This window comes from Camelus ferus, chromosome 11, assembly GCF_009834535.1.
Source record: "Camelus ferus isolate YT-003-E chromosome 11, BCGSAC_Cfer_1.0, whole genome shotgun sequence".
Classification (NCBI taxonomy): domain Eukaryota; kingdom Metazoa; phylum Chordata; class Mammalia; order Artiodactyla; family Camelidae; genus Camelus; species Camelus ferus.
Window position 1 is genome coordinate 65,293,147 of NC_045706.1, and position 71,859 is coordinate 65,365,005.

The 71,859-nt window shown below is 50.2% G+C and overlaps 2 pseudogenes; one reads left to right on the forward strand and one right to left on the reverse strand.

Moving 5' to 3' along the window:
• Positions 1–728: 728 nt before the first annotated feature.
• On the reverse strand, positions 729–36,100 carry LOC102504903 (annotated as a pseudogene).
• Positions 36,101–58,154: 22,054 nt separating this feature from the next.
• The window catches only part of LOC102507523, a 367,819-nt pseudogene continuing 354,114 nt past the window's right edge, over positions 58,155–71,859 (forward strand).

Here is a 71,859-nt window from a genome sequence, read left to right on the forward strand (position 1 = left end):
GAGCCTGCTGCTTGGGAAAAAGAAGACTGAAAGATTCACAGTCGATGAAAGGTGCCAATAACCCAAGCGCCCATCAACGGATAAACAGATAAACAAAATGGGGTCGACCTGTACAGTGGAATATTATACAGTCGTTAAAACGGATGAAATGCCAAAACCTGCTACAATGTGAATGAACACTGAAAACTGTGTGCTAAGACAGACACAGAAGGCCACATATTGCATGACTGCCTGAAATGTATGTGAAATACAGGGAAATCTATAGAGACAGAAAGCAGATTCGTGGTTGCCAGGGGCTGGGAAGGGGAGGAACAGAGAATTGACTGCTAATGGGTACAGGGTCTCCTTCCAGGGTGATGAAATGCTCTGGAACCAGACAGAAGTGATGGTTGTGTGGTACTGTGGATGCGGTAAATACACTGAATTGTGCCCTTTGGGATGGTGAATATCATATTAATACCTTAAATACCTTAAAATAAAAAATACTTTTAAAAAGTTTTAAAAATAAGAGGAAGATGGTCTGAGTGATGAGAAAACACTGCCTGGCAAAAGCAGGGTCTCACCTGGGTGATCTCAGGCAGGAGTGCCTCACACTGCCCTCTGCCTGGGCCCTGGGTGACTGGTGCACAAGCCCCACCCTGCAGAGTTCCACCTCTCCAGAGACCCCTCCATCAAGTCCCAGCCTGGGCTCCACCCCCACGCTACCCACTGTTGGTGGGGGAAACCACTCACTGCCCGTCCTTGGTCCATTCCACCTGGGGCATGGGGACCCCTGAGGTCCGACACTCCAGCTCTGCCCCTGGACCAGCCAGGCCCAGCACCTCCTGGGCGGCCCCAGCTCCAAGCACAGAAGGTGAGACGGGGGGGAGAGAAGGGGTGGGGAGTGAAAATGCTCAAACCCTACAAGCCCTGCCTGCCGCAGGGCTTTTGCATGTACAGGTCCCCTGCCTGGTGAGCCTTTCCTCTGCCCACTCAGCCCTCCTGGGAAGCTCCCCCAAGCTCCTGGCTGAAGGGGCCCCTGCTCTGTGCATCCTCAGAGGCCCGCGCTACTCTTCCATAGCACAGAATGCAATAGTAATTACTTAGCTAATGGTGTTACTGTCTCATGTCTGTCCCCATGTCTCTGTGACCACAGGCCCAGGTCTGCCATGGGCCCCTCTGTGCCTCTGGCTCCCAGCAGGCAGTCTCCCCTTTCCCCTGGCCCACCTAAAAGGGTAGTGGCTGCAGCGCCAGGCACCCTTGGGAGGTGTAGGGGCTCAGGACTCACTCACTGAGCACAAGGAGACCAACGTCCCTCTGGGCGGTCCAGGCCTGGTTCTCGGCCCGGCAGGAGTAGAGGCCTGCATTGCCTTCCTGGATCCTGGGAAAGTGGAGGGCCTGGGCCCCGTCCAGGAGGCAGTGGCTGCCCACCTCAGGGATCTGGGCAGAAGAGGCCACAAGGAGCTGATAAGCGGAGTCTGGCCATCCCCCAGCACCAGCAATGAGGAAACTGAGGCCCAGGGATCTGGTTGGTTTCCAGAACCCAGGGCTTCTGATTCCTTGAATAGTGTTGTGTCCTCTCCACCATGCAGCCCTCCATGCTTCATCATAGGACCACAGTTCCCCATAGCCCTGAGCCCCAGTGCATCCCCAAAGACACCTATCACCTGTCACACCTTCCCGCCACACACAGCACAAACAAGAACCCATCCAGAAGGCCTGAGCCCTGTCCAAGTCCCACCCACAGCCCATCCACCCAGGGAACACCCACCAGCTGCCCATCCTCGAGCCACACAATCTCAGGGGCCGGAAACCCGTTTGCGTCACACTCCAGCGTCAAGGACTGCCCAGCCATGCCTGACACGTTGGCCCAGAGCCCATCCTCCTGGATGCTGGGGGCACTTGGGAGCAAGGAGAAGCAGAGAAGCTGTCCCCTCCTCAGGACAGCCACAGCCACAGCCACCGGGACCCCGTCTGGACAAGGCAGCCCCAACTGCCGCCCTTCCCCAGATTCTGAGTCCCAGGATGCCTGCCCCAGCCCCTGATCTGTGCATCAGGAGCCTGTGGTCCCAGGAATGGCCTCAGCAGCCTCGCCTGGGGAACTTGACCTGGTTGTGACCAGGAAATGTGCCCCACTCTGTCTCTGACATTCCACTTTGTAAGATGCGGAAGTCCCCAGGTCCAGCTGGTTCTACACCCAAACTGTTGTCATAGTCACCTGGGAGGGTTCCCCGTGTAGGAATCTCAGAAAGTGGGGTCTAGGTAAGTCTTTGAAACGAACTTCCCAGGCAAGTCATTACATGGCAAGCCACCCGATTAGGAACCATTAAAACTGCTTCTCACCCCTTCCATGAGCCCACGTTAAGGGGAAGTGGTTCCCTCCTTTGGGACAAGCACCATGGATGGGCAGAATATGACCCTCATATGAGCCTCAGGTGGCTTCAGCAGCTTTAATGGGAGATGGGTTTAGGGACCCTAACTGTCATCAGCACTCATTCTTTTTATTTCGTGGGGGGAGGTAATTAGGTTTCTTTCTTTATTTTAATGGAGGTACTGGGGATTGAACCCATACATGCTAAGCACACGCTCTACCACTGAGCTCTACCCCTCCCCCCATCAGTGCTCATTCTAAAATGAATTCACTACTAGACCATTTAAAAGGACATTTAAGGAGTTCCATGTTCTCCTTCACTGTCTCCGTGGGGGTCTCTCTGGGGAAGGGGATGCCCACGGAACCTGCCACTCTCCCAGCACCCTCAAGCCCTCCGGACAGGCACTGGGGGCAGGGACCCGCAGCCGTCCCTGCAGAGAGCCTTCAGGCCGAGGAGCTGGGAATGCCACACCTAGGCATCCCGGGGTACCAGCGGGAGGTGTGTACAGGCCATCCCCCCAGCTCTAGGGTCCCCGCTCACCGTGGACCACCAGCTTGGCTCGCCTGGGTGCAGAGCCTGCCTCATTGGTGGCCTGGCACTCGTAGTCTCTGCCATCGGCGGGAGAGACAGAGGCCAGGAACAGAGAGCCTTCATCCAGCACCGCCAGACCCAGACGGCCACGCAGAGGCTCCAAGGATGGGCCCTTCCGCCACATGACCTGCAGCTTGGGTGTCCCTGGCAGGGCACAGAGTCATCAACATGAACACCTTGTCCGCTTCCCTCTCCACACGCACACTGCCCCACTCCTTGTGTAAATGTCACTGACCCTGCGTTGGGGAGGGGGGGTCCCAGGTACCTCCTAGCCCCACAGGCTGGAGGAGTGGCCCTCAGAACTGCAGGTGCCCACACACCGGCCACCTTCCCACCCAGCACTGCGTGTCCATACGGCCTCCCAGAGCCCCGGCGGGTCACAGGCATGGGGGCCAGGGACTTTCCTGGTTCCCTTCTCAGGGGCCCCATCTCATCTGGAATTGCCCCCACCAGCACTCCCAATCCCCTCACCGGCCCTGGGCTTTCTTTTCTTTACCCATCACCTCCAACTTTCTAACATACATAAGATGTACTTCTTTTTTTTTTTTTTTTGTCTATTGTCCAGCTCCCCAACAAGGGCAGGGCTTTTGCTTTGCTCCCTCCTGCACGCCCAGCCGCAAGCCCAGTGCCTGGCACGCAGTAGGTGCCACATGAATGTACAAGCCTGCCATGCTCAGCACCCGTACTGTCCCATCGGATCAACGCATAGACACAAGTTCTGGCACCGCTGACGACAGATGCCCGGCCCCACTGTGAGCACCACAGTCCTCCTGGAGGCCCTTCTCCAACATTCCTCACGTCGGACTGTCCAGCATCTGGCTCTGCCACCAGACCGTCATCTCATCTGGCCTGGCACACAGTGGGTACACAATGAACAGCTGCCCCAGTGGGCCTGGGCACACAGTAGGTCCTCTGATCGGTGCTGAAGAAATGACCCAGGCTTCCAAGCGGCACACATCCCTGTGAGGCCTGGTGCCTAGTGGTCACAGCAAGGCTCGGGGTTCTGGGAGCCCCAGCTCTGCAGACTTGCTGAGTGACCTCAGGACAAGGGCCGCCCTTACCCACAGCTCCGTCCTCTCGGCCCACACCTGCCTTCCTACCTCCACTGGCACCAAGCAGGAGGGGAGCCTGCAGCTCCTCCATCACCCCATCGACGTCCACTGCCACCACTAGTCAGCGGGACTCTCAATCACTGCTAGTACCAATGATCATTAACAACCCCCCCTTTATCTGCCGTCTCCCCTGGCAGCAAGGTGCTCTTTGTAAACACACACTCTCTCTTTGCTTCACTTGCTCTTTTATCTGTTCAGCCACAGAGGGGGAAAGGTGGTGGGAGGAAGGGGTGGGCCACCCCATTGTGGGCGGGGCAAGATTACGATGCAGCACATCCAAGGCATCCTGGGCGTGGTCTCGTTCAGGAGGGCCCCTGCCCCACCCACCATGTGGACTGCTCCGCCCTAAGTGCTGGGGAAGCTGCACTGTGGCCCTGAGGGGAAGGGAGGCCTGTGGCCACCAGAGCTCTGGGATCTCTAGGCTTCTTAATCCTCCGTATCTGTTTTCCCATAGACTCCTCTGCCATTTCCTCTGTGCCTGCTTAGGATGCCTGCCCGAGTGTTCCACTGCCAGGGACCTGCTCCCCACCATGGGGACACGCAGGTGAACACACACACACACCACCCACAAACACACTCATGCCCCCCTAGCTCCTCAGCTTCTCCAGAGGGCCCAGCCCATCCTCCCACCACCAAGGATCAAGACTGCTGGCCTAGAGGGGCACTGAGTTTTGAATGCTGAGACTTTTATTTTTAAATCAATTTAAAACATCTATCCCCTAAAGGAGCTGTAACACAGAACTGCCCCGAAGCTCTGAGATGGGAAGACTCCAGGGGACTGAGGGCTATCCCTGGAAATCACTCACCTCACCGCCCCACTCCCATTTTACAGGGGCCAAGAGAGGAGCAATGATTGCCCCAAATCACCAGCAAGTTGGTGGTCAGGCTCCTGACCTCTGTCCCGCCCCACAAGGAGGAGGTGGGTGGTGCCATGCCCTGCAGGTACCAGGGCTCCCACATCCAGGCCCTGGTGCCATGCCCTGCAGGTACCAGGGCTCCCACATCCAGGCCCTGGGCTCTGGTCTTTCTCCTTTTGCACTCACAGCCCTCCGAGTCCAAGGTCACATGGCTGGTGGTTGGTGCCCAACACTGCCCACCAGGCAGCCACCTACTTGAAAGGGAAAAGGCCAGGGGCAGCCTGGGGGGCAGGCGCTGGCTGGGATGAGGCAGTGTTATCAGAGGACTTGGGTTATGCCGACCTGGCTGAAGTCTGGCCCAGAGGACAGGCCCCTGGCTGACCAGATATGACGTTAGAGTTGTAGGCAGCCATGGGGCAAGCAGGGCAGGAGACCCAGGCCGGTGGTCCCACCTCCCACCTCCAATCTCCTAAGAGTGCCTTGTTTGCTGTTACCAGAGACTGGTCAAAGGCGGGACAACTGCCCCTCCAGGTGGGCAGCTCTGCATAAGGGAGCCCACCTGGCTCCCCGGGCTCCCACCTCAGTGCCTGCCTCCCACCTGCCTCTCCCTCAGTCTGCTCTAGGGACTTCCCTGGGCCCCGTGGCATGAGGAAGTGCAGCTGAGACTAGAACCGGCTCTCCTGACTCCTGCCAGACTTTTCTGTAAGCGGCCACTTGCCCCTTAGACACCCAGACACCTGCCCTGCTAGAAAGTGCCACCCATGCGGTGGCGGTGGTGGTGGGAGGTGGGCACAGCACATCCTCTCACCAGTCATAGAAGAGCCCAACTCGGGCAGGCAGCGGGATCCGCTGGGAGGTTTTACAGAAAGGTAGCATCATCCGGTTAACACACTTTCCTGAGCCCCTACTATGTGCCAGGCATGATGCCGGGACCTAAAACTCCTGTTGTCCACTGGGCCTTCACAGCAGCCCTGTGTGGAGAGATGGGTGTGTCCCCACTGTACAGCTGGGAAAACTGAGGCTCAGAAAAGAGATGGGAACTGCCCCGAGGTACACAGCCTGGGAGGATCGAAGCAGGTTTCAGTGCTGGGCAGTTGACCGAGGGGTGGCTCTCTCAGCCCCACACTGTGCTGAAGCCTCAAAGGGCTGGTTTGCCCAGGACCATGTGAATCATCCTCTGTGAGAAAGTCTGGGGCTTGAGGACAGGCAGGGGCCACCAGGCATTGATCCTAGGACACTTGGGCCTTCCTCTGCCCCCTCATCAGGTGCAGAGGGGCCCAGGGCTTAACGGGCACTCAGGGCTGAGGTCAGAGCACACCATCCTTTGTGAGTCACCTTCTGGCTGTGTGACCTCAGGCAAGCTGCTTAACCCCTCTGGGCTTAAATTGCCCCTAATAAAAAAAACACCAATGTTAATGCTAATACCCATCCTATAGGGTTATTGATGGGAAGTACCTGGTGTGGCCCTGGATAAGAGTGAGGAACCCTCACACCCATATGCACTGCCCCCAGTGTGTGACCCAAGGTGCTGGAATGTGGGTGGGTCTCCTGCCCCACCCAGCCTGCCCGGGGCCCAGCCTCACCTCTGGCAGGACACGGCAGGTTGGCATTCTCTGCTGCTACTATCTCCAGCAGCCCGCTGGTCTCATCAGCCTCCCAGTGCGGCGGCTCTGACGTGAGGTGATGTGGCCGCACTCACATCCCCGAGCCCCAAGCTTGAGGCTCCCCCCAGGAGCCCAGGGCCAGTGGACAGGGCATTCTCCTCTAGAACCCCAGCTGCACCAGCTCACCTCCTGCATAGTGGCCCATGGAGCAGCCACCAGGGCCACGCACGACCCCCACGGGCTAGGGGGGCTGAGCTTGGGCGTCGTCCTTCCCTGCACTCCCCTCATGAGTTTCAAATTCCTAAAGGTGACAACGCTAGCACCACAGATGCAGAACTTCCCGTGCACCAGGCACTTTACACGCATGCTCTCACTGACCCCGCACATATTACTGGACACATTTTGTAGGGTCAGAGAGTGTAAGCGACTGGCCTGTGGTTGTCCAGCTGGAAAGTGGGAGAAGTTGGACCTGGGCCCAGGCGCCTGCAGCCCACACCAAGGACGGAGTCCCCCAGGGGCTGGCGAAAGCTGCCTGACACCAGACGGCCCCCCAGGGGTTGGGGGCTGGGGGCTGGGAGGAGGGAAGGTGTCCAGCAGCTCAGAAACCCAGGCTGCTGTTGAGGGGAGGTGGAGAGGGGTATAGGAGACTCACCCAGCACCCTGAGCTCCAGCTCCCAGGCGTCCACCCCGGCCCTGCTGGAGGCCTCACAGCGGTATGTCCTGGCGTCAGAGGTTTGGATGGCTGGGAAGTGGACGGAGCCCTCGGGCCCCCCGCCCCGCAGGTCCACCCCATCCTTGGTCCAAGTCAGCCACACAGTTCAGGTCTAGAGCGTCTCCCACCAGCACTTTCAGGGCCCGCGGGCCCGGCTGCACCTGGCGGGGCACTGACAGGGCCACAGGGAGGGCTGTCAAGGCAGAGGGCCGGGTGGGGGTCCCAGAGCCCAGACCCATGGGGAAGGCCAGGCCTGCCACAGGGCTCCCTCGACCCCTGGATGTCGCCAACAGGCAGAAATCATCCTGGGGGAAAATCCAAGGCTGACTATTTCTTGTTTTGTCAGAAAAAGACAGTGGGGGCCCCCCATGTGAATCTCCCCAAGAGTGAGTAATTTCAGCCTTTTGCGTGAACACACGGGCTCTCATCAAAGAGTCGCTCCTCCGTGCTCAGCCCCAGTCCCACCCCCAGCCCGCTTATACCATTTGAGAACTACCAGCTGGGAACCACCCAGCTCACTGTTGGATGGGGACACTGAGGCCCAGAGGGCAGCGGGACTGACTCAGCATGGGGGGTGGGGGTGGGGGGCAGCATGCACAGAAGGGGAGGTTCAAATCCCAGCCCTGCCCCTCACCCGAGCCTCAGTTTCCCCTCCTCACAAAGCCGCCCCTGGATAAAGGGAGATGTAGCAGTTGAGTCACCAGCACGGGGTCTGGCCCACAGTGGTGCCAAAAATGTTGCCGCTAGACTCACTCTTTCCCTTCCCTGGGGTGGGAGGAGGGTGGGTTTTGTTTCTTCTGCATTTGTGTTTCCTAGTCACTTTCCCATCATGCATCTCATTTGGTCCTTCCTATGGGGTGGGTGATGCCATGCCCATTTTGCGGATGAAGAAACTGAGTCTCAGAAAGGTTGTCGCTTGACCAAAGTCACCCACTCCATCAGCTGATAGGAGCTGGAGCAGCCCAAAGCCTGGGTCTGTGTGACCAGGTGGCTTCCCGTGGGGCCAGACTGAGGGAGTCCGGAAGAAGTCTCGGAGACAGGGACAAGTGTCCTGGGCCCTGGGAGGAAGCTAGCCCTTTACCTCCCCAGCTTCAGAGGAGGAGCCCAAAGACCACCCATGGGAACCTGGCCCCTGGACAGAGGTTGGCTCCCCTACCCTGAGCCCCGAGCGAGCCTCACTGTCCAAGAGCGCAAGGGTGTACACACCCTACCCACCACTCCACTACCAACGCTTGCTGAAAACGAGAACAGTTTCCACTGTACTGAGTGCCTGATGCCATTGATACCCCTCTGACAGCTATGGCATAGGCATTATTGCCCCCACTTTACAGAAGAGGAAACCAAAGCTCAGAGATGCCAAGCAGCTGGCCTAAAGCCACACAGCCAGTTGGTGGCAGAGTCAGCATTCAGACCCAGCTCTGCTGACTCAGGCCCTCGTCATCACCAGCCGCCCTGCTTCCTTTTCTCCCATATGCTTATGCAAACCCACAGCAAAGCTTTGAGCCCCTCCATCTCTGAACCTTCTCTGTAAAATGGGGAGTGAGCTTAGATCAGGGGTCAGCTTTTTGTGTAAAGGGCCAGATAGTAAATATTTTAGGCCTTGCAGGCCAGATGGTCTGTCTCAGCTACTCAACCCTGCCATCACGGCAGCCACAGACAACACGTAACTGAACACGTGTGGTGGCAATCCAATAGAACTCATATTTATGGACACTGAAACTTGAATTTCATGTAATTTTCACATGTTACAAAATATTGTTTGTCTTTTCTTCCTGAAACATTTAAAAATGAAGACATCATTCTCCACTGAAAACAGTGGGTAGGCCACAGGTGGCTAAGGGCGGAGGCCAGCTGACCCCCGTCTTAGGTGATTCCTCGGGGCTAGTGGAGGATAAGCCCCCACCTCTGTGGCGGAGTGACCCCACTGGCTGCTTCTGTGCATGAGATCTGGACACATAGGTGAACGCCCACTCCTGGGCCCGCCCTAAGCTAAGACCAGAACCCCCTTCGTGGGACCTCCTCTCGACCTCCAAGTCCCCACAGACACTGGGCCCTGCCCTCTGTTCTCAGGGGGCCTCTGAACAGCCTCTCCAGGCCCAACCAAGGGGTACAGGAGAGGGAGAGAAGAGGGGTGAGGAGGAGGAGAGACAGTGCTTGAGAAAGACAGGAAATAGGGTTGCCAGAGGAAACACTGGAGGGCCAGGAAGAGGTGACAGCCTGGCATGGAGATGGGGAGGGGCACTGAGAGGCCAAAAAGAGGCTGGGGTGCGTGAAGGGTGCTACCAGCTCAGGCCCTACCTTGCACCCTGAGGATGTAGTTCTGAATGGCAGATCCCACAGGGTTCCTGGCTGTGCATTCATAGAGGCCACTGTCACTGACCTAGGCCTGGGTCAGACGCAGGGAGCCCGATAGGAGGAGGTGATGCCTGCGGGAATGAGGGGCACTGGTGAGACCCCAAACAACCCCACCTTTGCTGGAAAGGCCTCAAAACCCAACTTGAACCAGCCGCCTCCTCCAGGAAGCCTGCTGGGAGTGTGGCAGCATCCACCACCCAGCATTCACTCCTCCTCCTGCCCTGCCTCCACTTCCCCAGACCACCAGGCCAAAGCCAGGTCCATTCCAACTGATGTAACAGATAAAGAGCACTGGACTAGGAGTCCACTGGGTTGGGTCTGACCTTGAACCCTTCTGAGCCAGGTAAAGCAAGTCCCTTCACCTCTTGGAACCCCCATTTCCTCATCTGTAAAATGGACACACACAGAGGGCCTGTGACTGGGGATGGTGAACAGATTCCACGTGGGCTCAGCCCAGGGCCTGGCACTTGGTCATCAGAAACTCCCCCTCCTCTAATGCACAAGCCTGCAGTTCCTCCACCCTGCTCTGAGAGGGGGCATAAGGTCTTGTTTGAAGACCCCTCCCACAGCTTCCATGGTGAAGCTGCAGCCCAGAGGCCTTCTGTGTTAACGTGCCAGGGCCAGGCGGACTCTGAATCCAGTGCTCTTTGGTGTCCTGTTGTCCAGCGCTGTGTTGGGCCCTCAGGAAGAAGCAGTCCATCACTGCCCTCCCCAATCCAGCCCACCCTGCTGAAGTCACCTGAACATCCCACAGGGATCTAGGACCCCCAACCAGGCTCCTGCAGCTGGGCTGGACTCCAGGGGGCCCCTGCAGACAAGATGTCACCACTCCATATGTGCTGGCTCTGTGTCGCCCTGCCCCCCTTGAACTGGGAGGGCAGCTGTGGCCACTGGCTCCGGCTGGCCCTAAGCACAAGCAGCCAGCACGGAGGTGGGGGAACCCAAGGGCCCCGCAGCCTGTGCTCATCAGGGTATAGCTGGGCTCCAGTCCTGCTCCCACTCCCTTCTCCCCTGAGTCTCAGGTTCCTCCTCCACAAATGGGGCTGACAGGAGCCCCCATCTCCCGAGCAGCTGCAAGCAAAGTGCTGGGCATGAGCTCCTCAGACAGGTCAACGTTGCTGGCCATTTACTCTCTGTGCAACTTCAGGCAACTAGCTTTGCCCTGCTGGTCCTGTCTCCCCATCTGCCAAGAGGGGTCATAATCCCCCTGCTCAGCAGCCCCCCCTCCAGTTTGCCCTGAGCACCCAGCAGGCACCTGGAGCAAGTTCTCTGAGGACAGTTGTACATGATACACTGGGTAGTGGTCTCTAAAGCCCAGGCACTGGGCTGAACCAACTGGGTCTGACCCTGTTCTGCCATGTGCTTGCTGTGTGAGGTTGGGCAAGTTACTTAACCTCTCTGTGCTTCGGTTTTCTCCTCTTCAGAAAAAGAGACTACTGTGGTACTTATCCTTCATAAGGTTGTCCAGCGAACCGAAAGACCTAATTCACAGCATGGTGCCTGGAACAGAGAGGTACTTAACAGAGGTCAGCTGTTACCACGGTGATGACACTGCATCCATAACAATATGCAGTGCAGTTTTGCATTAAAACTCCTATGTAAGTGGCATCATGTGTATGTATGTGGGTCTAACCCATTCATTTTTCACTGTTGTATAGTAGTCTTTTGTGTATCATACTACCATTTATTAATTTGCTCCCTTTTTGGTGAACATTTAAACATTTAGAGTTTTTTCTTTCTTCCCTCCCTCCCTCCCTCTTTTCATTCATTTGTTCGTTCTTTCTATTACCACCAGAGCTCTCTGCACACTGATGTATGTGCCCCCCATGCACAGGAGCGGGACTCCTGGCCACAGGCTCACGCACCATCAGCGCTCACAGGTAGAGACTCCATCGTTGCCCCTTGCAGGGCAGGGCTTTATCAGAACCTTCCAGCTGTATGTGAAACATGCAAACTCCTAGGCCCCACCAGAGACTCTGACTTGGGGGGAGACTGGAAGTGGGGTTCTACCAAGGCGCCAGGTAGCTCTGACACAGGTGGTCAGGGGACCACCCCTTGGGAACACTGCCCCAGGCCACAGGGAGGGGCCCCCGTCCCGAGAAGCAGCCCAGCGGAGCAGGTGGAAGCAGGGCTGTGACAGCAAGTAGCCTCTGTGTGCCGCCATTTGGCCTCTTGTAGGCTGCTCTGAGGCCAAGGACTCCATCTCCCTAAACCTCCATGTCCGCATCTGGGGTCACAGGAGACAGTACATATGCAGTTACATGATGCGCACAAAGCCCACCGTGCCTGGGACACACTAAGTGCTCAATAAACGGCCCTGCTGTTAGTAAAATCCCTGCCCCACTCAACGTGTCTGTGTGCCCGGCCCCCCAGGCCCCAACCAGCTAGGCAGCCCTAAGTAGTTCCCTTAATCTGTCAAAGTGGAAGAAAAAGGGGGAAGATGTTTATTTGTCTCAGTGACAAGTAAACATTTCCCCTGCTTGGCTCCACTCCCCCAGCTTGGCTTTACTCATCCACAGTTCCTTTTTGTTTTTGTTTTTTTTTAAGTTAAATAATGTTGACAATCACCAAATACGAGCCAAATCAGTTTGAGGCTGAAGCATACACATTCAATCACACTCGGGGGAAGGGACACAGTTACTTCCTTCGGTGACTTTGCTTCAAACCTTGACTAGCCCAGCAGGGACACGTGGGTCAGCTGAAAGAGGTCTAGGCTGGGCACCAGAGTTCGGGATCTGAGATCCAGTTTGGCTATATGCTGTGCAACTCCAGGCGGGCCAGTCGGTGTCTCTGAACTCGTTTCTTCATATTTGAAAAGGCAGCTCTGGACACTTGATCTCAGAGTTTGCTGTCTAGTTTTTCTAAGAACTTTAGAGACCACAGAACCCCTTGCTCCCTCCCTCACCTAGCCCTTAAAAGGATAGGAAGGTGAAGTTTCTGGGGAAAAAAAAAATGAAAGAAACTTCCAAAAGTGGAAACAATTCTCAACAATAAAATTAGGCATCTTGTCTTCTTGTGATGAGCCACACGTCATTTCCTAAAAAGGAAATGCTGCTCACTACACCCAAAGGAGGCAATGGAAAGGGAGACCCATCTTACAGATGGACAAGCTGAGGCCTGCAGAGCCCTCACCACACCGGCTCGTGTCACCTGCGGGCCCCAAGAAGACACATCCCCTTCTGTCTTATTTGCCTTTGCATCCCCAGAACCTAGCCCAGACCTGGCACAGAGCAAATCCCACTCGGATGAGATGTCAGGAAAAAATAAAGCAGCTGCCATGGGCCCATGGGGCCTGCGGGACAGGACCTGAAGTCCTGGGGTTTCCAGGACAGCCCTTCTGTCCCCTATGCCCTGCTCTCTCTCCACAGCCCAAGACTCCTCGAGGTTTGGGGGCTGCAGAAGTGGGAGGGGAGGTGAGGGCAGGAGAGAGGTGGGAGGAACTGGGGAGGGCCATGTGCGTGTGGTGCCATTAGCAGCAGCCTCTCCAGCACTGTGAGAGCAGCCAGATGGCTCTGTGTGGCGCCCAGATGAAAAGACAGAAAGGTTTGAGGGGAATTTCCTGTTCATGACATCCACTGGGCTCGAGCTTCACTGTAAGTTCACGCAGCCATGCAGATGGTGGGGGGTGCTGGGGGAGATTCAGGAGTGGTCCACTTACCCTGCCAGGTCCCCCGGGTCCCGTGAGCTCCAAGGGGGACATACCTGCCCAGAGAGGCCAAAGGGCATCTGATAGAAAGTGCAAATCCTCAGGCTGCACCTTCGCAGCAACCCAGCTTGGGCTCACCTCTCAAGCTCCTCTGTGGCTCAGGTCTCTAAAGTTCCACCCCTGCTGCCCCAGGTGGATCCCTGCTCTCTGTTTCATGCTCCTGGAGCCACTGGGGCATTTGTCATATCTGTAATCACCTGTCACCATCTGATGGCTCCATGAGGGGCAGAGCCAGGTGTGCCCAGGTTCCTGCCGTGTCCCCAGCCCTTAGCACAGGCACTGCCCCCATAGACGCCTTCCCCCATAGACGCCTTCCCTGATGAATCCAGGCAGGTTACACTTCCCCTGCTCTGAGTTCCCTGGAGCCCAGTTCAGCTAAATGCTCCTTCATTCATTCACTCACTCATTCACTCATTTGACAAAGAGCCACGGGGTTCAAGGTGGCCCGGCTGCCGCTGGGGTGGAGGAAATGCTCCCTGTCCTCAGGCTGCTTAGAATCTGGGTGGTGCGTCTGCACCCAGTCCCTCCTGCTGTGTCCCGTGCTCATCCTGCTGCCCCCGTTTCTAAAGAGCACATCCAACCTCCCTGGGCAGCAGAGCCTTCCGGGAGGAGGGTCAGTGGCTGTTGAATGAACAGCGCCCCCTGCAGCACCAAGCCCACCAGAAACTGATTCTCACCCGCAGCACGTGGTCAGGACAGACGCCCACCGCACGTCAATGTGTGCTGAGTGTGTGTCTGCTGGGTTGGGGTGGGGTCTGAGCCTGAGGCAAGGATTCCTCCCCTCCCCTCCACCAGCACCAGCCAGCCTGGAGGGCATCTCCGTCCACCAGCGGCCTCTCTGACCCTCACCTCCTTGCTGGGGCCTCACCCACATCATAGCCCCTTGTAAGGAAGCCCCAGGCAGGAGCCCCAAGCTGGAGAAATTTAGGGAAAGGGGCCTAGTACTAACCAAAGGGCCAAGCACAACGTATGGCAGGGAGGGAGGACACACCACCTGGGAGCTCGTGTAACGTAAATCCAGGGATGCTAACAGCGAAGGCTGTCAATGCTTGAGCGCTTCCTGTGTCCCAGGGCACAGCTAAGCCCTTTCGCACATTCTCATTTGAAACTCCCAACAGCCAAACACGCAAGGCAGGCAGGTCCTACTATCATCACCCTCTTCTGCAGATGAGAAAATTGAGACCGAGAGAGATGAAATCCTGTTGTCCACGGCCATCCCGTGGTCAGGGCAGAACTGGGACTCTGCAAACAAGCTCCCCACCACTTTGGTGACCTCAATGTTCGGCTCAGAAATTTATTTCACTCAAATGTTCCCCGGAAAGAGAGCTACTGGCCATAGGCTGGAAAGACCTGACCTCAGAGCCACCAAGCCAGGAATCAGCATGAGCCGTGAGGACCCACCGAGGTAAAGACCCCATGAGGGGCCCCTGGGCAGTCCCTGCCATACTGCTGGCTCCCGGGGATGGGGCAGCTATTCTCCTGGATCATCATAACCCAGCTGCAGCCCCCACCCCTCCACTGGGCCAGGAGAAGGAGTGGGTGTGCTGACTGCCCTGCACCACCCTCAGGATGCTCCATCCTCTCACTGTCCCCTATCCTCCCCTGAATGGTTTGACCCTGTGTGGGACCCTGGCTGGATGCCCTTGGGAGCCAGAGCCAGAGCCAGGAGCACTTGCAGCTGTCCCAGCTACACATCAGAACCACAAACACTGTTGCCTAGAAACCGCCTCACCCCAGCATCCCTGGGCTGAATCATGGCACCAGAGCCACTAGGCACTCTCCGGCCATCATTGCCTGTCCAACCCTTTCATTTGTCAGATGGGAAGACTGAGGCCCAGAGAGGGGAAGGGCCTTGCTCAAGTTCATGCAGGGAGTTGAGGGTGAGGCTTGGATGGGACCCCAGGTCTTCTGCCACCTGATGTCTCTCACACCTGGAGCTAGAATCTTCTCTCTCCCAGGCTGCTTTGGCACAGTCCTGAGCACATGAGATCCTCAGTAAATCCTGCTGACTCTAATTCTGAATTCACAACTCGGATGGTCCTTTCACAAACAACAGTCCCGCAGGGTAAGAAGCACCCAGTGACCATTCCACCCTTGGACACAGCCGTTTCCTTTCAGGGCTACATCCCCAAGGACACGACCCAGAAGATAAAGAGAAGCATGTGAGCAAAGATGTTCCAACAGCCCTATTTATTACTACCAAAAACTAGCAACGGAGCATCTGCCCCAAACAGAGGAAGAGCTTAGCAACCATGAGAGCTAAATGCCCTGAAATATTCTTTTACCCTTTAAATGCAAATCTCTGACATGGGCCAGGATGGATCTAGAAAATAGGTAAATGGAGGAAAAAAATCAGTGCTGAGGGCAGAATAGAAGATGCCCTAACTTTAACTGTACAAAAGCACCTGCATGAACACACTGGAAGGGGTGTGGACACAGGTGAGTGGTTGAGAGTTTCATGGGGACTGAAGATCCTACTATGTTTTCTTTCCATTAGGACTTTCTGACTCAGGAGAGCAAGGCTCCCTGAGTTCAGAATATTCTCTACAATCTGCAGAGAGAGTGGGGTCCAGACTGACCCTGGCCCAGAATCCTGATATGTGTGTGTCTACATGTTGTCATGCTTCCATCTCTGGTGTATCTGTGCGCATGTCCATGTGTTTGTGACTGTGTCTGTGCACCTGTCCACCTGTATTAATGTCGACATGTGTCTGTGTGTGTATGTTAAGGCCCAGCCCCAGGAGTCGGAAGGTCAGGATCCCAGGTCCCCACACCCCATGGCTTGTTTCCCTCTAGTACTCAGGGCATGATGTCGTTCACCCCAGCCACCTCCAGGATGGCCGGCAGGAGAAGAGGGCCACCCTTTGTCCAAACAGAGATGGAGGAGGCCTCAGAGGCTCAGGTCAAGATCAGCACAGGATCAGGAAAAACAGACCCCGGGCAACCACGGAGTAGGTTCAGGCTTCCGTCCCCAAGGACAGAGGAGGGGGCCACTGCAGAAGAGGGGGCAGCTCAACCAGGCAGAGGGAGCACTGAATCCAGAGGGAGCAGAAGAGATGGAGGAGAAAGCCGGGGAGGAGGCGCAGACAGACAGCAAGACTGTGCCACCAGCACCACCACTGCTCAATGTGTGTTTTCCATGGGTTTTTAAAATCTGTATTTTCTGGCTGAATGGCTGTGGGACTAAGAGGAGCTGTGTGTCTGGGAGAAAACTGAGTTTTGTTCTGTGTGGGGAAGTGTCAGAGTGCCACAGGGAGGCCCAAAGAACCACAGGGACCAAGAACCTGTGAAAGAAGTTCAAATACAATCAAAAGTTAAAGAGCAACAGATGACTGGATAAAGATGTGGTCTATATATACAATGGGATATTAGTCAGCTGTAAAAAAAGAATGAAATAATGCCATTTGCAGCAACATGGATGGACCTAGAGATGATCATATTAAGTGAAGTAAATCAGACAGAGAAAGACAAGTATCATATGACGTCACTTATATGTGGAATCTAAAGAAAGATACAAATTTTATTTACAAACCAGAAATAGACTCATGAACATAGAAAGCAAACTATAGTTACCTTACGGGAAGGGGAGGGGAGGGATAAATCAGGGGTTTGGGGTTAACAGACATACACTACTATATATAAAATAGATAAACAAGGACCAACTGTATAGAACAGGGAACTATATTCAATTTCTTGTAATAAGTTATAATGGAAAAGAATCTGAAAATATATGTATGTATATGCATAACTGAATCATTTTGCTGTACATCTGAAACTAACATTATAAGTCAACTATACTTCAATAAGAAATGAAATTTTAAAAATATTAAATATTTTTAAAAAGCCGATGAGGTTATTCACAATCACCAACAAGTGGAAACAACCCCAATGTCCACTAACTGGTGAATAAATGGACAAAGGTGGTCTATGTACACAATGGAATATTATTCAGCCACAAAAAAAGAATGAAGTCCTGACACCTGCTTCAACAAGCACGAACCGCAAAAACATGTTAAGTGAAAGGAGCCAGGCACAACAAGCCACAGAGTGTATGATTCCATTTATATGAAATGTCCAGAATAGATGAATCCAAAGAAAGCAGAGGAGTGGTTGTCAGGGGCTGGGCTGGGGTGTGGTTGCCAATGAGTATGGGTTCTTTTCTTTTACTTTTTGTGTGTGTGGGTGGGGGGAAGGTGCTGGAAATGTTTTAGAATTGATGGTAGTGATGGCTGCACGACTGAATTTATCAAAAATCATAGAATTGTACAGCATGTGAATTCCATCTCAAAAAAGCTTTTGTATTTGAAAAAGTAGTTAAGAATTAAATGAGATAGACATGATGATGATAGTTTTTTAAAAGCGGGAAATGATGCTTTAGTTCATAGCAGCAGCAGGAAAATGATACCAGAGGGAGTGATTTTCCAGCATCACACATCCATCACTGTATCTCAAGGGCAGTATTTAAAGTGTCCACGTTACAGATGCAGAAACAGGCCAAGAGCAACCAGTAGCCACCTGAGACCACATGACTAATACAGAACCAGCTGGGATCCACACTCAGATCTGATGAACTCCGGGGTTTGAGCCCTTCGCCCCAGCCCGCTCAACCCCAGGCATATTTCCCTCTCCTTTTAGATAAACTCCCAGAATCTCATAAATCTCAAGAGAAAGCCATAAGCCAACAAGAAGTAGAGAGGGCAAGGGAGAGGAACAGAACAAAATTCCAGGATTGCAAAAGCAGCTCTCACAAATTTGTGGTTCCAGGCTGATCTATTAACTCATCACAACAAGGAGAGGTGAACAAATGGGAAGTGTGGTTCCCCATTTCAGTAACAAGTCAAAAATAATCACGCACTTGCTGGTGGCTGCCTAGCCGAGGAACTAGGACCAGGCTTTCTGGGAAGAGATGCAGGTTCCCCGGCCCCCACCCCCACCCAGGACGTGGAGCTGCAGAGCCGCCAAAGGGCTTGGGGGCGGGGGCACCATAGCCCCAGGCCAGCTGCGTACAGGTGCGCACCTTCAAGGACTGGGAGCGCTCACTCACCAAACAGATGTTCCGAGAAGCAGAGCCCCAAATGTGGGGGTCAGGTGGGTGGGGGTTGCACCACAGGCTGCTCTGAGACCTTCTCTGTCCGGAACTTCTCAAAGACCTCACCAGGACTGATGTCACCAGCCAGAGCTACCCCCTCTCCCGCTTCCCCTTCAAAGGTCAAGGGCCCCAGGAATTTTGAGGCCTCCTTGTCTGGAATCAATCCACCCCACACCCCTGTCTTGGGTGGGGGGTACGCCCTGGCTTTGAAGGACGCCCAAGCCAGCCTCCTTCCTCTCCGCCCACTCCCAGGATCCTTGAAAGCCCAGCCGCCAGACACCTGATCTGAGGATTCAGGACACTGTTCCAACCATGATGTTACTCATTTCTAGCTGAGTGACCGCGAGCCACTCACCACCCACCACCTCGCTGAGCCTCAGTTCCGCTCAGATAACACGGGCTGCTGTGCAGATTGAAGGAGGTCCTATATGCAGCACCCCGCAGCCACCACATAAAGCACAGTGCGTGTTATTCCAGAAGGTCTCACCCCTCTGAAGGGCATCCACGCTCCCTTAGTGGCCCTTGCATCCCCCTGGGAGTGTCCACAGGATCCCACACACCAGCTGGGTCACTGGTCTCCTTGAGGCCAGTTTCCTCTAACCCCAAGCTCTGTCCATCCTCAGACCCAAGGCCATGTGATTGGGGTTACCTGTCAGTGACAGGAGACACAGAGCGGGAATCCTTGGTCCAGGTGATCAATGGGGGTGGGGTACCCTGGGCCTCACAGTCTAGGGTCATCTCATCACCAGCCTTGGCCGTGACCCTCAGAGGCTTGTCTGTGTTATGTGACCTGTTCACATGGAACCTGGGCCCGGCTGTTGGCGGAAGCATCAGGGACTGTGAGCAGAGTAGGGAAACAGGGATGGGGCCCAGAGGGGACCAGCATGGCTTCCTTTAGCAGTTGAGGTTGTACTGCCCTCAGGGAGGTATGGAAGGTGGCTGGGCTCTGTTATAATGGGGGAGTGTAAGTTTTGGGGTGGGCTCTGATCCGATGGTTCCCCCAGTCTCCCCCTACCTGTCCACGACCATCCTCCCTCTTGGAAGTTTGTCTTGCTTTCATGACCCTGGAATGGTTCTCCTGCCCCAGTGTCTCCACTCCTCTAGCTTCTTTCTGTCTGGTTTCCCTTCCCCAGGGACATTCTGGTAGGTTCTGTTCTCCCTTCTCATCCTCAGTTATCTCAAATATTCTCAGGAATAAGGATCAATCACCAGATGATGCCCAATCTCCCTGTGCTTCGGGTCCCAGGGGAACACTGGTTCCAATTAGCTCAATATACAACTAATCATTTAATCACAGTTGTGATGGGGGCTTTAAAGAGAACTTTCCAGAGAGTTCACAGTAAGGTAATTTGACTCAGCCTGAGGGGCCAGAGACAGCTGAGATCTGACTGAAGGGAGAAGTCAGTTGGGCCAAGAGGTTAGGAGGGAATGGCATTCCAACAGAAGGAACTGCATGTGCAAACGCCTTGAGGCAGGATGGGTAGTTTAAGGAACCCAGAGGGTCTGGGCACAAAGTGTCAGGGAGAAGGGTGGGCGAGAGGGCTGCCAAGGTGGGAGGGGGTCCAGTGTAGGGCCTTGTGTCTTTCCAAGGCTTGTTAATGTGATGGCCTCCCTCCATCTGGTTACAGAGGGCTGAGCTGGAACCATTCTTGGTACCATGAGCATGCTCATACTACTGGGGACAGTGCCATGAGGGAGCACAGCTTTCGTCTACATGCCCTTCAGATGGGAAGAATTTGGAGGTAGGATTGACAGGGTGCAAAGAAGATGTAGGTAAGGTCAGATTGTCCATGCCCTTGCCCCTCACGCCTCCCAAATCCCTCTCCCAAGACAGTAGCGGCCATTACTCACTGTTGACAGAAAGCCGCATCTCCTGGCTGGAGAAGCCCACGGCATTGGTGGCCGTGCAGACATAGGCCCCTGCATCCTGGGCAGGTGGCTGGCTGATGACCAGGGTGCCATCCTCACTCACATTGTAGTGGGGATTCCTGGAAGCCAGGGCATTGGTTTCCTGCGGTAGATCACAGGTGACATCAGCAGAGCCCACACTCCATGGCAGCAGCTTGCATCATTCCTCTCCCAATGATGCGCTGGGCCTACCTCTCTTGTTACCTTTATGGTAACAGGCTTCACCTACCTTGGTCCAGGTGATGGAGGGGTGGGAACTCCTGAGGCTACACAGGGGACAGAGGCTGGAACCCCTTCACTGGTGATATGGTGAGTGGCAGTGGGCTGGATTCTAGGTGGCACTTTTAAAAACAAACCAATTTCATAAACTAAAGTTCAGAGGAGCATTATTCACAATAGCCAAAAGGGTGGAAACAATCCAAATATCCATTCATCAAAGGATGATGGATAAAGAGAACGTGGTGTGTACATATGGCATATTATTCAGGCTTAAAAAGGAATAAATGTCTAACATACTATAACATGGATGAACTTTGAAAATATGATGCTAAGTGACATAAACCAGACACAGAAGGACAAACACTATGATTCCGTTCATATGAGATGCCTAGAAGAGGCAAGTTCATAGAGACAGAAGTAGAACGGTGGTTGCCAGGGGCCGAAGGAGGGGAAAATGGGGAGTTAGTGCTTAATCAGGGATGGCACCTGGTCATAGAGTTTCAGTTTGGGAAGATGAGAAAGTTCTGGAGATAGATGGTGGTGCTGGTTGTGAAAATAGTGTCCCACTGAGTTAAAAAACCCATCTTGAAACTGTGTTCCATGGGGTTAACAGAAACTGGCAACTAACAGAAATTCTTCAGCTTGTCTTCTAGCTGGTTAGAACCCCCTCTGCTTGAGCCCGGCTTCACCGAATGAGCTCGCTTAATTGTTTTGCTGCAAATTGCATGCCCTGCAAGCTTCATGCAGCCTAAACAATAAGATGTTTACTCCAGTTGTTTTCAAGGAAGTTGAAGTCAGCTGTGTCTAGTTCGAGCTTAAGCTGGCTAAGACTGGTTGGGACCACCGACCCTAAAACTGGGCCCCGGGCAGGTGTCTGATGAATGACCTTTTGACATCAGAGGGCCAAAAACTCCACTCTCCGATCACGCTAGGCACCTCCATTTTTGAATGTGCATCCCATGAAGAAGCAAGCAACGCAGATACACCTGCACAGAACACCATGGCCTCACCTTTTCCCTACCTGCAATCACCTTTCCCCATGCCTGAGACCACCCTGCCTCTTTGTCCCAAAAATATCCCAAGCCCCTCGCCTTCCAGGAGGCAGATCTGGGACCTGTTCTCCTATCTCCTTGCTTGGCTGCTTTGTGAATAAACTCTTTCTTTGCTGTAAATCTCGGTGTCTCAGCGTTTTGTCTTGTGTGTTGGGCAAATGATCCTGGTGGCACAACAATGTGAAAGCTACTTATGCCGCCGAAATGTACACCTAAAAATGGTTAAAATGGTAAGTATTATGTTATGTGAATTTTACCATGATTTAAAAAAAAAAGGGTTAACAGGAGAATACAGCCATCACTGTTATAAACTGATGCCCCAGACAAAGGGCAGCCTGTGTCTAGGAACCAGCTGTGTCATTTCTTAACTCTGGAACTTTGGATAAACCACTTAATCTTTTGGTACCCATATTCCTTGATCAGCAAAAAAGCTAAATTGACCCCAATTCCCTGCCCACTCTCTGGGGAAGGACAGATAAGAAATGGCAGAAAATAGTGTTCACAGGACAGAATGAACTTGAAAACAAGTGCCAAATCTGTCCTGGGCACCATCCAGATTTGCAGGTATTAAAACAGGAGGTGGGGAGGGGTTGGGATCTCTAAGAGGAGTGGGGGAGGGGGAACTGGCATGGAAAATTCAGGAGGGAGAGCCAGAAGCCAAGGGCTCTGACAGTAATACTCCGATCCTTTAGGGAGGGAAATGCCCTCCCAGATTCTCCCTGGGTGGCCAAAGCCAGCAAGTTGATAAGTATTTGTTGGACAGAAATGAAATGAGCCAAGAGAGCTTGATGGCCAGCCACCTCTGTGCGGTGGGAAGTTAGGGGGTGATGCTGTCTGCAGAGGCATACTTCCCTCATCCTGTGATGTGATGAGTTACCCTGCCTCTATGAGCCTTAGCTTCCTTAACTTCAGAACGTGCCAGTCTTTGAAACCCACCTCTTGGAGCAACAGAAAATTAAGTGAAACACACACAGAAGCTCTCAGAGGTCTGGCACGTGACACACGGCCGACCTTCGATCACTGTTATTAATTGGAATTATGAGGAGGCAGGACGGCTGGATTCTCAACCCAGCCTCCTTCTGAACCTCGGTTTTGCTCTACCAAATGGGGAACTATGAGTTCTTCCTGCTCATCCCTCGGGGGGTTAATAAAGCAAAGGACACAAACAAACAAACAGAGGATACTAACATCCAAGATAAATGACAAAACATAACTGAACTTAGTTTAAACTTCTTGTCTTCTGTTAAAAAGAACGGTGGTAACTGGTTGGGTGGGCGAAGGGAAACAGGCACCCTCCAACACTGTAGGTGGGAGAGTAACTGGGCAAAATACACGAAAAGCCCTAAAAATGTGCAATCTCTGTGAGTTAAAACTCAAGTCCACAACAACAGTTTATCCTAAGGAAAGAACTGATCACGCGGGCAAAGGTGGAGCACAAGGACCTTCAGCCCAGGTGTTCACGCTGGTGAGAAACTGGACATGAGGGGATAGGTTAGATACTCCTGACTCATCTAAACAGGGGACAGTGCAGTCTTAAATGATGCTTTGAGTATTATTAACAGAAAACAGTTATAATATATTGTTGCAAGAAACACTCAGGTTGCAAGACAGTAATATTACGTGGTTCCAGTTGGTTTTTAAGTATTTGTATGTATGTGCATATAAAGAATTTATATATAATTTTTATAAAGTATACCATGTAAAAATAATTTATAAGCAATGTACATAAAGAATATATATAATGTATATACATTACATACATACCGTGTATGTATGTTTACCCTTGCAAGCTCATGTGTGTAGAAAGTATAAAAGATACACACCGAAATGTAAAATTATTCTGGTTCTTCGTAGCTACTGGTATAGGAGGTTTATCTTTTTTTTTTTTTTCCTTCTCCAACCTCTAAATACCCTACAGTGAATACGTACTATTTGGGCAATTTTTAAAAACAAAGGTGTTCAAGATCAAGTTCCCCCCGGGGGTCTTCCCCCATCCCATCCTGTCCCCTGCCCTCCCACCACCACTACCCCAGGACTCACCCTGGACAACCAGGTCCACATCCCTATGTTGAGAGCCTGCCGTGTTGGTGACCACATACCTCCCTGCATCCTCCAACAGTGCTTGGTCAAGGTTAAGGCTGCCATCTGCTCGGACGGAATGCCAGCTGCCAGGTGGGAGCTGGTAAGATGAGGAAGCACCAGCTTGTTTCAAGGGCCCCACTCAGAACCGGCTAAGAGAGAGCCCTCTAGAAAGCTCACTGCCTGCAGGCCAGTAGGGGGCAGCCTGGACTGAGAGGCCAGGGGTTCAGAGAAGGTAGGGGGGTGGATGTCACAACCACTCAGCTCCCACCACTTCCCTGAGACTTGTCCACCCCCAGAGACCCTCAGGGTCAGGTGGGCCTCACTGCTGGCAAACCCTTGACCCCACTCTCCCATGGCCAGCTGGACCAGGGCAAGGCATCTGACTCAAGGGGGCCAAGGGAGCCTCTCCTGGAAGTGCAGAGTTGGGGCCAGAGCTTTTACTGAGTAGGGGCTGGAGCTCCGAGGCCCTTCCACACTGAGGCCACAGAGAGGAGGGACAACCTATCCGTGTCTGTGGGGAGTGAACAGAGCCACGCGGAGCAGAGCAGAGGTGTGGCCACATCAGAAGTGGTCCCAGAGAGAGAAGCATCCTGGTGGCTGCCCCAGTGTGTCCCCATCAGGACCAGGGTGGGGCGGGGAGTGCTGGTCCAGAATGGGGCCTGAGGCAACTTCTGTAAAGAAGTCCAGCCAGTCCATCCTTGATGAGGGGCCCAAAACTTTCCACCAGGCCTGAGCCCGCTTTGGGCCTCCCTGTCCCTGTCCCATGAACTTGGTTGTACATTCTGCCCTCAGGGTCCAGGAGATTCTCCTGGCTGTCTTGGTACTGGACCCTCTGAGGCTCAGCGAGCTTGAGGGGGTTTCTGCTCCTTGCGCTTGGCAGCTGGGCACGCACGGGTCCACCCAGTGTCCCCACTGAGCCAAAACAGGCTCTGCGTCTCTGGCTACTCCCCGTCCTGGTATGGATGAGGCCCGCTGGATTATACCCAGGCAGGTGCCTCACTGCCCCAGCCCACACGCCCAGGCAGGGTCCTCCTTGGGGTCACATCTAATTACACAGCCTGCAGAGGGTGTCATAGGCACGATCAGTCTCCAAGCCTGTACACTCCGAGAACTGGACCCTGTCTGCACTGCATCAGGGCTGGGACAACGGGGCTAGGACCAGGGTGGAGGGAATAGAAAGATGCCACACAATCACTGCCTCCCTGCATGTCTAGTGTCTGCCGCCTGCTGGGGTGAGGGCACCTCTTTACAGCCTCCAGGGCAAAGACCCAATATGTCCGAGGACAGGCCATAAGCACTGAAGAAAAGGGAGCAACAAAGAAAGCGTGAACAAGAGAGGGGAAACAGAGGATAACAAAGAAAATCAAATTGATGGGAAGGGTCAAAGCAGCCACTGTGCACCCAGCAGTGTGCCAGGCAGCCACGCCAAATGTTAAGCTGCACAGGTCCCGTCTCTGCCCTGGAACCATCACAGTGGGGGTGACAAATTTGTTGTGTCTGTGCCCCCACTAAACGGCTGCTGCTCAGCCACAGCACTAATGAAGCACAAGGTCCTCCGGCCAAGGACCTTACAGTTTGAAGGGTGCCATCAGCGCATTATCAGAGAAGGCTCTGGAAAGAGACAGGAAAGAGGGAGAAAGGAAGAGGACATTCCAAAACAGGGGAACCGCTACATAAAATAGATAAACCACAAGGTCCCACTGTACAGCACTGGGAACTATGCCCAATACCTCGTAATGGCCTAGAATGACAAAGAATCTGAAAAGGAACATATGTGTAAGTGAATCACCATGCTGTACACCAGAAATTAACACACTGTAAATCAACTATACTTCAATAAAAAGTAAATAAATAAAAACCAAGACAGAACAAAACAGGGGAACCACAGAGCGGAGGCTAAGGCGTGAAGGTGACAGTGCCTCCACCTGGGCACCAGGAGCCCAGCACTCACCGGCCGGCCTTGAGCCAGCGCCTCTCAGGGTGGGGCCTCCCAGCCAAGACAATGCAGGGCAGGGACACAGGCTTCCTCTCCAGTACCCGGACGGTGGAGGTGCTGCTGGCGATCTGTGGGGGGGTCTGTGGGGAGAGGAGACAGTGTCAGACATACTGGATTCCTGTGGGTGGTCATTCAGGGGACAGAGGCCCCTCTCCCCAGTGGAATCATCAGAGTTGGGGATCCTAAAGGGTCAAAGGGCACACTTCTTAGGGAACACTGCCCAGGAAGTATGGGTCCAGATACTCCTCTTAGAGAACCTGGCTGTGGACACACCTGTCCCAAAGGACAGGCAAGCATGGGGGCCTCCCCAGGGGTGCCCGGCCTCCCCACCAAGCCCTCCTCTCCAGACCCACCAGCGAACCATGTCCAGTCATGATGAGGCAGGCTTCTGCCTGCACCTTCCCAAAGATATTTTGAGCTTCACAGACGTACAGGGCCTGGTCTTCAGGGACCACACCTGAGGAGCAGGAAAGAGGCAGGCCTGACTGTCAGAGCAGACCATGGCTCCAGCCCCCACAGGCTCCAGCTCCCCAGGTGCAGACAGAGCCCTGGGCACAGCCTGGCCCTGCAGAGGTAAGAGGGCTGGGACGGCAGGGAGGAAATAGATGGGGGATACAGCTGGGCCTTGGAAGGGTGAGAAGGCCTCAGTTTGCTCATGTGTAGAATGGGGATCATTTATCAAAACCTGCACCTTGTAGTGTGATTGGAGGGATCAACAGGTGGTGCAAATACAGAGCTCAGCACTGGGCCCGGCACGTAGGAAATAACAGTAGCAGCAGTGATGGTGACGAGCTGGTGATGGTGATGACGAGGGACGCTTACTCTGTGTCAGGAACTGTGCTCAGAGATTTACATGTATTCCCCAACGATTTCTTCAGGTGGCCTGTTACTAAGCCCAGGTGGCAGGTACTGTCATTATCACTAGCATGACTGGAATGATGTGACTAGTCCCCCAGACAAAATATGACCCTGCATCAGCCTGACCTGGCAGTCAAGGTCCTACTCCCGGCCACCCAGTTTGGGGACTGAGGGTGTTGGAAGCCATTTTGTCTCCCTGTCCACCGTCCCTCAGCCCCAGTCTCTTACTTTCAAAAAACAGCACTCCTGAATCGGGCTGCCCAGTCCTGCTGCCCCGCCTGGGTCCCAGTGGCTAGCCATCTCCATGGTGCCAGGTGACTGTCTGGGGCAGCAGCCGGTGGCCCAGCACGCTAGGAGGGTGCTCCTCCCTAGTTCCATTGTGACATCCCTGGGCAGCTCCTTCAGCTCAGGTGCATCTGCAGGGAGGTGACCGGTCAGCCACACCCCAGTGGCTGGACGCACGCAGCCCCCAGAGCACTGTTCTGAGGACTGCCTCCCCTCCCATTTCTGGAAGGTTCCTTCTCTTCCAGCCTCACCCTTGTGAACCTGGGGCTGACCCATCTCCAGGGCTCCAGGGCAACCTGAACTTGGCAGGGCCCACCCCTGGAGAGTGCATGGGGACAATGAGGCAGAGGGAGTGGCCTTTGGTGGGATGAAGCTGCCCACACACCTCCCACCCTGCATGGGGTCTCGAGGTCCTCGCTTTGCCCAGATGTGCAGGGAAGCAGCATGCCTGCTCCCGGCAGCGACACCTCCCGGAAGCCCACCTCTGGAGCCCAATTCACAGGAGCCCCAGTGCCTCTGAGCTCCCCCACCGCCGCCCTCCTCCTGGGCCACAGGAGCTTCCTCTCACTGGTGCCCTGGACTCCGGGAACCATTTCCACGACCCCAAAAAGCCAACTTCTGGGGAGATTCTAGAACATCTTTATTTAAGTACATCTTTCTCTGCTTGCTGAACGTTTTGTAATAAGCGTATAAATCTCTACCACAAAATCAAAACAGGCCGATAAATAACTTGACCTTATATTTATGGTCCCAGTGGGACACTTGAGAGTGAAAAGAGCATCCTTACACCGGGATGACAGATCTCAGCCAGGCCGCCCTGCGCAGCCTGAGTTAGAAAAAAATGTTCAAGCAACACACAAGGGTTTATTTCCTTAATTTCTGTCCCACACCCCCCAAATCCCATGCCCTTCATACAAGGTAACCACGGTTAACAGATTGTAGTGTTTCTTCCAAACTTCTTTCTAAGCATTCTCTTACTTTTATAATCAGGGAGTGGAAATAAGTTCTTTCCCAAAACAGAAACTCATGATCCTTTCCCCCTTTCTGCGGGCCAGAAGCAGGTCCAACTCCAGACAGGTCCAGGCCCTGTGCCCTGCAGCTTCTGGGCACTGTCCTCAGGTCCCTGTCCCCAGACCCATGACCTGGAAAGTCCCTCGACCTGTTTTTAACACATTGCATTCAGCACCATGGAAAACACTCCGCCTCTTTCTTCTTGCTGTCTCTTTCCAGAAATCTCCCCTATCCATCCAAATCATGACATCAAATTTCCCTCCTGGCTTCAAGCAGTACGGAAGTTCAAGGGAGACATAGACAGAACTTGGAAAATCACCTCAAAGGAAGAAGACAGTCTTGGGCCCAACCTCAGACAGCACCCGCCCGCCGCTGTCCTTTCTCACTGGGGCCTGGAAGCTGCCGCAGCTCAGAATTCAAGAAAGCCTCTGATTCAGGTGCCTCAGCTGGGGTTACTGGTCCTGCAGAGCCCTGGCCTTGTGGGGCACGGCTTTGCTGTTCCCCCTCCCCTTCCCCGGGCCTCCCAGGCGGAGCTGAGGCTCATCTCCAAGGACAGGTACCCCCAGAGCCTGCCTTCCCCACTCTACCCAGTGCCCCGCAGGGCTCAGCTCAAAGCTCCCTCCTCCAGGCAGGCCTCCCTCCCACTGTCTCTCTCACACTACTTCTTGACCACCTCTGTCCTTAGCCAAACAGCCCAGCTTTGTGTTCCAACTGTGGGATATTGCAGAGCACGATCTCTTCCCTGTTCTCCTCCCAGTCCTGCACTTCCCTCAGAGAAGCAACGGTTGACTCGTAATAATAAGTGAATAACATGTACAAAGGTGAGCATCTGGAATGCCTACTGACAGCTATGGTGATGGTGCTTTTAGAAACACGATTTCATTCGTGGTCTCAATAAACTTATGAAATGGGTATTCTCACAACCCCATTTTACAGATGAGGAAACTGAGGGCCAGAGAGATTAAGGAACCAGCCTGAAACACAGATCAAAGTCAATGGCAGAGTTGGGATCAGAGCCCAGGTCTGGCTGCTGCTAAGGTCCAGGCTCTCAGCCGCCACACCCCTGCCTTCCCCCTATTACTCAGGGACAACTTGGCACCTCTTCTGTGCTCTCCAGAGGTGAATCCAAAAGCAGCTAAATTCTAGTCTCAGATCCTGCCCAGAAAACGGTGACTCGGTCTCCCGTGCAGCCATCCCCCTGTTCCTCATTGGAAACCCCTAAATAAGGCAGGACCCCAGAACCCTGTACGGCAGAGCTGAAGGTCCTCTGGTCCCCTCACTGTGCAGATGGGAGACTGAGGCCCAAGGGAGGGGCGGGGCCAGTCCTGATCCTGCAGCACGTGGCAGGGCTGGGCTTCCACTCCGGGCTCCTTCCAGGGCCTCATCCTCCAGGCTCAACCACCTCTGCTTTCAGGCTCCAAGCCCCCTCCTCACAGACTCCCAGGTGACCCTCTGCAGGGAGGGACTGTGAGGTAGCTGGCTCTACCGCCATCAGATTTCCCCAGAGATGGCCCTTTCTGCCTTGGCTTTGGGCAGGTCTCTAGGGCAGGAGCTGCAAATGCCCTGCACCCATGGACTCTCTCATGCAACTTCTTGACTACAGAAGCTGCTGGGCTCCCTGGGGAGTTCCAGGTCTCATCAGCTGACAGCTGCCATGTGCCAGTGGGGAGACAGCTCTGTGAGGGGACCCTGGAACACCCAGGAAGAGAGAACAGCCCCCCTGAAGTATGCCAGCCAGCAGCCCAGGACAGGGCAGGACAGGAGGGTCTGGCCACCTTGAGGGCTGCCTCTGCCTGTCCCTGCAAACCCCACCCCTGCTTTCCCGACTTCAGAGGAGCCAAGACTGCAGTTAACAACATCCAGCAGATGGGGCCACTCCCCCCAGCTCCCAGGGATTTTCTAGAAGGAAAGGTGCCCACCGATTCTAGGTTGGCAACACCTTGACAGAAGTGACGACTTCCCTTCCTCTGACTTGGCGTCCAGGGCAAGGGACACTGGCCTGAAGGCCTGAAGCCCAGGCAGGGCCCCCATGCTGCCTCTGCCCACTGGGGAACCTGGGTGAACCCCTTTACCACTCTGTGCCTCAGTTTCCCTATCCAGAAAGAGGTAACTACTTTTACCCTGGTTCCAATGCTTTAAAGCTCCAGGGCTCTTTATCATTGTCTGGAGACCCTGCAGCCCCCATCTCCTCTGCCAGCCCCCCAGTTCCTGTGACTCAGAGCCCTGACCCTGCTTGGGAAGGAGCACTGCTATCAGCCTTGACTTAGTTTGGCCAGGAGGAAGGGGGCTGGGCTCAGGCCCAAAGACTGGACAGATGGGCAGGGTGGGCCATGGGAGAGGCCGGCCTCAGGCTCTGCCCTGCACTTACAGAGAATGCCAGGGTGTCTGTGAATGAGACAAGGCTGGTGGGTGGCCTCGGCATCCCCCTCCTTCCCCCATAGAAAGATCTGGCAGTTGGGCCTGGAGCCACAGCCCCACTGCCCAGGGCTGCAGCGTGCCTTTCACGGGCCTCTTTCTCCCGAAAAAGAATTTTTTAAATTATATTTTATGATTGTTTATAAAGACAAACCCAATCCAGGCTGGATTCATTTTTATCTGTTTACTATTCTTCACGTTCTTCTTCTGCTGTCAAAAGAAATTCAAACCAGAACACCGTCCAGGGGCCCTAAAAGTGTCACGGACTCTGGGCCTGGCCTCTGAGGCCTGATGGAGAAGCCGCCCGGATACTGGCCAGACCTGCCACGGAGCCAGGCTCTGTTTCTCTCCCACTGCCCCAGGCTGGCCAGAAGGTGTTTGCTCCCACAAAAGCACACCCCTTGCCCACCTGCTCATCCACACAGCAAGCAGGGGCTTCAGGGTTGGGAATAGGAAGCAGAGATTAGAATCAGAGGAGAGAAACAGGGCTGCACGAACACCCACTTGGAGAGAACTCCAGCAGGGCAAAGGGAACTGAGCTCAGGGTAGTTGTAAAGTAAAATAGAAAGGCCACCAAACTAGGGGAGGGGGGCCCGCATCGGAGCCTGGTCACCAGGCACGTGACGAATCGCCCCACCTCACCAGGTCCTTGTCAGCCCTGCCCATTCAAGCCTGGAGTGAAGCACATTATCTCATTAAACCTCTTGAGGACTTTATGAGCAAGCCTCCACTATAATCATCCCCATTTCACAGATGAGGAAAATGAGGCTCAGAAAGGTAAATAAATAACTTGGCCAAACAAGCAGCAGGACCTGGACATCGATCCAGGACTCTTCTCTGTCAAATGCCAGGTCCAGAGGGAATGCCAAAGCACCTTGCAGGGTGGCCCCGAACACAGGCCCTGGCTGGCAGTGCAGAAGGAGGCTGCCCTCCTTTCTGTGCCCCAAATGCCAGCAGGAAGCGGGTTCCCAGCTGAACAGCAGGAAGTGGGCACAGTGCCCACCCATTCCCAGCTCTGGCAGGCTCTGCCAACCTGGCCAGGAAGGCTGCACCACAGCTGCCAAGCAGATGGGCGGGAAATTCAATCTCCCACCACCGCTGCCAGGCCAGCTCACCCCAGACACACAGCTGTTAGGCCACGATCCACCTCGTCCCTGACCTGAAGGCCAGAGGCCACCAGTGGCCCAGTGGCCCCAGAAGCCTGCTTCTAGGATCCAGCCACCTCCTCCCTCTGACGGGGGGAAAGGGCCGCAAGACCAATGGCTGGCAGGTGGAAGGCACAGGATGAGGCAGGCACGTCAGCCTGGGCCCCAAAGAAATAAGGCTTTGCTAAAAAGAAATGAGATATTCAGCAAAGGATGACTCTTGTAACGATGCCAAGAGCAACCCTCCCTAGAGCCCCCTCTCCACTGACCCAGGACCCACTGACTAATCACAACCACAGTGGCATTTGGCAGCCCGCCGTGTCCTAGGTCTTTGCGATCTCTCCCTCACACAACATCCAGGAACACTTGCAGGTGAGGCGCCCGAGGCTCAGAGTGGGGAAGCAACGTCCAACTCACCTGCTGAGAGCATCAGGATCAAGTCCAGGGGCTAAAGACCTCGACTATGGGTTCAAATCTCAGCTCTGCTGCTTGCCAGTTGTGTGACCTTGGGCAAGGCACTTAACCTCTCTGTGCCTCGTTTCCACCATCTATAGAGGGGATAATGATAGAGCCCATCTCAAAGGGCTGTGAGGAGGATTTCAAGTTGGTACATGAAATGTGCTTAGCGCTGGCCCTGGCACGTGACAGATTTTATGGGAAGTCTTACTTCTAGTTTTATTATTATGTAAACCTATGATTTTCCACACCCACCCCACCCACCCGAGCGCCCAGCCACACAGTACACTCTAAAAACAGGAAGTCTGAGCACACTCTCCTTAAAACCTCTCACCGCCCCCACAGAACAAAGCCCAAACTCCGCCAGGCTCCCTAACCCGAGGCTGGGAGTGACCCACAGCAGGGCAGCCGCCTCGGCCTCCCCTCTTCCCACCGTCTCTATGTCCCACTTGCTACCTTGCTTCCCTTCCCAAGGGGAGGTCTGCACATGCTCTTCCCTTTGTCTGAAACACTGTTCCCCAGCTCGACACCTGACTGCTTCTAGGCTCAGCTTAGATATCACCTCCTCCAAGAAGCCTTCCTGGCCTCCAGTGCTGCCAGAGACAAACAAGCCACCCTCAGGCCCAGAGAATGCTACTTCTAAATGCTCAATACACTGAATATTCTAATTGTCTATTTACCATCTCTTTTCTTTTCTTTTTTTAAAAATTTTTAATGCAGGTATCAGGGATTGAACCCAGGACTGGGCACTGGGCACAGGGCCTGGCCACTTGGTGACCACGTGTCAGAGGAATACATGATGGAGATGAATGAAGGCTAAGGGTACCCCAAGCTTGAGAGGATCCCAACCCTGAGATGGCACCATATCCCCCAGGGCCAGACCCTCCTGACTGAGCGTCTGTGGGGAGCCCCTTGGACATCCCACCCAGCCCAGTTAAGTACATTGTCCATTCTCTGCACTTGCCCAGAACTTCTAACACCTGTCTCTCCCATTGTGGCCACAGCCAACCCTCAGAGCCCAATCCGCTCTGGTTCAGCATGCCAAGGAGCCATGCCCACAACTTCTGAGCAGGTCCCAGTGCCCGGGATCCAGGCCTGGAGCTTAGACATCATGACAATCACAGCCAAGGCCATGTACCAGCCACAGAAGACTCCAACCTCCTCCTCGTCTGTAAAAAGGGGGTAACTGCTTCTCCATTTATTAAGCACTCATGATGGGCCAAACCCTGTGCTAAGCATTTAATGTCTGATTTCACTGAACCCTCACAACAACCCAGTAAAAGAAGTAATGTGGTCAGCTCCATTTTACAGGTGGGGAGACAGAGGGTCAATGACTTGACCAAAGCACATAAATGGTAAGTGATGGAGACAAGACTGGGACTCAGGTCTTGGGGATGACCATGCTCAAGTTGAACCAAACTGTTTCTGTGGTAGGCAGCCTCCAAATGGTCCCAGTGACACTTGCCTCCTGGTATTCACACACTTGAGTGGTCCCTGCCACCTACCATGTACCAGGGTTGGTCTGTGTGACCAACAGAATATGGTAGGAGTGATGGCATGTCACTTCCAAGACCATGACTGGTTATAAAGACTACTGCTTCCATCTTGGATCCTCTCCATCTCTCTCTCTCTCTCGACTCACTCTCTCTGGGAAAATCCATGTCACAAGAAACCTTCTGGAGAAGCCCATATGGGTAAGGAATGGAGGCCTGCTGCCAACAGCCATATGAGTGAACTTACAGTGGATCTTCTAGCCCTGGTTGAGCCTTCAGATGATCAAAGTCCTGTCCAATGTATTAATGGCCATCCCAGGAGAGGCCCTGAGGCCAGAACCAGCCAGCTAAGCCACTCCAAGAATCCTAACCCTCCAGGACTGTGAGATAATAAATGCTTATTGCTTTAAGCCACAAAGTTTGGGGGGCAATTTGTTACCCAGCAAGAGGGAACGCATATGCCATCTCCCTCTGAAGCCCCTGTCCCACATACTCTGGATCTATATGATGCAGATTCCCCACTGGCAGTCTATGTGGCTACATTCTCTCTTCCCTGCTCAGGGGTAGGGCAGGTGATAGGGAGGGGTGGCAGGTGGGGACAAGGTGTACACTCACATCCAACTTCCAGCCAGATTTCCACCAAGGTGTCGCCCAACTCATCGACAGCTCGGCAGGCATAGATGCCAGCATCCCTCTCCTGAGCTGCCAGGATCTGCAGCATCCCAGAGCTAGAGGCCTCAGGGGCCAGAATCATTTCAACACCCCCTAGACCAAAGAAGAGGAAGCATCAGGCAGGTACCCATGGTTGCTGTGGAAGGCCAGGGAATCAGGCTGCCTTCCTGACCCTGCCCTCCTGCAACTTCACAAGGCTGGAAACTTGGAGGGGTGAGTGTGAGGGAAAGGTTCCCCACAAAAGTCAGGACCCCTATTGTTTAATAGGTACAGATTTTCAGTTTTGCTAAATGAAGAGTTCTAGAGACAGATGGTGGTGGGGGGGGTTGTATGACACTGAAAATATTCCTAGTGCTACTGAACTGTATACCTAAAAATTGTTAAGATGGAGAATATTATGTATATTTTATCACAATTTTAAAAATTTTAAGTCAGCACCCCTGGGTCCAGTTCCCCGAGCCCCGCGGTTGACCAGAAGTGAGTCTCAGCCTGTCCCCCAACATGTGACAGGTTTATCACCCAAGAACTCCTTGCCTGGGCTTCCCTACCAGGTCCCCGTGCCCTCTGCCCAGGTGCAAGATGAGGCTTGGATCAGCTCTGGGAGGGGCTCAGGGTCACTGAGATGACCAACCCCTATGGCTGCCTCTCTGAGGGCCTTTCCCTCATTTCTCCTGCCTGCTGTCCCTCTGTCCCTGCCCTGTCCCCCTCCCCCCACCCCACTCCCAAACTCCTGAGGCCTGAGGGACTACCCTGATTCTGACCCCTTTTTACAATTTATTTTTTTTATTTTTTAAATTGTGGTAAAACATACATAAACACAAAATTTTTACCTTTTAAGCATTCTGAGTGTCCAATTCAGTGGCATTAAGTACCTTCACGTTGTTGTGCAACCATCACCACCATTCATCCACAAAATTTTTTCATTTTCTCAAACTGAAACTCGGCTTGTTAAATACTAACTCCCCATTTTCCGCTCCCTCAGCCCCTGGCAACCACCATTCTCCTTTCTATCTCTATAAATCTGCATATTCCAGCTGTCTCCCATGTAAGAGTCCACGCCTGCAAGTGGAATCATATAATCTTTGTCTCTGCGTCTGGCTAATTTCACTTAGCATAGTGTTTTCAACGTTCATCCACGTTGTAATAAAATTTCATCTCTTTTTCTCAACTAAAAAAAAAAAAAAGATGGTAAAAAACACATACAATTCATTATCCTAACCGTTTTAAAGTATTCAGTTCAGTGGTAACTCTATTCACATTGTTGTACAACTTGAATTTCATTCTTTCTTAAGGCTGAATAACACTCCTTTGAGAAATCCCCCTTCAAAAAGGGGCACCCCAGCCAGGCTGGTGGGGCTCTCAGCCACAGCACAGAGTGACAGGAGCACTGAACAAGGAGTCCCAAGGCCTCTGCCACCACCAGCTGGTGACCAGTGTCTGCACATGGGAGGGGGCTGATGCTGGAGATGGAGCCCAGCGTTCTGCTTCTAGAAAGTCTGCGGCTGCAGCCCCAGGACCCACGTCCATTGGTGTGGGCCCAGGAACAGCATCTGTGAATCAAACCCCAGCTCAGACAAAACCCTCTACATCCGTTAACTCAGAAAAGCCTCACACCAGCCCTATTACCACTATTCCCGTCTCTCAGATAATCACACCATCACCGTCACCATCACCGTCACTAAGAACAGCGAGCCCAGCCCGTACGCCAGGCCTGTTCTAAACAATTGACACATATGGACTCATTTAATCCACATATGGACACAAACAACCCATCTTGGATCTTCCCCATTTTTCGGCTAAGGAAGCAGGCTCAGAGATGCCAAGTCATTTACCCAAGGTCACCCAGGGGAGACGGAATTCAAATCTGGGTCTATTCTAAATCCTGCTCCTAACTACAGCTCCAGCCTGCATCAGCTCTGTGGACACTGGGCTGGGCTGGGGCTGAGTGGGGTTGCTGGAAACGGCTCCCTCTCCCCAGACATTCCATTCAGAGTGCCCCCCGTGACCATCCTGCCCCCATCCTCTGGGGCCCTAGGGGGACCATTCTGCGGGCCCTTCTCCCACCTAACTTACCTTGATACCAGATGACCCGATGCGGGGGCACCCCAGATGCCTCACATGGCAGCACTGCCTCCTCCCCGACAGCAGCAAGCACCACAGCATTTATGACTGAGATGGATGGCAGGTCTGTGTGGGGAGCAGATGGAGAAGTAGGGACCAGCCCACAGACTCCCTGGAGCAAGAATGCAGCTTTCCCCAGCTGGGGGAGGGGTGCTGGGGACAGGATGGTGAGCACCTGCCTCCTCCCCACCCCCACACTACACTTCCTGCACTTCCTGAACCCAGGACAGTCACCCCAGAAAGATGTAACTTCGGCTGTATCTTTTTTTAAAACAGTTACTCCTGGGGCCAACCCCCACCCTGTTGTCCCTCAATGAACTTGAGATAAAAGCTGAAATTCTACAAAGTTCTAAAATGCCCCTCCCCACCCCACCCCCACCCAGCCAGCCTCCTTGCAGCCCCTTTGCACCCACACTCATTCCCACCTGAGGGCCTTTGCTCCACCTGGTCCTTCTGCCTGGAATGCTGTTCCCATTCATGTCTCTGTCGAGGGTCACCTCCTTGTGGAGGCTGGTCCTGTGGGTAACAGCCATTTCCCCCTCACCCCACCTGCACATCACCCCATCACACTACCCTCCATCTGGACAGGGACCATGTGTTCACTGCCATATCCCCAGTGCCTCCCACACAGTAGATGCTCGATAAGTATTGTGGACCACAGGGACGGAGAGAGGGCTGGAGATGCCTCTCCTGCAGATGCCCTCAGCTCGCATACCTGTACAGTAGAGGGTGACCATCTCCTTGTCTCTGCCAACCTCATTAGCAGCCCAGAAGCTGTAATTCCCAGCATCCTCTGGGGCCACTCCCTGAATGATCAGGGTTCTGTGGGCATCCACGCGGACTCTGGAGTCGTGCCATGAAACAAGTCCAACATCAAGGGGCCAGTTAGATTGGGTCACGTGCGGTTGCTCCAGTCATTTATGCTAATTAACAAAGTAATTAACAAGATCACTAGTACCACCGCTCTACACTGGCTGCTAGCTCTGTGCTGGGCTGTGTGGTCAGCATTTTACTTATGTGGTCTTTTTTCATTTGTGGGGCTCAGAGAGGTAAGGTGACTTGCCCAGGGTCACACAGCCTGAATGGCAGAAGCAGGATTCAAGCACAGGTCTGTGGGATTCTGGAGCTGTAGCTCCTGATGCCTGGGCCCATCCTGAGGCATCGTTATGTTGCCAAAGTGATCTCGTTCCTGAGTCTCAAGTCATCCCAGGAAGAAGGCAGGGCACATGCTACTCCTCCGTTCTCAGTTAAGAAGACTGAGGCTCAGAGGGGTCCCTGGGAGTCCTTGACCACCTGTTCCCAGCCCCAGAGCTCCAAGCCCCGGGCCTCTCACCTGCTGTCCTCTTGCAGGACATGACCCTCATGACTCCAGGAGATGTGGGGTGCCAGGTATCCAGAGGCTGAGCAGCTGACCCTCACCTCCATACCCTGGGATAAGCACTGGGACCTGATGTGGATGCTGACCTGGGGGGCCTCTGTGGTTTAAAGAGAGGACAAGCGGGGAAGAGACTGTCAGAGGAGTCGTGCTGAACCAGGTACCCAGCCCTGGGCCCCCTTCCCCTCCCTGCAGCCACTGACAGCAAAGACACAGGAAGCAAAAGCAATGAGGGGCCTTCATCCCTGGGAGCAGCTTCCTTGGGACCTGGGGTTGACCAGACAGCTGCTCAGAAACAGCCCCAGACCCCATGGGGATCTGATTTCCCAACACCCCCAAGCAGGGGCTTTGAGCTCCCTGGATTTCTGCCCTGGCCTGGGCACACGGAAGAGGCTTAAAGAGCTGTCAAGATGCCAGGGCAGGGGCCCTGAGTGGACCCCAAGGCCTGCCCAAGTATGGGCTGCAAACAGGTTTATCTTGGCCCTCAGAAAGCTCACAGTACAGCAGACTTTCAGGCTCAAACAGGCCTCCTGGGCCAACTCACCTATTTTGTTCCAACACACTCACTCTTACACTTGGGGAAATAGCACCTGAAAGAAGAGGATCTATCTAAATCCTGGGTAGAACTGAGGCTATGTCCAGGCACTAATACTTCCAGATGTGCGCTCTTCCCATTGCCTCCTCTACCCCCATCTGGTCAGTGCTGCCCAGCCCCTGCCAAGCACATCTGATCTCTAGGCTTTCAGAAGTTTCCAGTGTTCCTTCTCTGTCCTACATGTTGGGAGGAGTGGACAATGGAGTTGCTCAATGGCACAGGAAAAGGACAGCCAATGAAATTGGCTTGGCCTACAGCAGTAGATACTTAGGTTAGATATGAGGGTGAACTTCCCAGCTGTGCGAACCACTACATTTAGGCTGGAAGGCTGCAGAATCCTTTCTCTGAAGGTTCAGAAAACACTGGAAGGGCTGATGTTGCCTGCCAGAGGTGATGGCTGGTCAGAAGGATGCCTTGATGGACTTGATGGGAAAACACTAGGTAGTGTTGAATTGGGAGGACAGCAACGTCATCTCATACCAGGAGCCAGACACCCTCGTGACCCCGTTGGAGTTGCTGGCCATGCACTGGTACTGCCCAGCGTCACTGGGAATGATGTCACTGACCTCCAAGGACAGGTTGGCTAGCTGTGTGACTGCCCGTCGAGACCAACAGGACTTGCCAGTCCCAGACCCATGTCAGGTTGTAGGGGGCCTCGCCCAGGACCTGGCAGGACAGGATGGTGGTCTCTCCTGGGCACATGGTCACACTGGAGACAGGGACCAACTGCGGTGGGGGGTCTGCATGAATAGGAACCCAGGAGGCACTGAGGGGCTGACACAGGGATGGGGACATCCTGCAGGCCCACCATGCTGGGATGGCACCACTGTACGGCTGTCACACACCCGCCGAGTGTTGTGCGTGCATGCCTGCTCCCCACACATCGGCCAAATGCAATATTTAGAAGAGCCACACCACTCTTCACACCCTTTGAGCCAATAATTCCACCCTGGGGAATAAAGCCTCAGACAAATACAGAGCTATTCTCTGTACACACAGCAGCCAAATGTGGAACTGAAAAAGACCACTGCCCACAGGAGGAAAGAACTAAGAAACCCGCTCTCTCTCAAGAGGAAAAGGCCATAAGAAGTGACAGATCAGAGGCCATCTAACCAGGGACGTGGGTTGAGAACCTGCAGGAAAAATGCTGGGTCCACATGCCAATGACCATGATGTACAAGCACCCTAATGCGGGAATCTGACTCTGGACCAAATTAAATAGCATTAAGTATTACTTACTGTTCATTTCATTAGGTTCAATCACAGAATCTTTATCACACAGGAAAATCAATTAAAAAAAAAAAAGAGATACATACTGAAATGTCACATCGACTACAATTTACTTTTTATAAGTTTAACTATAAAGTGAAAAAGCAAATACGACAAAAGATTAGCACCCGTTAGGTCTGATAAACACATGTGCAAGTTTCCTTACTCTGTTTTACTTTTCTCTACTCACCACTTATAAACAGTAAAATATTTGCTGACATGCTAGTGTTAGGTGACAAATTATCCCATTTTTGTTAAAATGCACACATAGATAAAGGTCCAAAAGGCAGTAAATCAGAATGCTCTCAAGGTCCTCTCCACAATGGAGGGGTCATAGGTCATTTCCATCTTCTTTTGCTGGTTTATATTCCCCATTTCCTATAAGGAGCATGCGTGATTTTGTGTGCAATTAGGAATACAGAGTGGTGATCTCTCCATGTTCTTTGGGCCCCTTTTCTTCTCTTCAAGAGAGCTTAGGCTTCTTATTTTTAAAATAAAGCCAATTTCATTTCAGGAGGGTCTGCGGTGTTTCCAATCTTCCTGAGCTCAATGGTGTCACGTGGCTGGGCCTGGAGGAATTAAGGGATCCAGACTACAAGATGGACAATGATTCCTGGAAGGGCCTGGGAGCTGACCAGGTCCCAGCGGCCAGACCAAGAAGTCAAGGGTGGGATTGAGGCTGGGGGCTGGGGGCATGGCCCAAGTGGGGGATCTCAACCTTCCTGCAACTGAGGCCCCCAGGCCATTCGTGGGTGAGACAGGCCAAACGGGAGCCAGCAGGCAGGTGCAGCATGGGCATTAGACTCCAGATGAGGGACAGCCCCCAGCAGCTGGCTGGCACGCTCGCTCATGGATGGAGCACCCCTGGGAGGAAATCTTAGAGGGAAAACTCAGAAAGAAGGTAGGGAGGGCATATGCGGTGGGGCCCAAAGGGACAGACCTGTGACGACAGTCTGGGTCTTTGCTTGTCGGGTCCCAGCCCTGCTGATCGCTGTGCACTCATAGGTGCCTGCCTCGGCCTTCGAGTCTCATTGGATCTCCCAGCTGCTGTTCCCTGACTCCCTGCGAATACAGAACAGCTGGAGACACACAGTCGCACTGACCCCTGTCAAGGTCCCCCAGCCTCATCCAGCCCTCAGGGGGCTTGGTCCCCTGAATCCTGCCCAGAAGGGAGGCCCAAATCCTCTTGGAGACATGGTGAGAAGAGGCAGGCAGCCAAGGACATGCAAATCCCATGATATGCTGTGTGACTTTGAGCAAGTCCTTTTCCCTGTCTAAGCCCTGGACTTCCAACCATTAAGGAGGAGGGGCTCAGCGGTCCTTCCTGCTCTGACCAGCACAGAGCTGGGCCTGCATCGGTTGAGTTTTCAGAATCTGGGGAAGGCCCATGACTCCTTCACAGGGTGATGACCCAGTAGTGGTCATGCTGGGAGGTTCCCAGGAGGACATTATGACCAAGGCCAAGGTCCCACCCACTCCCCTCAGATCCCTCCAGGGCAGTAAGCTCCCAGGAGCCCTGGGGCTGGGGACAATGAGCAGCCATCAATCACTAACCGTAAGTGCCTCTCCTTGCCCAGCCTGGCTGCGTCCCACTGCAGTTGTAGCCGGAAGGGGAGGGCGCTGTGCACTGAACAGGAGACCAGCAGGGGCTGGTGCAGGTAGCCATGGATCCTGGGGGGCATGCTGACAACAGGCAAGGGCCAGCACTCAGGATTCCTCCCCACACACCCCCACTGCCTGTCCTCACCACACCCAGCTACACAAAACTCCAGAGGGATGAGGCAGGGGCTGGGAGGCCAGGATTCAATCCCTGACTCCACCATCTGGTGGCCACCAAGAGCAGGAAGCATCACCTCTCTGAGCTTCAGTTTCCCCCTCTGTAAAAGGAGGTTAATTGCATTACTGACGTCATTGAGTCATCGTGAGGAGGTGGTGAGAGACAGAGCATGGAAAACACTCATCATTTGCACGTGGCACAGCCAGCTCCATTGACGAAAGCTCCTGTGGTTGTTATGGTTTGTGAGAAGACTGGCCAGGATGGACCAGGCTGTGCCACCATTTTCTCAACTGTATGGGACAGAGAAGTCACCCCAGCCCTGAAATCTGATGAAATGCTCCCCAGCCGGGACTCTCCAGGGCTGTGGTTGGGGCTGTGCAACTTCTTGTCCACCTGGAGGATCAGTTTCACTCAAAGTTGTTGGAGGGAAGCCTTTCTTTATGTAACAATAAGCATAGTTGGAGCATGGCTGTGAACATAAAATTCACATGCATTTGTGAGATAAAGTAAGAGAATTCAGTGAGATCTCACAGCTTTGTGGTGAGCCTCTTGGGTCCCCCATCAGACACCACCACCTTCCTAGTCTGACCCTGGACTTGGGTGACATGTAATTCTTTCCTTGGCTATTGGAATTGCTTCAGTGGAAAAGTCTGGGAATTACCCCCCAAGGTCGGTCTCGGGCCTTCAGGGCTTCGCTGGGTGATTGTGGGCATGCGCTTAACCCTTGTGCTGCCCTCACTCCCATTCCCACCAGAGATGCTCCGAGGGTGAGACAATGTGCCAGACCTCCTCCGAGCACAGAGCTGGGGGTGGGAAGGCGGTGGGTGACATCATGCTATGGGCTCCCAGCCACGTCCCAGGGGAGAGGGGTGTCCGACCATCCAGCCACATCCTCAGTTGTGTGCAAGGCAGCCACCACTCACCCCCACAACCTGGAAGCCTCTGCAAGATCAGGTCTGGCTCCCTCTTACTCGGGCTGAAACAGTCCAAGGACCCCTGCCCCAGCCCTCCCCATTCTCATGTCTCCAAATCTACAGCCTCCTGCTCTCAAACTCCCAGCCTCCCAGACCTGGAAGGGATGGGAAGCAGCAAAAATCTAACCACCCTACTTTCATCTAGAGCTGACATGGAGCCCAAAAGCCGGAGTTAAACTCCAAACTCTTAGATCCACCTGAAAGGACAAGAGAGAGAGAAATAGAGGCAGTTATTCCCCCTTCTGAAATTCCTTCCTGAAAATTCCTCCTCCAAGCTCTAAATGCCAAGGGACGAGGAACCCAGGGGCCACAGCAGGGCAGTGGAGGCCAGGAGGCTAAAAGAAGGGGTCCCAAGCCCCTCACCCTGCCCTGTCCTCCCCTACTCAGGTCCTTAAAGTCCTTCTCCTCCCCATGGGCACCTTGATGCCCTCCCTGCATCCCTGTGCGAGGTGGTCAGGGGAGTCTGAGCCCCCTCAGCAAAGCTGATGCTGGAACATCAGTGACACCCACCTCTGTGAGCCGCTCCCAGGCCACTGCCAGGGGCAGGGCAGCGTGGGCGGGAGGAAGGAAGGAAGCCAAGTAAAGAGGCTGATGGCCAGTGAACTCAGACAGCCCCACCGCCCTGCTAGGACCAAAGGCATCTGGAAAGCCAAAGACTCTGCCCTGCCTTCTGGGAACTTCTAGCCTGGATGGTGAGACCTCAAGGACACACAAGAAACCAGCAAAAAGCCATACATGTGGGAACCAACACAACCACAGCAGAAGGCAGAAAACACTGAGGTGAAATACAACAGAAATTTAGACCTAACTAAAAATAACTGCTTAAGAATGCAGCAGCCAGCCCAGAGGCCTAGGACGGGGATACGGGTGAACTTACCTGTAGTTAAAATCCTCTGTACATCTCTAGGTGAGATTTAAAGGGTGTTGGAACTGAGCCCTGGCAGCACTCAGACACCCATACAGGTCACAGTGCCGGAAATAGTCATAGTAGCTAATACTTACCAGGTGTCAGAGACTCCTCTGAGCATGTGGTGTGGGATATTTTATTTAATTATCATCATCTGTGAAGGTAAGTTCCAGCTGTTTCCACTTTCCACTAAAGAAACTCAGGCAAGGCAATAATTCTTCTCAGGTCACATCGTTAGGGAGTGATAGACCCAGTGTGAGGGCCCACATTTGGCTGAGCTCTTAAACACCAGGATACGAGGCTGTGGAGAGCAAAGCAGGATGCCATCTTGAGTTCCAGTTCCAGTTTGCCATTAGCTTAGTCCAGATCCCAGTACCTCTGGCTCAGTTCTGCCCCAGAACTGCTTATCTTTCAGTGTTTCCTGCTCATAGAGTCCCGGGATATGGAGTTAGGTTTGACCTGTTTCCCTTCTTAATCCCTACAACCAGTCACTAAGTCACATGCGTTGTTTCTACTTGCAAAATGCTCTGCTAAGTGCCCCCTTCCTCGCCACCTCTTCTCTCCCTGCCTTGAACCGAGCCCCATCATTGCCCACCTGGAGTAGTCCCATGGGCTCCCTCCTGGCCTCATCTCCAATCTCCCCCACTGGAATCCTTCTTTCAGCTGCTGCCAGAGTGACCCAATCTACAATGTAAATCTAATTGCATCAAGTATCTCCCTTCCCCACCCCTTTAACATGATTAGTAGCTTCCCATGACCAATAAAATAAGATACCACTTCTTTGGTTGAGCATATAAATGCCTTCATACTTTGCCCCAGCCTACATGTGCTAGGCAGGAATCTATGGTGGCCCCAGGGATCCCTTCCTTCCTTCTGTTATTCACTCTCTGTGTAATCTCCCCTCCCGACCCACTTCTAACCAGTAGAATATGGCAAATTGAATGTGATGTTACATCTAAGATTAGGAAAAGACCTTGCGATGTGCATTGCTGGCACCCTCCCATGTCTCACGCTCTCCTTAAGCTTTGCTCACCTGGATGAAGCTGACTGCCATGTTGTGAGCTTCCCTATGGAGAGGTCTGGGGCCAATGGCCAGTGAGGAACTGAATCCTGCCAACAGCCACGTGACTGAGCTGAAAAGTGCACCAACCCCAAGTAGATCCTGGAGATGACTTTGGTCCTGATTGCAGCATTGTTGGATACATGACCCAGAGCAAGGATGCATAGAAGCTGTGAGATAATACATGTTTGCTGCTGTAAGCTAAGTTTTAGGATGACTTATTGAACAGCAATAAATAATGAATGCACTAGGTGTCAGCCTTATCTTTTAGCAACTTCTATTTACACTCCCAATATTCTGATCACAGTGAACTTATTCGTCCCCAACACATCACACACTCGTCATCCCCATGCTTTTGTATATATCTTTTTTTTTTCCTACTCTTAATGCCATTTCTTTCTTTTCTGCCTGGTAAACACATGGTCCTTCATCAAAACCCATCTGTAATAGGACAGCTGTTCAGCTGCCTTTACCAGTTTACAAATTAGCCGCTCCTCCCATCTGCTCCCAAGACCTTCACTTGTGCTGGTGAAGGGTGAATGGGTGAAGGTGCTCCTCTGTCTCCACCTTCTTCATCCCTGCTCCCCTCACACATGCTCCTCTCCTCCCAGACTGAGAGTCCCAAGTGGAAACAACTCTACCTTCATCTTCCTATCATCCCCAGCACCTAGCATAGGGCCATGTACATATGTGCCATGATGCTTTTAGTTAGACAAAACTTAAAAAATTGATGTTACATGAATGAACCTCTTGGCTCAGTTTCTTCATGTATAATAATAATATAGTAAAATAACACTGTGCCATAAAAGCAATAATAACAGAATAATATGGTAATTATAATAGTAATGATATAATACTACTAATAAAATATCATAATAATAATGTAATAGAGAAGGGCAAATCTGACTCTGTATTTGATCTGTTCCTTTAGTTTTAACCACTGTGCCCTGCTTTCTAGGCTCAGTCTTCCTAGGGCTGCACCTTTTGAAACAATGTTGCCTTTAGCCTGAAATAGACAGGAGAGCCTATTCTTGGGGCTCTGACCTTTAAGGATGTTAGCGCTTCTGCACTTAAGTGGAGGTGGCAAGTTGCAAAATAGAGAATAACCTTTGTTTTGTTGGAAGTTTACAGAGACAAGGTGACCTGAGACAACCAAGTTTACAGAGACCAGGTGGACAGCTGCAAGAACAAAGAGTGCCTGCAGCAAGAAGTTTGCAACAATCAATCACACCCCCTCCCTTGTTTTTGTTTTTGTTTTTTTTTTTTTAATAAAAGGAGCCTGTGTTCTGACTAGAGCAGATGGTTTTCCAAGGCGTTAGTCGGCCATCCTCTTGGTCTGGCAGCTTTCCAAATAAAGTCGCTATTCCTTGCCCCAACACCTCAGTCTCCCAATTTTTTGGCCTGTCGTGTGGTGAGCAAAATGAGTTTGGACTCAGCAGCAATTATAATAATAAAATAAATCCATGAGCCAGGCTCTACACTAAATGTCTTCGCATCCACTATCTCTGTGCCTCAAGATATCCTACTGGTTATTAAACTATATCCATTCCACACAGTCTCAGGGAGGTTAAATAACTTGTCTAAAGCCTCAGAACTAATGATGGTGCTGGGATTCATTCCAGATCTGTCTGATTGCCCTGCTGGTTTTCCTTCCACTACAATCTTTAATTAAAAGGTCCCCAAGAATAAATTGTTAAGGATGATGTGGGGAGGCCTTTTGGAAAGGGAGCAGACAGGTTTCTCCAGGTTCTAAGACTGGTGTGTAAAGCTCCTCGAGGAGTTGAGTAGGGGAGGGGACAAAGGCATTGGTGATTCTTCTCCCCAAGCAAACTAGTAAAGAATGACTGGAGAAAAGATCAATTGTTCAGGTGTAGTGGGGAGGGTGATGTAGGGAAGGCACAGGGGGATCCCCAAATCCATAAGGAAAGTGCTCTCCAAGGGCCTGAAGCTGAGCAGTGGATCCAATTAGTTGACTGATATATGGATACATTTAGGATGGGGTAATGTTGGAAAGGGGTGCACTTGGCCTCGGGAATTTTGGTGAACTTTTAAAATTCAGTAGACACCAACATTGGAATTGTGCATTCAGGCCTCCTCCGAGTTTTGCTGCTTGCATTGGAAAACACGAGGTGCTTCTCACCACGTGGAGCTGGTGGCTGTCAGGACAGCTGGCGTGCTGCCCCTCCATATACCTTCTGATAGTCAATCATTTCCCAGAGTTTCTCTCCATTACCCTTCTTCATTTGATTCAGCAAGGTCTTGACCCGGGGGACTGGGGTAGATCTAGGACAACTTTCAACAGACTCAACTTCTGTTGCAGCCCATTGGTGAGACAGGAAGGAAGAGGGCAGGGCATAACCATTGAAGGAAGGACACAGCAATTGAGGACAGGACAAACTGGTGAGAACCAAGATGGCAGAAGATTGTACTTCCAGGAAACCTTGAGCCTCAAGGCACAGCCACAGGCCCATGATAGCTCCGAGGCTGACCATAAAAGGCCAGAAAGTAAGGGGGTGCTGATTCCTGGAAATCTCTGCCCCTTCCCCAAAGTAGTTGGAATAATCCTCCTACTCGTTAGCATATGAAATTATTGAGCCCATAAAAACAATCCCACACCTCGTGGTGGCTGTCTCTCTTCCCTCCTGAGATGGTTTCACTGTCTATGGACCGTGTATCTACTTTCACTTTAAACACTCCACAGCCCTCAGTCTCCCTCCCTCTGGCCTTTTGAGATGGCCTGCTTTCTGCCTATGGAGTGTGTATCTATCTCCTGTCACTTTCCCTTCTGAGTGAGATGGACCCTACTCTGTCTATGGAGTGTGTATTTCTCTAAATCAACCTGCTTTCACTTTACTGTGCCTCACTCTTGAATTCTTTCCTACCTGAGGCAAGAACCTAGTATCAGGCAACACTGAGTAACTGTGACTTTAGCGACAGGTTAACCAATCAAGTCAAATGCAGGAACCAGGGCCCCAAGGGAAGAGGTGTGTTTTCCCTCCTGATGGCGTGGTACTTTTGCATCTATTTTAAAATCATATTTCAAATGACTGAACAGGTTTAAGGGAACGTTTTCATTGTTGGGCTTTAAGGCTTTAAGTCAGTTTTCCCTTTGAAAATTATCCAGTTTCCCTTCTCTCTCTCCCCTTCCCCTGTGAGCTGTGCTATTGATAGGCAAATTTCCTGGAGGGGTTGGGGAGGTGGGTGTTGAGAATTAGCATATCAAACAAACCCAATAAACTGAATGAAAATTAGCAGACTCCTGACTCTGACATCTAGTCACTGCACTAAATTCAGGTTAATGTGAACCTGTTCTTTCTGTTTTAAACAAAGATAAGGAAATAGAGTAAGTTCTATTCCATTTCCCTCTGGGCCCATAGGCATTCCTCCCCCATGATGAAAATAAAAACAACAAAAGAATAGGAGTGGGAAAAAAAAGGAGAGAAAAGATCCCAAACATGTTAGCGGAATATATATGTACATTCTTTGCTATATAACTTAATAAAAGCTTATGGACCAAGGATAAAGAAGCCACACTGAACAGATGCACTGGGTCTGAAATATGGTCCAACAAAGTCTGTAACAGGGTGAGCTTTACTTTGAACATTCTCCAAGTTGAAATGAAAGCTTCGCAGAACAGATACATAGGCAACATCAAATAAAAACGCTGATCTGGTACTGCTCCCAAAAGGTGGGGAGGAGGGATTTGAGGGCTGGATGGGGAGGGGAGGGAAGAGGGTGGGAGCAGTGAGCCAGCCCCATCTCCCTACTAGGGGCTCAAACAGTTGCTGCCCTGTGACAGTAAATACACAGGAGCTATTTAAGTCATTCCAATTAATGTCTTTGGTGGCAGCAAGTAACCTATTGAGGGGATGGCAGGGATTGCCTGGTGCAATGAAGCTGGTGCAATGAATGCTTTGCCTATAGCCACCAAGTCATCTGTGGTTTATGGCCAACCTTTCTGCTGAAGGAGGAGTTTGGTCTAAAGGCAAAGTCCATTCCTACACCTCCCACCCCAGCACCCTCAGGTGAATCTCCTCCAGGAAGCCTTTGATGTCGGTCTAGCTCTTAGGACAGTGGAGAGAATTCCTTCGGCCTTTTTTCTTCTTCTCTTCACCTCCCTGAGATGTTGTCATCCCCATCTCCTTCCTTTCCATATGTTCTACAAGGTTGATTTCTCTGCAGAAGGTGACTTAGGTGGAATCTAATTCCTGGTTTGGTACCGCCAGACCTACGTTTGAATCTCTGGTCATGGGCGTATTTCTCTGTAAGATTCTGATTCCCACTGGAACGCCCACAGCATACAGTTGCTGGGGCGAGGGGTCAATGGGATGAGACGTACTAGTGGTAATGCAGACTACCAGAGCCAAGCCATGGAAGCTTCTAACGTCAATCTCCTTCCCTTATGGAGTGGAAACCAAAGCCGCTGTATTTATCATTGGGGTTCAGCAAAGCCATTCTGACCTTTACATCTTTGACAATTACAATGGCTTACTCATGGAAAATGTTTCCTCCCCTGTGAAGCAGTGTATCTGAGTTTGATGCCTCTTCCTTCATCCATAACTAGACCACCTTGGGCTGTTGTCTAATCCCTTGAGCCTCACTTTGCTCTTCTGTGAAATGGCAGTATAACAGCAATAATAGTATCTTCCATGGAGGGTTTTTATGACACCCCAGTACAAGCATGCATGGTAAGGACTCAGGTGTGGTTACTCTGGTCTTTTTCTCTTTGCAAGGACTCACTAAGCCTCACAGCAGCTGAATCAGTTTTCCTAGGTGCTGGAGAGCATCTCACAGAGTGATAGCTCCCCGGTGGACCTTTACTTGTCCCCAGATTCCTGTTGTCCTCCTATGGAGACCTGAACTCCTCAAGGGAGAGGCGGGTGTCTGCCACATCTTTGTAGCTTCCAGAGTCCAGCTGTTCTCTGGGCACATCTGGGTACTAAATGAATCTTTACTGAATGTAAGTCTGTGGTGTGGGGTAAATTTGTAGAAGCCAATTTCATTCCATAGACACTAGGAGAAGTCTTCTTTCTGGACCCAAGTGCTAAGCGAGTGGCCTCTGTCTTTAGGGCATCCCATGTCTCCTCTCCTCTCTCTTTTCCCTTGCTCCTCATCCTGTGTCTTTCTCATCCATGCCTGGCCTTGGGGAAAAGACAAGATCCCTGACACTTGGTGCCTTCTCCCAGGGGTTCCTTCCCAAGTCTGAGCTCCTCCATGAGGAAGTAAAAGCCTTCACTCTCTGACAGCAGAATCCTGTCTCCACTGTGGACTTCCCTGGCCTCCTGGGAAGACTCTGGGAATTCTCAATTAACCCAGTGTTGGGGAAGAATTGGACTTGTGGATTCTGTGATTCCTGTCTGTCTTCTATGACTTTGTGATTGTCTTTCTGCAATGGTTGGATCTCGAGTGGAAAGTCAAAATGCTGGGAAAACCTGTTGGGACCTAGGGCTGCAGGACCCCACTGGAATCCTTCTGGAACTCTGGTCTACAAAATCACCACTGTTCGGGTTGAAGCAGCTGGGGTAGAGAGCGTGGAATCAGCTCAAGGTCCTCGGGTCCTTTCTCTCCTCTCCCTGATGGACGTCCAGAATCTCAGCTGGAAAATCACGGTCTGTCCTGGGGTTTCATCCAGGTTTTTTTTGCGATTATGATGGAGGACCTGCCTTGAGTTCCAGATGCCCACCTTCATGGTGTGATTTGCAGGGGAGGCAGGGAGATCCAAACTGGATGCCCAGGGCCTGACATGCAGCCTGAAAATCTAGGTTCCAGATTTATTCCTTTAGACATGTAGGGCATTTCTTCACTAGAGTCTCTGTTAACAGTTAAGGTCCCTGGGAGTGGCTGATGTTATCCCCATGTCCAGCCCCTCTTTAGAAGGGCTTGAGTACTCACAAGAACTAGACACAGGCTCTGGGGAGGAGGCATAGAACCACAAGGGAGGGGATGAGTAAGCTGGAAACTAAAAGACACTCCCCTAGTTCATAGACATCCTCTGGAGCCATCCTGTGGAGGAGAAGTTGCAGGCAGGAGGCATGAGTGTTTCCTTAGCATCTACCATGTGCCAAGGTGTCTCATTTGTCACAGACAAATAAACAGACAAATCTATGAGATAGCTCTTTCCTGCCTTCCGCACTCAATACCCTAGAATATAATCTCCATGAGAAGAGAGGATTTGTTTTATTCACTGCTACATTCCCAGCACCTAGAGCAGTCTCTCACTGCTCAATCAACATTCTCTGCTGAATGAACAAGAACTGTTATAACCCATTTTACTGATGAGGGAACTGAGTCCCAGAAATCTTCACTGATTATCACATTCCACGTAACTGGTAGATGGTAAAGGCTGGATTCTAACGAGGTCTCCCCAACCTCACTGATCAAGTTTTTCTACATGCATTTGGTTGTGATTCTACCCCTACAGGTGTCCACCTTGGAGCAGGACCCCAGGCCCCCCGCCCATACCCACCTAGGAGTGCCACCATTGAGCTTTGGGTACCAGCTTGAAGAAGCAGAAAGGGATCCAGGCTGAGATTAAAGGGAGCAGTGCCCCAGCATCCTGAGCAAGCCTTGGGTGCCCCTCCATATGTCCTGGGCTATAGTGTCCTCTTCTGTGAAAAGGGGGTTACCAACAGCCTCACAGACAGGATGTGAAAAGTAAATGAGACCACGGGTGGGCACAGGAATTGGAAAGCCATAATGTGATAACCACATTTGAAGGAAAATTGCTCACTGCCTAAAACTCGCAGCTTCCTCAATTAGGAGGACTGCACAGAAAGGGAGAGGGAGGTGAATTGCTCTCATCGTGTTCTGACTGTGGTAATCAGCCCAGTTATTTGCTCCTCAATTCTGAACCCTCTTCTCTCCCCACTTCCCCAAGAAAAGGAGATTATTTTTAATTACAGTTTTACACTGGATAAATGAACCTCCACAATAAGTTAATGAGAAGGACATTGCACCAGGAGACAGCATGTTTGCTTATTTTTGGAGAATTTCTTAAGCTTTATTATTTCCAGGCCATCCCTGCAAGAGTCCCCATGTCCGGGGTGAAGAATGTGGGAAAGATGCCCAGGATTTCTGGGATGTTCATTTGTGGTACCTGGGACCAGAGAGAAATACTCTTTACTTTCACGAAGGGAAAGCCTGAGACTGCTGTCAATCCTTTTGGCTGTTCACCAAGCGAGCAATTTCTCTGATACAACAGAGTAGCCCAAAGTCCCCTTAATAATGACCATAGAATGGAACTGGATAGCCTTGCTTCTCTGCATCCTCAGTTTCCATTTTTGCTTAGATCCTATCATCACACGTTGGATTCTTACAACAAGTTCCTGATGGATGTCCCAGGATAACTTCCCCTAAATCCTTCATTGGCTGTCCTTGGCCTGAAAGATAAAATCCAAACCCTTTGGTTCCTTATTATCAGAGCTTTGCCTCCCTCTCCTGAGAAACTGCACAACCTTGCCCTTTGGTGCGTCTGAACATTTAAATGTTGTTCTTTCTGACTGGGGTCTTTTCCTTATCCACCTTCTTGACCTCTCAGGGCAAATTAGCAGGGAAGCACTGTCAGATCTTCTGAGGCAGCTCAGGGTGGGGGGGTCTCAGCACCCACCCCAGAATGCAACACACACAGGTCAGAACACGTATGAATGTCCCTGCCTGGTATTCAGGGGCTCCACCATCATGTGCCTCCCCATCTGGAATGAAGAATGAAGAGAGAGGCTAGAGAACTCTACAAGGCTCTTTGCTGCCTCAACCTGGAAATTATGAAAACTAACATTTCATTGGCCAGAGGTAGTCACCAGGTCTACCTAACTGCAAAGGGGCCACGGGATGCAGGGGAGCCATTGAAACGTTATGTGATCCTTGCCATCTGTGCCACACTGACCTTAATCAAGTTTCTTTTCATCCCCGGGTTCGAAGAACATTCTGTCCAACTTTATTGTTATCAATGGGGAAACAGAGACATCCTCCAGCTCTGAGATTTATATATATATAAATGAAAGTACTGGGGATTGAACCCAGGACCTTATGCATGCTAAGCGTGCACTCTACCACTGAGCTATACCCACTGCCCCTGACCATGGTTTAATTAATTCTAAAACCTGGCAAGTGTCAAGACCCTCCTGGACCTTGTAGATTTGGTTTAATGGCTCTGCTGAGGGCCTGAATCTACCTCCTGGACCTCCATCACAGCTCATTGCACTTGTGACTTCCTTTCCATGGGGTTACCTCACCTTCCAGACTCTAATGGCTTTGGGGGAGGACAGTTCTCTACATTTTTATTTCCTCATATTCTTCCCTTTAAAATGCTGTGGGATCATCTTCTGTGAACACAGCAGCCTTTGCTTTGTAGCATACATCGGTCCTTATAGGAGAAATTCCTATGGTGACAGCTATAAATGAAGGACCTTTGTAAGAAGGTAGATTGTCTTGACCTAATGCTTTGTGTTGCTTTGCATAGATACTGCCATCTCATGCCTGTAATACACAAGATCGTGTAACATTCACATACAAGTTGGTTTAAAATTTTAAAGTTCACTTGCAGCCTTGGGCAAGGAAGGAAGACTAAAGGAAGGAAACTAAGCATCTAGTGTCTTATCCCCAGCAGAATGAATTGTGGCACTTAGACAGAATAAGTCACAGGAATGGCTGTAATTCTGCACCTGCAGCAATCTGATTACCCAAGCAGAGAAAAGAACCAGGACCTAGGAGACCCAGGAAGGCTGCATGCCATATGTGGTTACCAAGGCTTAGGGGTTTATTTTTAGAAGAACAGCATGATGGGTTGTTATATCTGACCCAAGAGAGAACCCTGGGAGGAAAATGCTGTCTCAATCAATATTGAAGCAGTTTATGTCCATAACAGATTTGTTGTGAGGATAATTAATAAGCCAGCATATCTTTATTGAAGTCATAGTCTCTTTTCAGTATTAGAGAGGGGGAAAAAAGTATGTGTTCACTGGACTCCATGAAGATTGAAGAAGAGATTTGGTACAAACTGCTAGGAAGCAATTCAAAATCCAAGCCAGGATGTGGTCTTCACTGTCATCTGAGGAACTTGGAGGGTACACTGTGGGCTGAGGGGACCAGGGAAAGCTAATGAAGTGGGCAGACCAGGGTAACGATGGAAAGGCAAAAGGCTGTGTGAAAGGACTGCTCAGACAAGAGGAACAGCACAGCTACTGGGTGGTGGGGAAACCACACAAGGTATTGGGGAGCTATAAAATGATTGGTCAGCTAAGGGGATAGCAGAAGATTGCAGGGATAGGTTTCCAAGCCAACTAAAAGTGGTATCTTCCTCCTCAGAGCCCTAAAGTCACCTCTCTTTAATAATCACAGCTTTCCTTTTCACTTGAGATCTGTGAGTTTGAGATTTATCCTCATTGCAGAGTTCAAGCACTCTGAAAATCATTCTATTCTTTTCTTTCCCTCTCATTGGGCCAAGCATATTGCCTCACATGCAGAAAGTATGCAGTGCCCTATATATGCTTTGAGTTGAGTTGAGCTGAATTGAATTGAACTGAACTGAATGGGACTACAGCTAAATTTGAGAGCTTTATGGCCAGCAGAAGTCTAATGAGGGAAAGTGTTGGCCTGTAATCTTTAATCTCAAGTTAAGGAGTTTGATCTTTATCCTGAAAGCAATAGGGAGCCATTGATGATTGTGGGCAAGGGTGTAATATGTGTAAAATCAGTTTGTAGCTGGCTGAAGTGGAGAGAGTTGGGAGATCTAGAGACCCATTACCCATTATGGATGCCTTGCAATTGCTCAGGAGCCAGCCTGGGGTGATGTGAAGACCACCTGCTTAGATGCTTGCAGGAGCCAGGCAGCTTCCTGAGACAGGAGAAGGTAAATGGGCATATTTTGGGGGCAGATACACTTTGTTTTCATGTTAAACACATTAGACTAGACTTTATCTACTAAAAGAAATAGCTCAGTCTGTTTTTCTGGATGCAAGAGGACTTCTCCAACTGTCTTGTCATTTTCCTGATTTCTACTGAGTCAGAGATGCAAAGAAATATTTCTTTCCTATAAGAGAAACAACAGTCTGAGCATGATAATAAATGGTAGCTCACACTTGACCTCAGTGCCAGGAAGACTCTGAGGAGAGATGGGAACTGAGACAGGCTGGAGCCTACATTCTGGACTAAAAAGGGCAGTTCCTATTTAGCTACAGTTGATTGTTAATGAGCAGAAATACAAGCCTGATCACCAGATCTTCTTTTTGAAAGGAAAGTGGGAATCCAGAGCTCTCTCTGACTTCTCTAAATCTTAAAATATGGGCTCAAATGTATTTAAAACACTGTAGATACCAAGCAAAATATAGGTGCTGATTTCTACTTTTTGATCTCTGGGAACAAATAGAATGAATCTTAAGTCCCAGAACCAAGATTTAAGTCCCAACTCTGACAATCACTGACCTTGAAGAAGCTGCTTAACCTCTTAGAGCCCCAAACACCTATTATAAAAAAGCAGATAATATTTCTCTCCTTGCAGAGTGGTACGGAATAAATTAGAGGATAAACATATTCTAAGTACTAAAAAAAAAAATCAATAACTTTAGGTTTTGAAGTCTCAGGTGCAAGGATCCAAGAGCACAATTCCTTGGGTGTGGAAAAATTAGGAAAAGATATCTGTGGATTCAACTTGCGGCAGTGGTGGGGCTGGGGCACTGGTGACAGTGTCCCAAGAAATTACTCGGTCACAGAAAGCATCTGAAACTTGGGCATGGAAAACATCATTGGCCACAGTTCTCTAAGACCCTGCCAGCTATAATCAATGGTCCATGTAAAGAAAGGTACCTCTGTGAGTGAAATGTACATGACTTTTAGATGAACACAACTTGTCTCAGATGGTTGTTGAGTTCAGGGACCTGGGAAGGAGGATGTTCCACGTGCCAAGTTGAACCAGCAGAAAACAACAGCAAAATCAAGGCATAAGGATGATCAACACAGGCAGATTCTAGTCTCCCACCTCTGGAGAGGCCTGACATCTGTCCTATCTTTAAAGCTCCCCTTGCATTTGGTTTTGGTTTGATAAGCTGTCACTGAAAGCCCGTTTTCATGTCCTCGGCTTTCACCATGGTTGGCTGGCTGAGCCACTGGAAATTATCCTACAAAAAGACAGCCAATGTTGAATGGCTTTGGCTGCGATGCTCTTTCCAGAGTCAACCTTCTTCCAGTATTGGCATCTGTTGCAATCTATTTTACAGACTTCACAGAGGGGCCAATCATAAAAAATTAATACAATTAAGGAGCAGGCTGGATGTCTTTTAAACCGTGTCTGTGTGTGTCTGGATATGTGAGGTTTCCAGAGGGATCCTTACCTATATTCAGATGTGTGTGGGTATATTTGGTTGAGCAGGCCCCACCTAAAAGGGAGAAACTTCAGCAGAGGGCCAATACAACCTGACAGCAAAGCATTCTCATGGGAGGGGGTGGGGGTGTGGTTGGGAGGGTGGATGATTATGAAGAAAGTCAGGTAGATCTCACTCCAGTGGGGCCCACAGGATCACCATGCTTCGTGCTAGGAGACAGGATGATGAGATGGTATAGAATAATCTGCTTTACTGAAAACTATACAACACTGAGGCATCATAGTCTGTACCCTTATATCTGAGGGTGTCCCATATCCAAGGGTGACCCAGAAGATAGCCCACTCTCAGCCTCACCACTGACCACAGCTATTCCATCATGGAATAAGACTGCCAGGCAAAGCACAATAAAATGTGCCTCTAAAAAAATTATTTGTAGTTTATCTTAAGTTAAAATTTAACTTGCAATCCTGTTTTTTCTTTGTTTGTTTTTGCTAAATCTAATAAATCTATTACAAAGTTCACACTGTTTGGGGGGCACAAAGTACCTCACCGAAGTTGCCCCTGGGGGCTTTGCTGGGGGCTATATTGTAAGGCAAGTAGCTCGTGGTAAGAACCAGTGAAATGTCAGTGAGTATTTCCGGAAGTGTGATGCCATTAGTCCCACGGGCTTGTGTAGTTTGGGAAAACTTAGTTTAAACATGTATACATTTTTACAAAAAATTGAAATATAGTCATGGTGGACCTTAAGACAACTCTTGCACTGTTTTTTTTTTATTAAAGTATAATTATATACAGTAAAATTCACCCTTTATAATATATAGTTTTCACAAATAATACAGTCACACAGACAATCAAGATATGGGATGGTTCCATCATCCTCACAATGCTGCTGTACCCAGTTTTGGTCTTATGATTACCTTAATATATACAGAAAAAGCATTAGACAAAATTTGACATATGCATCATAAGTCTCTTACTAGGCTAGAAAAAGAAGGAATCTCCCTTAGTATGATACAGAATAGTCTACAAAAATACATAAAATATCATACTTAAAGGTGAAATATTGAAAATATGAGCAAATGATACCAAATACCATTGCTTCTACTCAACATTATTCCAGAGATTTTTACCCAGTGCAATAAAATACATTTTAAAAAGATATAAGGGCTTGAAAAAATTTGATTGTCATACTTCACAGATGACATGTGGTAAATTAAAACACCAAAAAGAATTTATAGAAACACTATTCAAATTAACAAGTGAATTCAGACCCTATAAAAATTGCTGGAAAGCATTTACATAAACGTAAGTTTTACTTTCATGTGACAGCAAAAACAATTTTTCAAAAACAAAAAATTAAGCAAGTAATACTTGCACATCATACATATCCAACCAAAGACTTGTGTCTAGTCTGTATAAAGAACACTTACAACTCAGTAAGTCAAACAATCCAATAAAAATAGAGACTCTTATAAAGAAGCTATATGAATGGCAAATAAGCAAATGAAAAATGGCTCAAAATCTTCATCATTAGGGAAATGAAAATTAAAATCACAGTAAGATACTACCATACATCCACTAAATGGCTAAAATTCAGAAGCCACCCACACCAAGTGTAAACGAAGATGTAGAGCAACTAGAACTCCCATATGCTGCTGGCAGGAATTAAAATGGTACAAGCACTCTGGAAAACAGTTTGGAAAGTTCTTAAAAAGTCCAACAGATACCTATCATAAATCCCACCAATTCTACTCCCAGAAATTTAGCCAAGAGAAATGAAACATGTCCAACAAACACATGTACTTGAATATTTATAGCAGCTTTATTTATAATAGCCCCACATTGGAGACAGCTCAAAAGTGCATCAACAGGTAAATGGATAAACAAATCATGATATCTCCAGACAATGGAATACTACTAAGTGATAAAAAGAGAGAATTATTAAGATGCATGACAACCTAATACTGTAAACAAGCCAAATGTTGACAGTCAAATGAATCAACTTTAATAAAAGCCATGCAATAGATCACCATAGAGCAATGAAAACAATGATTGCTACAGGCAGTGATATGGGTACATTTACAAACATAATAATAAGGGGAAAAAAGCAACACAAAAGAATACTGTAAGTTTTCATATACATAAAGTTTTTTTTTTAAAGATAAAACTTACGTATTTTGGTAGACCTTCGGGGCAGTGATTACTTTGGGGAAAAGAAGTCAGTGACTTAGAAGAGGCATGAAGTGGATTTGGGGGTGTTGAAAGTGGTCTATTGATATGGGTGGTGCCTTTATAAGTATGTTCATTTTGTCAGAATTTATTGAGCTATACATATGCCTTTTCCTTTTACTCTAGTTGTATTTTACTTTACTAAAATAATTTACTTTTTAAAAGTTTAGGAAGAAACTAAAAGGGTCTGAAAGACCTTGGTTACTGACCTTTAACGTAGACCCACTACTACTCTCTCAAATCTGGGTGATCACGTATACACGTGTCTTCGTCCTGAGCGCGCAGCCCCGCCCCCGGGCCACGGGAGCCAATCCGCGCGCGTGCTTCCCGGCCCCACCCCGGCGTCCTCCTCGGCCGCGCCCCTCCCTCCGCCCGCCCAACAGTCAGTTCGTCAGGCAGGCAGGCGGCAGTACGTCGAGCGGACGGCGGCTCTGAGGGTCTCAAGAGTGGCGCCCGCCCTGCTCCCTCCAGCAGCGGCGGCCGCGGTGGCGCGGTCCCTCCTGAGGCGCGGCGTGGGCAGAGCGGAGGCCGCGGAGCCTCGTGCCCAGCGTGGCGGAGGCGACCTGGCAGCCAACCTGGTTGCGGCGGCGGCGACAGCGGGCGCGGCCGCAAGGTGGTCCGCAGGCAGGTGTTCGCCGCGGGGCCGCGCTCCAGCAGCCCGCTACGTCGGCGAGGGCTCCCACGGCGTGGTGTGGTGAGTGTCCGCGCCCCGCGTGCCGGCCGCGTCCTCCCGCGCAGCACCCTGCCCGTTCTCGGCGCAAGCAGCTGCGGCGTCGCCCTGGACCGCGGCCCCAACCCCGAGCCCGGCACGGACCCTAGCCGGGCTGCCCGCTGTCCGCGCGCTGGGGGTCTCGGGCGCCGCCGGGCCGCTCGGCTGGGGTGTTGCTCGCGCCTTTCCCGGGCCGGCCTTCGCTCGGCGCGGGGAGTGGGGGAGTGGCGCTGCGGGGCGTGGGGTGTAGTGGCGCGGGAGGTGGGGTGGAGGCCGGGCCCGGGCACCCAGGGACCCTCGGGCGGGAATGGGGCTCCCACTCCAGGGTGCTGGCCTTACAGCCTTCCTTTGACATCCTTTTGTGAAGCCGCGAATTCCTTCAGATGCTAGCCGCAGAGGCCTTGGTCTGGAAAGCGGTTGGCAGTGGCCTGTGTGCACAATCCTGAAATCATGATCTTGTTTGCCCGTCACCTGCGTGTTCCGCGTACGGCTTCGGTTCACCACCTTCCGTGGTGCTAGTGGGAATTGCCCATCATGTCCTTGGGCCCTTAGAAGAAATTAGTGCTTAAATGTGTACTGAAAAAAGTTCTTAGTTTAATGACATGTCAGTTGAAAGGTTGTTTTTTTTTTTAATCTGATAAGAATTTTTCCTAGCCTGAAAGTGATTTAGATCGGGTAACTTTCTATCATGGTTGTCGATTTACGTCTCTAGTAGGTGAAATAACAAGTCCTCTTAGTGTAATTTTTTTTTTCCTTTCTTAAGTAAGATCCAAGTACAAATACTGGAATATTAGAATCCTGGGTCCAGATGATAGCTTTTAATCTTCAGGTTGATGATATTTAATATAAATTTAATCTATATTGTGCTTTATTAGTATTTAGTAAATGTTGGTTAACATTGCTGGGTTTATAAAGGATTTCTTGATTGAAATATTAATATTTGAATAACGGATATATTTACTCATTTGTTTAAAATTTTTTGAATTGAGATATAGTCAGTTACAGTGAGTCATTTTCTAGTATACATCATAATGTTTCAGTCATAAACATATGTATACATACATATATTTTCATTTCATGTTCTTTTTCATTAAAGGTTGCTATTAAGATATTGAATATAGTTCCCTGTGCTATAGAGAAGAAATTTGATTTTTATCTGTTTTTTTAAATTTTATCTTCTTGATTTCTTGGTTGAAATATTAATAATATTTGACTCACTGATACTTTTAAAAGCTTAATGTTTCCAGAAGGACTTAAAAGATTTTAAGGAAGAAAAGCATTTTTTATTTTCTGAATCTGTTCTTTAGAAATTTTGCCTTTTCTGTGCAAAGTCCTTTCCTAATCATTCTGTAGAGGATATAAAGTGTGGAGTTTGAATTGAGCCTTTCTGAATGTGTGTGGTTTTGATAGGAAGACAATAGGTGCAAGTGACAATCTAAGCTGTGGAATCCAATCCTGGAAAAGGACTTAGATGGCAAATTGTGGAGGACTCTGTAGGCAGAAGGGAGTTTGATTTTATATTTGTGCAATAGAGAAGCATCAGAATTATTGAGAAGAAGCATGCACATGATCAGTTTTTAAATTTTGGGAGAATCTAGGTCAACACGGGTGGAAATGACAGGAGAAAACTGAATCAGGCTATGTGACCTTCTAGAGGTGAAGTGATGTAGTGACATGGAAGATGGAGATGTTAGAGTCAGTAACAGGCTCTTTTCAGCAGAGTGGTGGACTTTTCATCATGGCAGGTATGAGATGAAGCAAAGAATGATGAGGTCTTACAGAGTAAGAGGCTGAAGAGGTGAGATTTGGATTTGGGAGAGATTCTGAGACAGGACCTGGTGATGTAGTATGGGGAAGGTTGTTACTGAGCACGTACCCGACCTGTGTGCTAAGCAGTAGGATCGAAGTGGTTTTTATGCTTTGGTATTTACAGTCTAACAGGAAAGTAATCACCTTTCCTAACTATGATGAGGTGTAGAGTACTACCTTTTATACCCATAAAAAGTGGAGCCAAGGTTTGAGGAGTAGTCTGGGAGGGTTTCCTGCAGGAAGTGCTGTTAAGCTGGGACCTGGAGAATGGCTTGGAGCTAGCTGAGTGAAAGATAGGTAAGGGTGCTAAAGCATTTCAGGCACTACTTGTAGCAAATGGGTTGTAGAAATTGGGGAGTTCATGATTAAGATCCAGGGGTATTTCTCATGGTGTTGCACAGACAGGAAGAGCAGTTAAAGCTTCAGATATGGATATAACCAGGAACAAAAACTAGATCAAGGCAGCTACTCCCCTCCCTCTTTACATTTACAAAATCTTCTTGCACCCTGCATCTCTGCACAGCTGTTGTTTTTATTTCTTCTCCTTTCACTTTTACCACATCCCTGTGCACTTGGCAGAAGAGAGCTGACCCTAGCTTCCCAGAGGTGTGTGCCTTCAGAGCACTCTGACTCCTGGGGGAGGGAATCCGATCCAGCTTGGGCTAGTGTCCACCACTGGTCTGGGCACCTGAGGCCTAGGTGGAGTCATTTGATAAGGCTGAACCTCTCTAAGGTGGCAGAGTGAGGTGGGGGTGGTACTGTGATGTCTCCCGCTGACCTCTGACACTTACCAGGTCAGTTCTTGGTGCTGCTTCCCCTGCTGATCTTGTGCTGGGCCTAGGCCTGCTGTTGGGGGCTGGGGGAGGAGAAGAGAGGAGGGCAAAGTCGTTTAGTCAGGAGAGGGGCTTTGGGTTGCTTTTAAGGTGCTTCTGCTTTCCTGTCTCCAGCAGTATAGGGGTAGCAGCCAAACTGGGTGGCATTCTTTGCAATGTATTTAATATTTGACCCATTTATGACATGTGAGTTATGCTTCCTAACAATAAACACCCAAGAACCCACCACCCACTGACTGACTTCAGACCAGATTATCTGAGGCCCATGTTCTGATCTCTGGCTGGAAGTCTGTAAAGTAGAGCGGGTAAGAGTGTGGGCCCTGGACACCTGTATGGGGCCTGAGCTTGTTTTTCTCTCCTGTAGAGAGAGGGTAGCAATACCCACCTCATGGTTGGGAGGATTGGATGAAACACACAGATGAACACTGAGCCCTTAGCCTCGGGTTAGTGCTCTAGTTGTTACTCCCTGGAAGTGAATGGACCTGGTGAGACCAGTGTCCTCCCTCCCCTTAGTCTCTTGGACATTGTCCTAGAGTGCGAAGCAGTCTTTGGAAGTGAGATACTTCCAAAGTGGGTCACATAGTTGTGTGGTCTAGGGCAACATCCTCTCCTGGCAAGATTTATCAATTAGAGCATCTTGTCTGCCTGGCCCTGGTCCATGTTCCCGCCTGCCTGAGGAATGCTGCAGATGGTGTAGAGATGGACTGATAAGGTAATAGATTAATAAATTGTCACTTGGTGAAAACACTGATATGAGATGGTTCTGGACAGAGCCGCTAATTGCACCTGGGCTTCCCAGTTACTAATTAATTCAGCAAGCGGCGTCAGTATACACTAGGACAGATACTAGTTACTCAGCTACTTCAGTGAATAAAACACCTAATCCCCAGGCAGCTCATGGACGGTGGATGCCTGGCTTGGAGAGAGCCCATTCCATAGGTTGTTTGCTTTTGTTTCTGGTTTCCTTTGCTGTGCAAAAGCTTGTAAGTTTAATTAGGTCCCGTTTGTTTATTTCTGCTTTTATTTCTATTTCTGGGAGAATATTGCTGAGATATATGTGAGATAATGTTTTGCCTATGTTTTCTTCTAGGAGGTTTATTGTATCTTGTCTTATGTTTAAGTCTTTAATACATTTTGAGTTAATTATTATATATATGACGTGAGGGAGTTTCCTAGCTTCATTGATTTACATGCTGCTGTCCAGTTTTCCCAACGTTATTCTCGGAAGACACTGTCTTGATTCCATTGTATATTCTTGCCTCCTTTGTCAAAGATTAATTGACCAAAAGTTTGTGGGTTCATTTCTGGGCTCTTTTCTGCTCCATTGATACATACGTCTGTTTTTGTACCAACACCATGCTGTTTAGAAGATTGTAACTCTGTGGTATTGTCTGAAGTTTGGGAGGGTTATTCCTCCAGCCTCTTTCTTTTTCTTCAGTAATGATTTAGCAATTCTGGGTCTTTTGTGATTCCATGTAAATTTTCATATGATTTGTTCTAGTTCTGTGAAATACGTCCTGGGTAATTTGATAGGGATTACATTAAATCTGCAGATTGCCTTGGGCAGTATGACTATTTTAACAATATTGATTCTTCTAATCCAGGAGCATGGGATGTCTTTCCATTTTTTTGTCTTCTTTAATTTCCTTAATCAATGTTTTGTAGTTCTCCGTGTAGAAGTCTTTCACCTCCTTGGTTAGATTTATTCCTAGGTATTTTATTACTTTGGGTGCTATTTTAAAGGGGACTGTTTCTTTCTTTTCCTGTTGATTCATCTTTAGTGTAAAGAAGTGCAACTGATTTTGTACATTAATCTTGTACCCTGCTACCTTGCTGAATTCTTTGATTAGTTCTAGTATTTTTGTGTGGACCTTTTAGGGTTTTCTATATATAGTATCATGCCATCTGCATATAGTGAAAATTTCACTTCTTCTTTTCCAATTTATTTCTTTTTCTTGCCTGATTGCTGTGGTTAGGACTTCCAAGACTATGTTGAATAGGAGTGGTGAGAGTGGACAGCCTTGTCTGTTCCCAGATTTTAGTGGGAAGTTTTTTCAGTTTTTCACCGTTGAGTATTATGCTTGCTGTAGGTTTATCAAGAATAGTTTTTATTATGTTCAGATATGTTCCCTCTATACCCACTTCAGTGAGAGTTTTTATCATAAATGGGTGTTGAATTTTATCAAATGGTTTTTCTGCATCTATTGAGATGATCATGTATTTTGTGTCCTTTCTGTTGTTGATGTGGTGTATTATATTGATTGATTTGGTTATGTTGAACCATCCTTGTGCTTCTGGGATGAAGCCACCTTGATCATGGTGTATGATCTCTTTTATGTGCTGTTGGAATCTGTTTGCTAATATTTATTTGGTTGAGGATTTTTGCATCTATGTTCATCAGTGATATTGGTCTGTAATTTTCTTTTTTGGTAGTTTCTTTGTCTGGTTTTTGTGTCAGGGTGATGGTGGCTTCATAGAATGTGTTTGTGGGTACACCCTCCTTTTGAATCTTCTGGAAGAGTTTCAGAAGGACCAGTATCAGTTCCTCTTTATATATTTGGTAGAATTTCCCAGTGAGCCATCCACTCCTGAACTTTCATTTGTAGGGAGGTTTTTTTTATTGCTAATTCGATTTCATTTCTAATGCTCAGTTTGTGTTCAATTGATCAATTTCTTCTTGATTCAGTCTTGGTGGACTGTATGTTTCCAGAAACTTGCGCATTCCTTCCTGGTTATCCATTTTGTTTCTATATAGTTGTTCATAATGTTCTTATATGATATTTTGTATTTCTGTGGTACTGTTGGTTCTGGATTTTTGTTTGTAGGAAGTTTTAAAGTTTACTGATTCAGTAAATCTCCATATTAGTTATCAATCTGCTTTGGAGCTCTCCAGGCTTCCTGTAACTGGGTGTCTGTTTGCTTTCCCAGGTGAGGAAAAGTTTTCAGACATTGTTTCTTCAAATATGTTTTCTGCCCCCCTTTCTCATCTCCTTCTGGAGCTCCTATAATGAGAATGTTATTCTGCTTGAAGTTGTGCTGTTAATCCCGTACACTGTCTTCACTTTTTTCCCCCTTCATTTCCCTTTTTGCTTCCATGTTTGAGGGAGTTCCTCTTACCTGTCCTTGAGTTCACTAATTCTTTCTTGTGCTTCATCTGGTGTATTTTTAAATTCAGTTACTGTATTATTTAGTTCTGTGATTTCTGTTTTTAACTTTCCTGTATTTTCTCTTTGTTGAAGCTGTCACTGTGTTCATCCATTTTTCTCCTGAGTTCAGTGGGCTTTTTTATGAGTGTACTTTGAATTCTTCATCAGGCAAATTACTTGTCTTCATTTCATTAAGGTTTTTTCCTGAGGCTTTATCTTTTTATTTCATTTGGAACATTGTCCATAGTCCTCTGTTTCTTCATTTCACTTGATTCTCTGTGTTGGTTTCTATGCATTAAATAAAACAGCCACCTCTCCCAGGCTTGGAGAGTTGTGTGGGAGATGAACTTTGTCAGTTAAGCCTGCCTACTCTTGGTTGTCAATGAAACTGTGATTGTCCAAGCAGTGTATTTTATTTTTAACAGCTCCGAGCAATTGAGGGTGTGCCAAGACCAGTCACTACTATCCCAAAGGGGAGGCTCTCAGTCAGCAGCAAGATTCAGGCTGATTGGAACCCAAACCCTCCAGTAACAGCTTTTAAAGAATACAAATATTTTGAGTCTTGGGACTGGAAGTGTAGGCCCTTCTGGCCCCCAGAGCCAGGAAATCTGGAGAACAGTCACAAACAATAGGGCTTCAGATAAGTGTACAAGCTCCTTTCTGGAAAATGTCAGTGAGCTGTAGCAAGGCAGGCTGAGAGTGCAAAGATACCACTCCCACCCTGCCTTCCCTGAGTGCACCTCAGTAGCCTCCTGATGTGTGCCAAACCTGAAGCCTGCCTCCAAGTCCAAAGCTCTGACTAGCAAGTAGGCCTTTTTTTTTTACATAAAGGCTCGGAGGTGTGTCTCAGTCTAATATGCAGTGCCCTGAAAGTGGTAGCCTGCCCAGAAGTGTCCCTCCAACTGTTACAGCCCCATGGGACCCAGACATGCAATCGGTCCAGGCCTCCAGAGCCAGGTGATCAAGGAGCATCCCCTGAGTGGAAGCCACAAAAACTGGGTCACCAGTGTGTAGACATTCCCTGCTTGGAGATACTGGTACTCTGGAGCCCATCAGAGGGAGAGTGTGAAGATGGCTGGAGGGAGGCAGTGGGAGAGTGCAAAGATGACACCTGAATAAAGGGGGGGCAGAAGAAGAGAAAAAAAGAAGAAAGAAAAATAGCAAGACAGAGTGAAAGCAGGGAGGATGGCACCTACTGGCTGGAGCATAAAGTTGGCCCCCAAATGGAAGGGAAAAATAAAAAAAAGATGGTGCCTGCTGATTTTATTAAGGCAGAGGGAGAACAGGAAGATGGCACCCACCACCAGCCTCAGTCCCTGGGGAGTATCCCAGCAGCCCCTGCCCCAGGCCAGTGCTTCAAAATTAGGAAATGAGTCTCTTTCACATAAAGTCTGGGTGCTATTCAATGGGCTGCTTCTGCACTTGGCCCTGAGACCAAGAGCAGAAGCCCTTTAAGGGTGGTTCCTGAATTCACCACAGCCCAGTGGGTCTCACAGGCATGTGACCTGAGTGTCTTCCAAGTCAGGTGTTTTGGGGGTTTTTCTCTCAGTTGTTAGTCTTCAAAGTTTGAGTCCCCATGCTGGGGTACAAACCGTTCACACCTCAGGGAGAAATTCCCCATTTTGAGCTCCCTCCTGAGTGTGTCTGTCCACACCAGGGGTGGGGTTTCTGGTGAAATTGTGTCTCAGCCTTTCCCACCTGCTTTGATATGGTTTCCCTCTGGTTTGCCTGATGTCAAGGGGTTGCTCCACCATTTCTTAGGCTTTTCCAGAGGAAACTGTTCTACATGTAGCTGTAGATTTGGTGTCTTTGTGAGAGGAGGTGAGTTTAGGATTATGCCGTGGCGCCACCTTGAACTGAAACCTATTGTGTGTTTTAAATTTTGGTTTTCCATTGCTCAGTTCATTGCTAGTATTTGGAAGTATGATTAATTCTGTGTATTCATGTTTATGCATGGATCTTGTGTTCTGGGATCTTGCTAAAGCCATTTATTATAATTTATTATGAGTTTTCTTATAGATTCCTTGGAGTTTTCTCCATAGACAATGATGTCATCTGTAAATAATGGCAACTACATTTCTTCTTTTCTGATCGGTATGCCTTTATTTCCTTTTCTTGCTGTACTACACTAACTGAAACCTGTGGTACTAAGTTGCAAACTGATAGAAGAGAGCAAACATTCTAATGTTGTTTTCGAACTCAGGAAAAAGATTCATTCTTTGACTATTATGATGTTAGATGTGGGTGTTTTGTAGATGTTCTTTATTACGTTGAGGTAGTACCTTTCTATTCCTAGATTTCTGAGCATTTTTAATACAAATGGGTGTTGAATTTGTTTAATGCTTTTTCTGTATAAATTGATGTGACTGCATGGGTTCTCTTCTTTAGACTCTTCGTAGTGTAGATTCCACTGTTGAGTTTTGACTATTGAACCAGGCTTGCATTCCTGGAATAAATTCCACTTGGTGATAGTCTATTCATGTGGATGCTTATGGTAGATATTCTTGTGGATTTCTTGCAGGAGGCTAAATAACGGTTCCCCGATGAGGTCCATGTCTAATCACTTCTGTGACAATGTGTGAATGTTACCTTGTATGGCAAAGGGAGTTTGCAGAAGTAACTAAGTTAAAAATCTTGAAATGAGGTTATCATAAATTTTCTGGGTGTACTTAATATAAAAGGAAGGACACAGGAACTGAGTCAGAGAGACCATGAGATGAAAGAGGCAGAGACTAAAGTGATTCACTTTAAAGATGGAAGAAGGGACCAGCCACAAGGAAGGCAGGCATCCTCTGGAAGCCAGAAAGGGAAATGGAGTAGATTCTCCTGTAAGTTCTCAAAAGGAATCAGCCCTGCTGACACCTTGACTGATATCAGACTACTGAGCTGGAAAACATTACTATAATAAATTTGAGATATTTTAAGCTACTAAATAGTAATTAGTAATTTAATGATACAATTTATAATTTGTAATACTTTATAATATTTTTGTCTTGACATCCAGAGAGAAAGAACACACGTATATTTTGTTAAGAATTTGTGTGTGTGTGTATCCATATTCCTGGGGGTAGTTGTCAGAAATTTTCTTTTTTGAGCTGTCATTGTCAGGTTTTGGTATTACGTTATGCTGGCCTCAAAATACGCTGGGACAGATTTTGTGGAATTCGTGTTACTCTTTTGAAACATTTGGTGGAAATCTCCAGTGAATACATGGATCAGGAGATTTCTGTTTTGGAAGGACTCTACCTATGAATTGAGTTACTTTAAGAGTTTTACTATGTATTAGGTCATCTATTTCATCAGGGTTAAGTTTTGGTATTTTGTGATTTTCAAGGAATTTACCCATTTCATGTCTCTTTTCCATGTATGTGTATATGTGTGTATTGTGTGTGTGTGTATTTTTTGAGGTGTAGTCAGTTTACAATTTTGTTCATGTAATGCTTTAGTCATACATGAACATACTTATATTTGTTTTCATATTCTATTTCATGAAAGCTTACTGCAAGATGTTGAATATAGTTCCCTGTGCTATACAGTATAAACCATTTGTTTATCTATTTTATATATTGTAGTTAGTATCTGCAAATCTCAAACTCCATATTTATTCCTTCCCTCTCCCTTCCCCTCTGATAACCATGTTTGTTTTCTCTGTCTGTGAGTGTGTTTCTGTTTTATAAATAAGTCCATATGTGTCTTCTCCTTTAGATTCCACATTTAAGTGATATATTATGGTATTTTTCTTTTGCTTTCTGGCTAACTTCACTTAGAATGATCATCTCCAAGTCTATCCATGTTGTTGTAAATGGCATTATTTTATTCTTGTTTATGGCTGAGTAGTATTCCATTGTATAAAACTACTACAGCTTACTTATCCAGTCATCTGTTGATGGACATTTAGGTTGTTTCCATGCCTTGGCTGTTGTAAATAGTGCTGCTATGAACATTGAGATGCATATATCTTTTCCAGTTGGAGTTTTCTCTGGGTATATGCACAAGAATGGGATTGCTGGACCATAGGGTAAGTCTATTTTTAGTTGTTTGAGGACTCTCCATACTGTTTTCCGTAATGGCTGCACTGAACTACATTCCCACCAACAGTGTAGGAGGGTTTCCTTACAGGAGGAACTGTTTCATATGCAAATACAAATCTGTGTCAACACACATCCGGCTGTGAGTGGGAAAGGAAGAAATAGTAACTGTGGGTATCTGTGCAAACTCGTTAGCCCCAAAGGCCACAGCAAGATGGGTCGTCCTCCCTCAGTGGACAAGATGCTCCCACACAGAAATCCCACAAATTCCACAGTGATGCTGTCATTCCCCTTTTACACACCTTTAACAGGCACTCCGTGAGGTTCCTCTCAGCCCATTTCCCTTGTGTCCTTGGGATTAAGAGGGAGCTGCCTCCACCACTCCCCACATTGCAATAATCCCAGGAGACTAGAAGAGGCTCCCTCTACAATGGTGCAGAGAGGCAGGAAGCCCTGTCTCTCAGGCCAAGTCTTCCTCTTTGGTCAGGACACCAAGACAGGAAACCCTGGCCTGTCATCTGTCCACCTCAAGAAAGCAGAGAAAGCTCCCCAAAGACAAGGGCTGTCTCCAGGCTCCATTCTAGAGAACTGGTTAGTGTCCAGAGAGCTGAAAGGCACAAAAACAGCTCTCCATCCCTAGTTTTCTCAGGGATGCAGATGATGAGGGAATGCCCCACAGGCCTGTGGCCAATCAGGCTTGAGAGAAAAGGACAATGCAGGGGTCCCTGAGGAAAGTGAGAGCTGCAGGCTGCCAGGAGCAGTCTGAGGACCCCGTGTCAATGCGGAGGAAGATCTAGTCAGCAGCCTGTGGATCCATAACTCCTGGGAACAACTCATCCTCTTTCTCAGGACCCCTGTCTGTAGAGCAGTGCAGACAGGAATAAGACTACAGTGGTCTGAGATCATTCCCAAACAAAACTATCATTATTCACATTTTACATACAACCCCCCAAGGTGCTGCTCCCACCCACAGCCACCCAGACCCACCTCGCCTACCCTGTAACTCCCCACCACCCCACCCCACCCTGGCCCTGATGGTCCCCTCTTCTTCCTTGCCCTTCCTCCCTGCCCCCCACATCAGCTGGGGTCAGCACTGAATGAGGAGGAGCCCCTAAGGTCCCTGGGGTCCCCTTAGGGGGCTGGCACTGGAGGGGTGGCACGCTGTTCCCTGCTGGCTGCAGTGCCTGTTTCTCCTCCTCCTACCCCCTGTGACAAACAGGTCACACCTTCTCTTTTTTTGCCTGTAAGGGGTGAACCAACCCCAGTGTCAAGACTGGCCTCCCAGAGATCCCGAGGTCAGGCTTGGGCAGGGACAGCTTCCCAGCAGGCACTGGGCCTCCACTAGAGCCCGCGTCCTAGACTTGGCAGCTGGTGGAGGAGCTGGGCTGAGGCCAGTTCTTTGAGGGGAGGGGTTCTGGGAGCCCCCGAATCTCCAGGGCAGACAAATCTCAAGGGCCCTGGGGCAGAGCTCTGGGACATCCCCCAGGGCCACAGGCTGTACTGAGAGGCCAAGAGGAAGGCCAGGCTGGGGAGCTTCTCCTTGTCCTCACTGAACCCATCCCGTGGCCCTGGGGCCTCTTTAATAGGAGACCTCTCTCTGAGAACTGAGGCATCCCCGGGTCCCAGGCTCCGTGCAGTGTGCTTTTTACCCTGGGGAGGAGAGAGGGGCTGTCCAGTCTGGAATGGAGGGAAATCGTGATGTCCTGGAGAGATAATAAAGCGTTTGGTCCTGAACAGGCCACTGTCTGTTCGGTAGCACCTTTGAAGTTCCTTGAAATCAGTGTCTGGTGGGCTGTCTTCATCACTGACCCCTAGCTGGGGACCTTGGTCATGCGTCTGGGCATCTTGGCCAATGTCAAACTCACGAGGACCTCAGTCCAAAAGGAGAGAGCACTGTGACTGGTGGGTGCCCACACACCCAACTCCTCCTTCAGGGTCAGGAGTCATTTCTGCACCAGCTGGTAGGAAGGAGGTGGACAGTGACTGTACTGCATACACAGGTGAGGGGAGAAGGAGGGCTGGGCGGTGGCATGATGGCATTGGGGAGCAGGAGTGGGGATGTCTCCAGCACTCCAAAGTACAGACAGTGGAGCACTCCTGCTGTCCTCCTAGGCCTTACTCCAGCTGTGTGTCCTTCCTTTCCCTCTGGGCCCCAATCCTCTCCTTCCTATGGTCCTGCATTGCACCCAGTCCCTAGCAGAGCCTCCACAGTGCCAGGCCTTTCAGGCAGGGGAGGGATGAACAGAGCCATGTGGGCCTCCTGTTCTGTGGTCCCATTCCTTCCCCAGTTGACCTGGGTCCTTGCCTCCCTTGGTTACCTGGGTGTCCCTTGCCTTCCTTCTTCTACCTGGGGTCCATCCCTCCCTTGTCTCCCTGATTGTTCCTCCCTCCTCTGGCTCACCTCTTCACGGGTGAGTCCTTCTTCCTGTTCCAAATCCTCAGCTAGGACCAAGAGATCCAGCTGTGGTTGCTGGGAAAGCAAGTCCACCAGGAATTGAGGGTACAGCTGCCTCCACCTAAGATAGAAGGAAGAGGCTGTGAGTACCCTTGGCCTGGAGTAACTTGTGAGCCATAAATACCTGGAGGGAAAGTGAAAAACAGAGACCCAGCCCATTGTCCTCCACAAGGTGGCACGCTTTAAACCACTGAGGCAGTTGGCTACACACACACACACACACACACACACACACACACACACTCACTCACTCACTCACTCATTCACTCACTCACTCACTCACTCACTCACTCACTCCTCACTCACACACACACACACAGCTCAGGGACAAGGTTCAGAGCTTAAATCCCAAAGGCCTGGGCAGAACCCCAATCCTGGTGCTGAGAGTGCCGGTCCTTGGAATCTGCAGCCCCCAGGCTCCAAGCCCAGCCCACCTTGGTGACAAAGTCTTCCTGGGAGCACAGCTTGTCAGTGTAGCTCAGGAGATCCGGGTCCGTGTAGGTCGTGTTCTTTTCCTGCTTCAGTTCATTTTTGTCCTCTTGGAATTCTGCATCGAGCTCCCCAGTGGCTGAGGGGACAGGCCCCACCAGCTCCTCCATGGTGTCCACATACTCTCAGTCTCAGGGGGAATCTCCTTAGGTTCCATGGTCTCCCAGGGACACTGGGATCTGTGTAGCTGTGGGGGGGTGGGCTGGGCCCTGGGGCCGACCTTGCTGGGCACACACACTGGGGCAGAGCAGGAGGAGGAAGTAAAGGTGAGGGGCTCCTGCGTCCAGCTCCTGATCACGCAGCGCTCGTGTCAGTTCGGACTGTTTGGACGACGTGGACATGGGTGTGGCTGGAATCAAGACTAGCCGCATCTTCACCCACAATGATGGGGAATGAGGAGGGAGAGGTAAGGGGGAGCTTCTGAGAGAGTCACGTGTGAGGAAGTGAAGTGAGAACCTTGACGAAATGAAGTCAGGAAGTGGGAAACTCCAATTTTCCAAGTGTCTCCCCATCCCGCCCACTTCCCAGGCAGACTTTATGTGGGGTCCTTAGGGAGGTGGGAGTGAAGTTACAAAACTGACCAAGTCAATACCCCAGAGTGACAAAGGGCAGCTGAGATCACTCTTGGTGGCTGTTGAGGTTGAAAGACCAGTGAGCCCCATGAGGGAAAAGGACTGATGCGGGGACGGTGGCCATCCCTAAGCCCCTGTTACCTTTGCATTCAGCTCCAGTGGGCACATGGGTACCTGGCTGGGGGCCCACTTTAGGGGCTGGGGGGCGCCCGAGGTTCCAGCCTTGG